A 72089-nucleotide genomic window follows, 5' to 3' on the forward strand; every position below is an offset into this window, starting at 1 on the left:
GTTAATACCAATATATCATTTTGGGCTTATCACTATATATATATATATATATATATGTATGTATGTATTTAATTCATTTACTAAAATGTTTATAAACACATAATTCAAAATTCATGTTTGTATGTATTTTATTATTTTTTATAACTTTTGAAAGGTAAAAATATTTTTTTTCTTTTATTGATTTTTATAGAATTTAAAATATTACTGTGAGGCCAGAGAATTTGTGACCTCGGCCTACTTTCCATTAGGGCCCAAGGTTCGCGCCGAGGAGAGGTGTTGCCGAGGACATGCACCGAAAGTCCAAATGGCCTAGAGATATAGCCGAGGACGATCCTGTCCTCGGCATCCCAAAATCTAGAAGGAAGGAACGGCACGCCATCAAAGGCAGCCCCCAGAGTACTCCCAAAAGAAAGGGCGAGTACAGTGTAGGAGCGGTTCAAGGATAAGCTGTCACCTTCGCATTAAATGCGCCAACAAACATCCTGGCCGCATTAATGGGGAAAAGACCCCTGAATAGTGTGGTGACAAAGAGCAAAGGAAAGACTGCCATTACTGCAATTAAGTACTCTGCGCCTGATAGAGCCATGCTCCTCATCTTTTACAACCACCCCCAACCACTTTGGGTATGGGCTGATAAGACTAGTATTAGCTCTATAAAGTTGAACCTACACGTGGACGTTTGAGATGGGGAAAAAACTAGTATAAAAGGAGGAGGAAGTAGGCCAAAAGAAGAGGAGGCATATCGTCTCTAGGGCCATTGAACCCTATTGTAAAAAGAATAATAAGAACATTAAGCTCCTCAGACGAGGTCCAAGGACCAGAGCCGCCCAGGCTGTGCCGAGGAGAAAGTCTTCTTGGATACGCTAAGTTCACCTCCGTGCGATCATCATGAACCTCATGACTAGCTACTATCCGTTCACCAAAACCTAGCCTTTTAGCTCACTCTCTACAAATTTTATTGTTTGGGCCTTTAACGTTCGAACCCAATACTCTTTGGGGATCAATACAAACTGAGTCCTTACAATTACCATTTGAACATTTTATGAGTTTGTATTAACCAAAATAATAGAATTTACTTAAGTTACACTTGGTATTTTATTTAACTATTAAAATTCATTCTATTTGTAACTGAAAATTCAACTTTGAAAAAAAAGACTATTTATGGGAAAAAATTCTAATACCTAAATACAATATACGAAGTATTTTAGTAACTTAATTGTGTAATATTTCAAGAATCAAAAGATCTCATTAAGTGTGAACAAATAAACTGTGGATAGATGGTATTTGCCTATATTTCAATTGTTAAAGGGGTACATTGCTCAATTATAAAGTTTAGAGAGGGAATTTAAAGGGGAGAAAGTGTAATTTACTCAATAAAAAAATTCACCAAAGGAAAAGAAAAATAATCAGGCTGGCTAGATCATATCTTCTATGAGAGGAACGTTTTGTTTTGTTTTTTTTTAGGTGTTGGGGGGGGGGGGGGGGGTTCTTTTAATTTTGGTAGGGCTAGGGGCAAGTACCCTCTAAGCTCGACCAATCATAAATACACTCCTCTTTGATAGGATAATAGGTCTCATTATAAATGTAATTATTGTAATTTTTATACTGTAAGAGGAGAAATATGTGTGCATTTATTGACATTGTACTCTTAACAATTCTATAATTAGTTAAGGAAAAAATTTAGACGCAATACCTTAGGTGCTGTTCTTTAGATTCCCTACTTAAAATTGAGCCATGTGATTACTTAACTAAAAAATACACTTCCATCCAATGAGGAAAATTCCACATGGCAGAATCTTAAGAATGAAACTTAAGGAACAGTACCTATGTCTTGCCCAGAAAGGACAAAACTTAGGTACAGTACCTTAGGTGCTATTCCTTAGATTTCCCTCTTAGGATTCAGCCATGTGGCTACTTAATTAAAAAATACACTTCCATCTCATGAGAAAAAATCCACATGGTAGAATTTTAAGAGGGAAACCTAAGGAATAGCACCTAAGTACTGTACTTAAGTCTTGCCTTAGAGAAAATAAAGTAAAATTTATAGACCAAGCATAATGGTTGATACAAAACTAATCAAGGTTAGTGTTTGACACTATGTCCTTTACATAGATTTCGCACTTCACACTATTTATTTAGTGATACTTTGAGTCTCTTAAACATCTGTCTCCCAAGATACAATAATCAATAACACGTAGAAGAAGTATTATAATTTTCGTGTAAAATGATCGGGATGGAACTTGGAAGTGCTTGTAATTCTCCATTATGAATGAGATATTAATTTCGTTCTATATTTTATTTTCCAATATTTATTTTGGAAATTTACATGGAGTAATATTATTATAGATTTTACATGGAAAATTTAAGGGAAAAAAATTTGTAGATTTTAAATTTTAGATAATTTAGCTCTACATCACTGTTGACACCCTATTTTGCAACCCGTATTTAACCTCACATGGAGGGTAAAAGGGTAATTTCACATTGAAAATATGCATCTTGATTCTGGTTATTAGATCCTTAATCTCATTTCACCAAAATGATCTTGATATTGTAACGATCAAATCGACTGGTCATGAGCCCTAAACGGACCATTAGATTGAAATGTATCATCAAATCAAGTTTTAGTGGCTGAAATGCACTATCACAAATTGAGTCCGACTATATGTGATTATGAACAATTGATTTTAATTGGTTATAAGTATAATCAATTTGAGATCGATGATGTGTCATAATTTGATTGGTTAGAACTACATTTTATGGTAGGGTTGCATACACTTAATTAACTAGATAGTTAAACATTAATTATTCAATGAGTAATTTGTGCAATTATCTTTTAATTAGAGTAAATTTGGAACCAATTAAGTCTGATATGGGAGTAATTGGAGTCATTTAATGTTAATTAGGAGCTAATTTGGGACCTATTAATGTTAATTGTGCTAAAACCATTTTCTAACAAATGACATCTACTCACCATTTTATCGATATCTCTCAGAATATTTTGAATCTGTGAATGAGGTTAATTTTCCTAGAAACTAGGCATCCGGGGCTTCAATTTGAGCACAAGAATGAGACAATTCTGTCAGAATTGAGGCAGATATGATTTTTCAAAGTTAGCTCTACAGGCTGTTACTGTAGCTATGGGAAAACCGAACTTTGCTTGCTCTTCACTCTCATCAATCTCCACATTTAATGCACCAAATTTCCCCAAAGGCTAAAATGAGGTCTAGGTTCATGATTCTTTGTCAACCCTCATTAAATGACCTTCCATTCATATTTTCTCCATAACTACTATATAAACCCCCCCATCTCCTTCATTCCAAAAACACAAAAAAAAAACCCTCCTCTCTTCTCCTCTCTTGAGTTCTAGTGAAGTTGAGTAGTCTTGTCATATCTTGGTCTTCCTGAGACTCAAGGTATTGAGTGGGACTTACTCTTTTTTTCCTCCACCCTTAGGACCTCTACCAAGAGTCTACTCCTCTACCATATGGATATTGCATGAAGGTATAATCCCTTTCCCTAACTTGTTTTTTGTGTTGCTATGATGAGAATTTAGGATTAAAGTATGATAGTAATTATTTAAATTTTCTTGAATATGTTTGAATGTTCTTATGTGTTCTTTACAAATTCTTGGTTGTTCATCACATGTTCATGCATAAACACTAGTTTTGATCTTAAATCCACATCAAAGATATGAAAAATATGTTTGTTTCATAATTCTTTCAAATCCTTGAATCTAGGATATCACTATACACATACATTCACTAGAATTTATTTTTCAATCCAAATGCAATACTTAATAAATTGAATTAGGGTTTATCACATGCACACACATTAAATTCAACATGCAAATTGATTGATAACATATTGAATGATGTGATATGAATGTTGGCTACCATAGTCTAGAAGACCGGTTTCACCGGGTAAGGTGGGTGCCTAACACCTTCTCACCTTGTAACATAGCTTCTGAGCTTAGATCAAGGGTTAGTAGATCAAATGTTTATCCATGTAATTTTCGATTTTTAGATTGTAACTAGGAAACAAAGCCATGTACTTTATCTTAGATTGTATCTAGGACCAAAACCATGTAATTTTCCTATGATCAATGTAAATTGAATTACAGATTAATAAAATGAGGAATTTTTCAATTTTTGGTTTTCTTATTTATTCCAATAATTAAATAAATGGCGACTCCATTGTAAAACCCTTAATCTAAAGGGGAAAATATAACTAGTCGAATCTCCATTTTGAGAGGTAATAACATGACTCCATCCATTCATGTGGGTTTGGCTCAACATCCTATAAAAACGGGCCGGGGGCGCGGTCTCTCACAATCACTCAAAAAAAAAAAAAAAAAATTAGCTCTACAATATAATGATGATTTGCACCAAATCCAATGTAATTAAGGAGCCCCTATATACACTGAAATATATCAACGAAAATTGGGTACAAAATAAATAAATAAAACTCGTAAAATCACCTTGATCATTAGCTACAAAAGTTCAAGGATATATTCTATTTGCAAGATCGCCTTGATATAGTTTGGGACTTAATATGATAAATTTAAGTGAGTTATCTATATTTAAATATTAATTAAATTTATTTAATATTAACAAAATCAAGGTTAATTTGATGAATTAAAACTAACCAAGTCAAGGTTGATTCTATACAAAGAATTATCATAATTTAGGCATAAAATATAATCATTGTTTTTATTTTTATTTTATTTTTTATTTTTTTAATTTTTTTAATGGAGGTTCACTTTATCTTGGATATAAGGCAATGCATGATTAATTATATTAAATTGTAAACTAATTGCTTTCTCCAAAAAAAAAAAAAAAAAGTTGTAATCTAACTTAAAATTTTATATTTTGGTGTTGAGAGAGATTGTTTACCGTGTGGTTATGTGACAAATTATTGGTAACTAATGTTGACAATCTACAATGTAAGATATTGTTGGTTCCAGTTAACTCAACTGGTAAAGTCTCTGATGGTTGAATAAAAGATCTGAGGTTCAATCTCTGCTCACATCAAAAACTGATTGGTGTCTTAGTTTTATAATAAAGAACTATTAACAGAAGCGGACGCTATACGTTGAAACTCTCTAAAAAAAAAAAAAAAATACAATATAAGATATTGATTTACTAAAATTTATTTAATAGTAGGGCTTTAGGCATTGGGCTTGGACGGCCAACTTTATTTGCTTTTATTAACATGTATTCTTAAAATATTTATTAATTGATCAGTTTAGAAAAATTTTAATATTATTTTTATAGAAAATATAAAAGCGGCTGGTATTTTTTCTTCTTATTTCATAAAAAAAATTATAAAAATATTTCCCAAACTAATATATTTAAGGCACCGTTAACTTTTTTTCATTCTTTATTTACTCCTTTCCTATAGAAGAGTTATTTAAAATTGTATCAGGCAAGTTGATCAAATGACTCTTTCGAAATTAGAGAGGACTTTTCTTTGGACAATACCATAAGCCAACGTGGTCCTGGATTGTTTTAGGCACTGGTGAGCCTGCTAGTTGTTCCTTCGAGTGCAGGCATGAACTGCACAATTATTATTATTATTTGGCTGAATGAGTAGCTACCCAAAATGGTGTGGTTGATGTTTTTTTTTTTGTTTTTTTTTTTTTGTTTTTGTTTTTCTCTGTGAAGGCTGTTGGTGTGGTTGATCCAAACTAATGAAGATAAGGGGGTTTACACACTACTCGGGTAGACTGTTAGGCTAGGCCATTAAAGTCAATGCAAGTCCCCATGAGACAAATTTAATTTAGGCAGTTTTATGGGAAAAATAATTAAAAAATTAAAAGGTACGTAGACCGACACTCTGTTCCCAGAGATTCAATCCAATTGGAATCCTATGCTCTTTCACGAAAAATTGATGAGTGAATTATTGATGATTAATTTGCATTAAGGTGTTACAATTTTGTTACATTTTACTAATTAAGATTAAATTGCAAACTACACCCTTTAGAGTTTGGAAGTGTTTGGATTTTAAACCATGAAATTTCAAAATTTAGATTTTTACCCCTTAAAGTTCTATTTTATTTGCATCAGCAACCCCTCCATCCATATTTTTTGTTAAGTGCCACATAAATTTGTTATTTGTGTTTAATTTGTCCAATAAAATGATGCCACATTATTTTTGTAGCCTAAAAAAAATTAAATAATTAAAAATGACATGTCATAATAAAATGATGTGGCATCATTTTATTGGATTAACTAAACATGCGTGGTAAATTTATGTATCACTTAACGAAAAATATAAATGGAAGGTCTATTGATGCGAGTAAGATAGAATTTTAGGGGGTAAATCCAAATTATAAAATTTCAAAATTTAAAATCCAAGCACTCAAAACTTTAAGAGTGTAGTTTACAAATTGGCTTTAAATTAATTAAGTCAAAAGAACATTAAGTGAATTAGTCATATTGTCAATTAAATGTAAGAATGGATTTTAATTGAAAAAATTATGATGAATTTTAAACGAAAGTTTCTCCTCTTAAAATTGTTGCATTAGGCAACGAACTATATTGAGTTGGACTATACACTATAAAAGAGAATATGTATATATCATATGCATAAGATCATAATTATTATCCAATTAAAAAAAGCATCACCAACCGTTTTACATAGCATGTTTTGAACAGCTCTCTTTTAATTCTTGAGCAAAATGTACACTCATACAATGAGGTAGAGGGTTGTTTTTACTGACGATGTTAAGCAAAGTTGTTAACACGGTACCAAAGGCTATTTTAATTTGATTAAAGGAATAAAATATTTCAGTAGTTGTTAATACCAATATATCATTTTGGGCTTATCACTATATATATATATATATATGTATGTATGTTTGTATGTGTAAGGACTCAATTTGTAACGATCCCAAACTGATGTTGAGTTCGCACGTTAAAGACCCAAACAATAAAATTTGTAGAGTGTGGGCTGAAAGGCTAGGCCTTGGTCACCAGACAGTGAGGGGTCATGGTGTTCATACAGAGGTGAACCATGTTTGCCCAAGAAGTCTTTCTCCTCGGCATGGCTTGGGAGGCTCTGGTTCTTGGCCTTTTTTCCCAGCCCCTTCTCTGGATTGCTTACTTCTCTTTTTATACTAGCTTTTACCCTCCCTCCAACGTCCACGTGTAGGTTTAGTTTTTTAGGGCTGATTCTTGTCCTATCAGCCCATACCCAAAGTGGTTGGGGGTGGTTGTAAAAACTGAAAAGTATTGCTCTGTCAGGCGCAGAGTATTTAATTGCAGTAATGGCAGCCTTTCCTTTGTCTTTTGTCGCCATACTGTTTAGGGGTCCTTTCTCCATCAACGTGGAGGTGTTCTGCTTTTCCTTAAACTGTTCCTATACCATACTTGCCCTTTCTTTCAGGAGTGCTTTGGGATGCCGAGGACAGAATCATCCTCGGTTATATCTCTAAGCCATTTGGACTTTCATTGTATGTTCTCGGCGATGCCTCTCCTCGGCTCGGGCCTTGGGCCCTAATGTAAAGTGGGCCGGGGTCATAAATTTTCTTGCCCTACAATAGCCCCTCAAAATCCTGTTGTTCGACCCCTTGGTCGGAGAGGAGGGTTTTGATGATGTCGGGCCTATATCACGGCCTGCCCAACTTTGTCCTTCATCAATATCGGTGTCTCTTCATTTGTCTAGGAAATGCTCCTGGTTATGAGACATTCCCTTAGCTTTACTCACGCCGCGTTCTTGCCGTTTCGATGCACAAGGCGGATCTTTAATAAGTTCCCTTTTACGAGGCGACGCAAATCCAATGGTTGAAGATGGCGTTGGGAGTTGGGTGGGACTTATCCCGTTTGTAACTTTTCTTGGAAATTTATACAGATTAAATGCCACCAGACTTGCTTTCCATATAAGAAGCAAGATAGGAGGTTATTTCCTTTACGTACAGACCCCTCAATCTTCTCAAATCCCTAAACCTCCAGCTGTGCTTAAAGTACTCACCGCCAGTGTGATTAAACCTTAGGGAGTGATATGGTTGAGGCGAAGATGGGGATGAAGGGACCACACCCTCTCCAGAAGCACTGGGTCTCTTCGAGACTCAAGATGGCCCAGTCAGGGTAAGGGAGACAGAGACTCAAAATATTTCTCCCTTTTGATAAGGAGGGAAAGAAGCCTCTTCTTCCTTCAGCCAAAATTCGAAGCAGGTGTTGGTCGCATTAGATTTTTGGTGCGACGGCACTGGGGTTTCTCATCGTCGGTACCATCCTTTCTCTCTCGAGCGCTGCTAACATGGCACTTGCCTGATGGGAGTCAGAGTTGGTACAGGGACTTGGCATCCCTGCTTCCTCCTCCCTTCCTTCCCTGGTGCCCCTTTTTGCCTCCGCTTCTTCTTCTCTTCCATCATTGGGGGCATCCTGGTGCTTCTGCTTCTTCTTCTGCCTCTTCTCCCCTTCCACCAATGGGGTCATCCTGACATGCTTAGTCGTTACTAGAGCAGAATTTCAAAGGATTTATCATTCCCTTATATCTTTTTCCTTTTTGCTTTTCTTGTTGCTTCTGTAGTTAGCTTCTGGTATAGGCTTGCTTAAGCCCCTCATTGTACGCTGTACTATTTCTTTGTCTCAATAAAAGATGACTTTATTTTATTCTACGCGTTCTTTCTTTTCTGCAGTAGTTATATCGTGAATGGATGTGTTTTTTTTTTTTTTTTTTTGAACGATACTTAGGGCAGAAACCCTTGTTAACAAAAAGCTATTATTTTGAATTCATTGAGACTAACAGGCATAATAATGCCGACCTGAAAAAGGATATACATATAAGACTAACCGAGATAACAGTTGAATGCTCTGTATTGCATATGAGGTGATCATCCGAGGATGAGTAACCCAAAATGAACTATCCGAGAAGGTCGCCGAGCAGTAGGGTGCTTTGCCACGTTCCTGACAACATTCATAACCTTAACCATTTTTGGCATCCGGTCTGAGGACCGAGGTATGACTGTACCGAACCTAAACGCTTGTTTGCATTAGTTTCCTTAGAGCTGGGGATCCGAGGACAGGGCGGGATTTCCATTCTGTCTAGGACTTAATCTATTTTCTAATGACTAATCTCCCCATAGGTTTGAGTCCGAGGATCATGCAATACCTTGGTTCTGTCCAAAACTCATAATTTTCTTTAAGTAGTTGGTTTCCCCATAGGTTTGAGTCCGAGGACCATACAATACCTTGGTTCTGTAAAAAACTTAGAATTTTCTTTAAGTAGTTGGTTTCCTCATAGGTTTGAGTCTAAGGACCATGCAATACCTTGGTTTTGTCAAAAACTTAGAATTTTCTTTGAGTAGTTGGCTTCCCCATAGGTTTGAGTCCGAGGATCATGCAATACCTTGATTCTGTCCAAAACTTGGATTTTCTTTAAGTAGTTGGTTTCCCCATAGGTTTGAGTCCGAGGACCATGCAATACCTTAGTTCTGTCCAAAACTTGGATTTTCTTTAAGTAGTTGGTTTCCCCATAGGTTTGAGTTCGAGAACCATGCAATACCTTGGTTCTGTCCAAAACTTAGAATTTTCTTTAAGTAGTTGATTTCCCCATAGGTTTGAGTCCGAGGACCATGCAATACCTTGGTTATGTCCAAAACTTATAGTTTTTTTTGAGTAGTTGGCTTTCCCATAGGTTTGAGTCCGAAGACCATGCAATACTTTGGTTCTGTCCAAAACTTGGATTTTCTTTAAGTAGTTGGTTTCCCCATAGGTTTGAGTCCGAGGACCATGCAATACCTTGGTTCTGTCCAAAACTTGGATTTTCTTTAAGTAGTTGGTTTCTCCATAGATTTGAGTTCGAGCACTATGCAATACCTTGGTTCTGTCCAAAACTTTGATTTTCTTTAAGTAGTTGATTTCCTCATAGGTTTGAGTCCGAGGACCATGCAATACCTTGGTTTTGTCCAAAACTTAGAATTTTCTTTAAGTAGTTGGTTTCCCCATAGGTTTGAGTCCGAGGACCATGCAATATCTTGATTCTGTCAAAAACTTGGATTTTCTTTAAGTAGTTGGTTTCCCCATAGGTTTGAGTCCGAGGACCATGCAATACCTTGGTTCTGTCCAAAATTTGGATTTTCTTTAAGTAGTTGGTTTCCCCATAGGTTTGAGTCCGAGGACCATGCAATACCTTGGTTCTGTCCAAAACTTAGAATTTTCTTTAAGTAGTTGGTTTCCCCATAGGTTTGAGTCCGAGGACCATGCAATATCTTGGTTCTGTCCAAAACTTAGAATTTTCTTTAAGTTTCGAGGACTAGCCCCTCGGCCAAGGTATGGGGCGTTGACTTGATGTTGGAAGCCCCTAGAACCGCCCATGCCACTGGTGCTTCGATGGGTAGCCCCTAGTGGAATTTTATATTAGGGCAACAATAGCGTGCTGCTAGAAATGACGGAGGAGCTTTCTCAGTCCCTTGTTCGACAGGAGCTCGAACCAACCACCGCTTGTGCCAACGCACAAACCTTTCCCACAGACGGCGCCAATTGTAAAGACTCAATTTGTAATGATCCCAAACTGGTGTTGGATTCGTACGTTAAAAGCCCAAACAATAAAATTTGTAGAGCGCAGGCTGAAAGGCTAGGTCTTGATCACCGGACGGTGGTTGGTCATGGTGTTCATACAGAGGTGAACCATGTTTGCTCAAGAAGTCTTTCTCCTCGGCATGGCCTGGGAGGCTCTGGTTCTTGGCCTTTTTTCCTAGCCCCCTTTTTTGGCTTGCTTACTTCTCTTTTTATACTAGCCTTTACCCTTCCTCCAACGTCCACGTGTAGGTTCAGCTTTCCAGGGCTGATACTTGTCCCATTAGCCCATACCCAAAGTGGTTGGGGGTGGTTGTAAAAGCTGAAAAATATTGTTTTGTCTGGCGCAGAGTATTTAATTACAGTAATGACAGCATTTCCTTTGTCCTTTGTCGCCATATTGTCCAGGGGTCCTTTCTCCATCAATGTGGAGGTGTTCAGCTTTTCCTTAAACTGTTCCTATACCGTACTTGCTATTTCTTTCAGGAGCGCTTTGGGATGCCGAGGACAAAATCATCCTCGGCTATATCTCTAGGCCATTTGGACTTTCACTGTATGTCCTCGGCAATATCCCTCCTCGGCTCGGGCCTTGGGCCCTAACGCAAAGTGGGCCGGGGTCACAAGTTCTTTGGTCTCACAATTACTAAATAAATGCTTTTAGAGTATTTGTTAATTTTTCCTTTATTTATGTGGGAAAAAATGCATTTTTATTTATCCTCTATGTACAGCAGCTAATCACCCTAGAGCTAATTGTAAGGACTCAATTTGTAACGATCCCAAACTGATGTTGGGTTCGCACGTTAAAGGCACAAACAATAAAATTTGTAGAGCGTGGGCTGAAAGGCTAGATTTTGGTCACCAGACAGTGGGGGGTCATGGTGTTTATATAGAGGTGAACCATGTTTGCCCAAGAAGTCTTTCTCCTCGGTACGGCCTGGGAGGTTCTGGTTCTTGGCCTTTTTTCCTAGCCCCTTCTCTGGATTGCTTACTTCTCTTTTTATACTAGTCTTTACCCTCCCTCCAACGTCCACGTGTAGGTTCAGTTTTCTAGGGCTGATACTTGTCCTATCAGCCCATACCCAAAGTGGTTGGGGGTGGTTGTAAAAGCTGAAAAGCATTGCTCTGTCAGGCGCATAGTATTTAATTGCAGTAATGGCAGCCTTTCCTTTGTCTTTTGTCGCTATACTGTTTAGGGGTCCTTTCTCCATCAACGTGGAGGTGTTCTGCTTTTCCTTAAACTGTTCCTATACCGTACTTGCCCTTTCTTTCAGGAGTACTTTGGAATGCCGAGGACAGAGTCATCCTTGGCTATATCTCTAAGCCATTAGGACTTTCATTGTATGTCCTCGGCGATGCCTCTCCTCGGCTCGGGCCTTGGGCCCTAATGTAAAGTGAGCCGGGGTCATAAATTCTCTGGCCCCACAGTATGTATTTAACTCTTTTACTAAAATGTTAATAAACACATAATTCAAAATTCATGTTTGTATGTATTTTATTATTATTTTTTATAACTTTTGAAAGGTAAAAATATTTTTTTTCTTTTATTGATTTTTATAGTATTTAAAATATTACCATTTGAACATTTTATGAGTTTGTATTAACTAAAATAATAGAATTTACTTAAGTTACACTTGGTATTTTATTTAACTATTAAATTCATTCTATTTGTAACTGAAAATTCAACTTTGAAAAAAAATGAAAAAAAGAACATTCATGTGAAAAAAATTCTAATACCTAAATACAATATACGAGGTATTATAGTAACTTAATTGTGTAATATTTCAAGAGTCAAAAGATCTCATTAAGTGTGAACAAATAAACTATGGATAGAAGGTATTCGCCTATATTTCAATTGTTAAAGGGGTACATTGCTCGATTATAAAGTTTAGAGAGGGAATTTGAACCACCCAGTAGATAATGGGGGAAAGTGTAATTTACTCAATAAAAAAAATTCACAAAAGAAAAATAATCAGACTATCTAGATCATATCTTCTATGAGAGGAACGTTTTTTGTTTTGTTTTTTTGTTTTTTTTTTTTTTTTTAAGGTGGGTTTGGGGGGGGGGGGGGAGGGGGGTCTTTTAATTTTGGTAGGGCTAGGGGCAAGTACCCCCTAAGCTCGGCCAATTGTAAATACACTCCTCTTTGATAGGATAATAGGTCTCATCATAAATGTAATTATTGTCATTTTTATACTGTAAGAGGAGAAATACGTAAGCACTTATTGACATTGTACTCCTAATAATTCTATAATTAGTTAATTACTCATATTTTAATGCACATTAATTTTATTATTTTTTTAATAGTGAGCAAATTGTTTTCCACGTTACTTGTTAATAAATTGATTTATTTCAAGCAAATTAATTGTCTTACGGTCAAAACGAAGAACAACTCGAACTTAGTACGTTAGTATAAAGAAATCATACTATATGGTACGAAAGCCAACCACTTTTGTGATCTACCTGTCAAACAAACAAGGTAGAACTCCCAGTTAGGTGCATGTGATGTGATTGCTTACAGGTAGTATCACCCATTCAACCCTCCGAATATACTCTTACAATTTCTTTTTTCTTTCAGCAAGAGGGAATTCAATCCCAAATTCTTAGTAATGTTCAAAACGCAATTTTATTTTATTTATATTGAGCTAAAGCAAATTTAACTCTCTAGTCTTCCTTTTCTTTTCAAAGTATGATTTCCTATTATCCGGAGTGTTATACATTTTCAGATTTCAGAGGCTGTGTTTGTTGGAATTATTGCACAGTTAATCTACTTTTGTGATTTTGTGAACAAGATTAATAAACAATATATGCACAAATCTATGTGTGAATATATAAGAGGAAATAAAGTAAAATTTACAGACCAAGCAGAATGGTTGATACAAAACTAATCAAAATTAGTGTTTGACACTATGTCCTTTAGATAGATTTCGCACTTCACACTATTTATTTAGTGATGCTTTGAGTTTCTTAAACGTTTGTCTCCCAAGATACAATAATCAACAACACACAAAAGAAGTATTACAATTTTCGTGTAAAATGAACATGATTGTGTGTCTCTCTCTAAAGACTCTTATAAATTAATGCAAAAACTAACAAAAGTGAAATGACACACACACTAGCACCAGTTTATAATAGAAGTAGCAGCGAATAGCTATATTGTTACATACTCGCACTAGTTTAGAAAATGTGCAATAATGAATAAACATATTGGTTTGGAATTAAATACAGCATGCACAAACAAACATTAAAATAAGCTTAGACCAACATTTGTAGAATTAATTTCTCATTCACATTTTAATGGTTTTGGGTAAATTGTCCATGACTTAATAAAACATTTTTTCAACAGTTATGGTACTGTTGTATTTTTTACATCATCAGTATGGTACTATTGTACTCTTTACAGTAACATTAATGAGTACTGTATCTCTAAGGTTAAGTTAGGTTTATTATCTTTTTTGTTGCTGAGAAGGTTAACTTAGGTTTAAGATACTATAAATACTGAGGTAACTGAGCATTGTATAATCGTTTGACACTCATAATATAATAATACTAAATTTTTCCATCTCTCTCGCCAAGATTTGTCCTTTCCAATCTCTCTTCCTCTCCCAAAAACAGGGTCATGGCTATTAGGAAACTTTATGGAACCCTTGGTTCTCCAGACACAATCCGAGCCTTAGCTTCCATCTTTGAACATGAGCTTGATTTTGAATTCATACCAATTGACCTCAACGCTGGAGAGCACAAAACTGAATCTTTCCTCTCTTTAAGTGTAATTTCTAGCTCTCCTATCACTCAAGTACTCATATTTCCAAAGAATATTGTATTTATGTCTCTGTCTCGCTATTTCAAATGCTTACTGACATTTTTTTATTTTATTTCATCTTTTTCCCATTTCCTTCCTTGGCTTTAGCCCTTTGGTCTGGTTCCAGTCTATCAGGACGACGGTTTGACTCTATTTGGTAAGGCTAAGAAAAATAATGAAGTCTCATTTCACCATATATCAATTTTTTTTTTTTTTTTTTGAAAATCATTTTACCATATATCATATTTGTTATGACATATATACATTTTGTACAGTACTACAAATTTGAAGGTTAAGTTATGATTCTATGAAGTTGTTTAATTTTTATTTAGTGTCATTACAAGTCACAATTGTTGGTGAAATGTTGTGATTGGTGCTACTAAAAATGATGTAAATCCATGTGAAAATAATTTTGTTCCAATCACAATCTCACATTAGCAGTTGTGAGCAATATTGTAAACATTGTTGTGTTCTTAGCAATACTGTTACAAGTTATAAACAGATGTGTTCTACCCCAGAATCAAGGGCCATAATGAGGTTTATATCGCATTATTACCGAAAACCTGGAACTGAGCTAGTCTACGAGGTGCCAAAGCTACAAGGAATAGCGGCAACTTGGATCGACGTTGAGGATCACCAATTTAGTCCCCCAGCTGAAAAACTTAGGCAAGAGCTCGTGGACAAGGCCAAAAAGGGGTTGCCAATGGACAAAGAGGTGGTGGCAGAAGCAGAGGCTAAGCTGGTTAAGGTGTTGGATGTGTATGAAGAGAGACTTACACATTCTAAGTACTTGGGAGGTGATAGGTTTACCTCTGCTGATCTTACTCACCTTCCTTACTTGTACCACCTAATGGGCACACCTGTGAAGCAGCTCTTTGAAGAGCGACCCAATGTTAGTACATGGTGCAAGGACATTTTGTCTCGCCCATGTTGGAGTAAGGTGGTGGAGATGGTTGAGAAGGATAAGGTGTAAACAGAAAAATCTCATGATTAAGACATGAAATAATTCGATAGGTCACTTCATGAAGAAAATAAAAGAAAGAGTTTTCGGTTGTGACATGCGGATAATATGTAATCGAATTTATCGGTTGTCACAATTTGATAATATGGATCGCTATAATCGATGAATTAATTATCATTTTCATATAAACTTATCATTTTTTTTCCTACCATTCACAATTGCGCACGATAAAATTGTGACAATAATTATGACATAAAGTTGTGCTCACATAGTCACTTTCTCTTGTTTGGGTCCACATACTTTCTCTTTATAAGTGAAGTAGAGTTCACATAACTACACAAGGATGTGCATTCAATAAAGCTATAAGGGCGAGAAAGTTTGTCTTGTTTTTCTTAATTTCTCTAGCACTGCATGTATCAGAGTCAAGATGAAGCTAGCAAGATCAGAAGCAAGAGCAAGGATAGCAGAGCAAATCAACCAATACTAGAGCATAGTAATACGACAGTGTAATATACTGTCTATACAGTATGTAGCCCAGTGATTAACTAAATGTATACTTAAGTGACAGCACGTGAGAGAGTTTGTTAGTACTGTAGCTAGCACGTGTGAATGGTTGTTAGTATTGTTAGATAGTTACTTGGTTTCACACTTGTATATATATAGTTTTGTAATCATTCTTGCTAATTAATGAGAATACACAAATTTTCATCTCTTTTATTTCTTGATATGGTATCAGAGCAAATTCCCAAATTCCTGTAGGGTTTTGCATTTCTTTCAATGCGTTTCTTTCAGTTTTTCCTTTTTCAATTTTCCTGAGAAAATTCCTCTCTGTTCTTGAGAAAACTCAGTTCTTGAGAAATTTCTTCTTCATTTGCCAATAATGGCTTCTATAGCGAATACAAATGGTTCTACAGATGCTTCTACATCTGCAAGTCCATCTTCTACTCCACAAGATTCTCCAATGGATGACCCTCTGTTCTTGCATCACGCAGAGAATCCAAGTCTAGTTCTTGTCACACAGCCCTTGGTAGGTGGAGAAAATTATTCAACTTGGGCTCGTGCTATGAGAAAAGCTTTGCTTACCAAGAACAAGTTAGGGTTCATTGATGGGACTTTGACTCTCTCATCACCATTGGTGTCTACTCCCTCGAATGTGCAAGCTTGGATCAGGTGTGCAACATGGTTGGCACATGGCTAACCAATTCTGTCTCACCAAAGCTTCAAGCAAGCATCATTTATGAAGACATTGCCTTGGAAATCTGGAATGACTTGAAGAATCATTTTGCTCAGACTAATGGTCCCAGAGTGTTCAATCTTCAAAAGGATATTGCAGAGCTTCACCAAGGTGAGATGTCTGTAACTGATTTCTTTGCTCAGTTGAAGGTGTTTTGGGATCAATTGCAAAACCTTAGTCCATTTCCTTCATGTACTTGTGGTAAATGTGTTTGCAATATTAACAAGAGGCTTACTGATGTGCAATTGAGAGAGTCTGTGATGAAATTTTTAATGAGATTGAATGATTCTTTCTCCCAAGTTAGGTCTCAAGTCTTGCTTATGGATCCTATTCCATCTCTTAGTAAGGTTTACTCTTTGTTAATTCAAGAGGAAACACAAAGACCAGTTCCTAATGCTTCTGTTGCTAAGGTTAATTCCACTGTTCTGGCTGCTAAATTGTCCAATAATCATCATGGTACAAATCTTGTAAGTTCTAATTCTGGTAGCAAGGGCAAGGACAGACCAACTTGTACCCATTGTGGCAAGACTGGTCACACAGTGGATAAATGCCATAAATTGCATGGATTTCCACTAGGGTTTAAGTTCAAGAACAAACCCTCTATGGCTCATCAAGTTTCTTCAGAAATCTTGCCTCTTGCATCTCTAATGCATCACTAGAATTCTGCTTTTACTTCTGAACATTGTCAACAGTTCTTGCTTTATTTGGAGCTTCAGCCTTATCTCTTGCAATGCCACCTTAGGTCAAAGCAGCTTCAATGGCCAAAGTAGCATCTTCTTCTACTTCTGCCAGTGTGCCAATGTCAGGTATTGATTTATCACATAGTGTTTTCTTTGCACAAGTGATCAATAGAAGGGCTTATGATAAATGGGCTTAGGTGTTGGACATTAGAGCTACTAACCATTTTGTATGTTCAGTTGATTTGTTATCTTCAATTACTACTACTATGCAGTCCTTGGTTCAATTGCCTAATGGGGAATCAGTACAAGTTACTCACATTGACACTATTGTTCTTTCTTCTTCTCTCACTCTCACTAATGTTCTTTATGTTCCATCTTTTAGCTTTAATTTGCTATTTGTTAGCATTCTTACACTATCTCAACCCTATTGTCTTGTTTTCCTCTCCACTTATTGTTTTATCCAGGACCTTTTATCTTGGAAAACGATTGGGGTGGGCAAGGTAGTTGATGGCTTGTACTTGTTGCAGTGTGATAGTCTCCAACATATTAATCCTTCTTTACTTGTTGATTACTTGATCAATCATAAGTTCAATGCTGCTTTTCCTCCTTTCTCTGCAACAACTTCTACAAGTTCTCCATCTTCCTATCTTTGGCATGCAAGATTAGGTCACCCTTCAGATCTCAAACTTAGAGTTTTAAGTCATGTTATTCCTTCTTTGCAATCTTCTTGTAATAAGGATTGTCAAGTTTGTCTTATGGCCAAACTTAAAAAACTGCCTTTTCCTTTTAATAATAAGATCAGTGCTTGTGCTTTTGATTTGGTTCATATGGATGTTTGGGGTCCTTATTCAATTCCTACTTTGGATGGTTTTAAATATTTCTTAACAATTTTTGATGATGCAACCCGAGCCACTTGGTTATTCTTAATGAAGTCTAAATCTGATGTTAGGCCTTTGTTTCATTCTTTTTATACTATGGTTACTACTCAATTTGGTCAAAACATTAAGTCTATTAGAACTGATAATGCAAAAGAGTTTGACATGTCTGATTTCCTTAATTCCCATGGTACTGTGTTTATACTCCACAACAAAATTCTATTGTGGAGAGTAAACATCAGCATCTTCTTTCCATTGCAAGGGCTTTATAGATTCTGATAGGCGTTTCATTCTTTTTATACTATGGTTACTACTCAATTTGGTCAAAACATTAAGTCTATTAGAATTGATAATGCAAAAGAGTTTGACATGTCTGATTTCCTTAATTCCCAAGGTACTGTGTTTATACTCCATAACAAAATTCTATTGTGGAGAGTAAACATCAGTATCTTCTTTCCATTGCAAGGGCTTTATAGATTCTGATAGGCCAAGAATGTATTGACCTCTTGTGATGAATTAACCAATTAATTAGCCAAGTTAATTAATTAATTCAATTAGCATGCAATAAACATGGTAGCACAAACAAATCACCAATTAAGTTAAAATGCAGCGGAAAATAAATTGACACGGTGATTTGTTTACGAATGGGGAAAACTTACACGGCAAAAACTCCACCGGGTGGATTTAAGGTCACCACTCTTGAGAATTCACTATTATCACAACAAGCGGTTACAAGTAAAGGAATCTTAGTACCTTATACCAACCTACAATTGAACCCTTACCTCAATACTCAATTGGACTTGTTTTGTAGTGAAAATCTCTCATTTCAATGCACGGTTCCCAGTACGTGACTAACCAATTTGATGCGCGGATCCCAGTACGCGGCTTACTCACCAACTTAAGAAGGATGTTGGTTGCAAAGTTCTTTACTTCATCACACGATGAAGACCACAAAACTCCTTGGTTGCAAAACCCTACGGTGTACAAACATAACAGCTTCTTGAATTGAAAGATGAACTAGGACATATGTCTCCGGTTCACAATATGCTTGTGAAAAACTTTTGCATTGAGGTGTATCAGTTGTGACGGCCCTCAAAACAATCCTTATATATGTTTAGGGTTGTGAGAAAAGAAAGCCCAAACATCTATTCACGAATTGGAGTGAAATCAGATTTGAAAAACTGATTTTCATAAACCTCGACAAATACCCTATCTATTGAGTAGCTGTCGAGCATCAGGCTTAAACAGCCTTTTAAATTTCGATAGATACTAGCTGTCAAGCTTTAACATCCAGCACTTCTTCACTTGATTCTTGGACAGACTTGCATGACTTTAATACTTGAACTTGAAACCTTATTCCTTGAAGCATTAAACACATCCTAGATCTACCCAATTACAAGTAAAGTGCGTTTTGTCAAAGGATTAGCCAATTCTATATTGACATATGTTCCTAACATGATTCACATATGTCCTAACAGATTCAATCTCAAATTCCTCTTCAATTCTGGGGTGATTGTGTTGCCTATCTCATTAATAGACTTCCCTCTCCTTTGTTGCATGATAAAACACCTTTTGAGCTTTTGTTTCATAAGGCACCAAATTACACTCATCTCAAAGTTTTTGGCTGTTTGTGTTTTGCTTCTACCATTGCTCACACTAGGAACAAGTTTTCACCAAGAGCAAGAAAATGTATTTTTCTTGGTTACCCTTGTAATGTCAAAGGGTATAAGCTTTTTGATCTTGACACTCATTCTGTCTTTGTCTCAAGGGATGTGGTGTTTCATGAATCTGTATTTCCTTATGCATCCTCTTCAAGTGATCTTTCTTCTTCCAATCCTTTGCCTTTGCCTTGTGCTCCTCTTGTTCCATCCTTGCATGATGATCCTATTCTATCCAAGCCTAATTCTTCTGCTCTTTTTCATGATTCCATAATTCATGTTCATCATACTATTGATGATGATTTTCTTGATGAAGTGCCAAAAGCACCTCCTTATCCTATTTCTGGCCTCTCGATCCTATTGCAGATCCTATTCCCCTTAGAAGGTCTTCTAGGGCTGTTAAAAGACCTTCTTATCTGCAGGAGTTTCATTGTAATCAAGTTTCTTCTGTCAAACTTGTGTCTTCTTCCCTTTCAGGTGCTTTTCATCCCCTTTCCTCACATGTTTCATATCAACACCTTTCTTCTTTCTACAAGACCTTCTGTTGTGCTATTTCTTCTATTGTTGAACCTCAATTCTATTACCAAGCTGTGTCTGATCCCAACTGGCAAGGTGCCATGGCTGCTGAAATAGCAGTTCTTGAAGCTAATAATACCTGGACTTTGACACCTTTGCCTGTTAGTAAGAAGCCAATTGGTTGCAAGTGGGTTTACAAAATTAAATATAAAGTAAATGGTTCCATTGATAGGTACAAAGCCAGGTTAGTGGCTAAAGGGTTTACCCAAAAGGAAGGTGTTGATTACTTTGAAACTTTCTCCCCAATAGCTAAGATGGTTTCTATCAAGGTTCTTCTTGCTATGGCAGCCATTAAAGGTTAGTTTCTTAGTCAATTAGATGTCAATAATGCCTTCCTTCATGGTGATTTGGATGAGGAGGTGTATATGTCTCTTCCACAAGGGTTTCACAGCTAGGGGGAGGTTGTTTGTAAGCTCAACAAGTCTCTTTATGGTCTTAAGCAGGTTTCTAGGCAACAGTTTGCCAAGTTTTCAAGTACATTAATTCAGCTTGGCTTCATTCAGTCCAAAGCTGATTACTCCTTGTTTACCAGAGTGCATGGTGACATTTTCATGATCCTTTTGGTATATGTGGATGATGTTTTGATAGCTTGCAATGACAAAGTTGAAATAGACAGATTTAAGGTCATGTTGGATGATAAGTTCAGGTTAAAAGACTTGGGTGACTTGAAGTAATTCCTTGGCTTGGAGGTTGCTAGATTAGACAAAGGAATTGCTCTTTGCCAAAGGAAATACACACTTGAGTTACTCAATGATGCTGGATTGCTTAGATGTAAATGTGCTAAAACACCTATAGAGCATAATCTAAGGTTAACCAAGTTTGAGGGAGAAGAGCTCAAGGATCCTAGTCATTACAGAAGGCTGGTGGGCAGACTCTTGTACTTAACAATTACAAGACCTGACATTACATTTGTTGTTCATAAACTCAGTCAGTTTATGTCCAAACAAAGAAGGCCACATCTGGATGCAACACATAGAGTGTTGCAGTATCTGAAGAGTGAACCAGGCAAAGGGCTTATGTTTTCTTCTAGCACAGATTTGCACTTAAAAGGGTTTGCAGATGCAAATTGGGCTGCATGCCCTGATACTAGGAGATCTGTGACAAGCTATAGTATCTTTATTGGTGATTTTTTGGTGTCTTAGAAGTCAAAGAAGCAATCCACAGTCTCAAGATCCTCAGCAGAAGCTGAGTACAAATCCATGGCAGTAGCAACATGTGAAATAGTGTGGATCTTATATTTTCTCAAGGACATTGGAGTGCATCATGATAAAGAGGCTTTGTTGTTTTGTGATAGTCAGGCAGCACTGCACATTGGCTCCAATCCAATCTTCCATGAGAGGACAAAGCACATAGAAATAAACTGTTAAGTGATTAGAGATAAAGTCTTGGAAAAGGTGATTAAACTGAATCATGTTAGACTAGATTGTCAATTGGCTAATCTGCTTACAAAGGCTTTGAGTTACAATCAATTCTCCAATCTTACTTGTAAGATGGGAACGATTAATATATATACACCAACTACTCTTGAGGGGGAGTATCAGAGTCAAGATGAAGCTAGCAAGATCAGAAGCAAGAGTAGGGATAGCAGGGCAGATCAACCAATATCAAAGCATAGTAAAACGACAATGTAATATACTGTCTATATGGCATGTAGCTTAGTGATTAACTAAATGTATACTTAAGTGACAACACTTGAGAGAGTTTGTTAGTACTGTAACTAGCACGTGTGAATGGTTGTTAATACTGTTAGGTAGTTACTTGGTTTCACACTTGTATATATACAGTTTTGTAATCATTCTTGCTAATTAATGAGAATACATAATTTTTCATCTCTTTTATTTTGTGATAGCATTGGCTAGTTCAGAAAATGGTGTGCAATTTGCTTTACTGCATGTGTAGGTGTTTTAATGAAAATTAATGAGTGATGACATATTGTTGAGAACAATTTTTTTTCCTGACAAACGCCAAGAATCTTTTTGTCAAGAGTGGGGATTGAATTCAGAATTGCACGTGATGCTATCATTCTCAAAGATTGAGATTGAGAGGTGAAAGAAAAAAACAACTTTTAATTTCAACCATTGAATAAATAAAGTGAAAAAAATTGGAAGGTGAAAGTAGTGAAAAAATTTTGTGAGTGAGGAGGGGGTAATTGTATTGGGTGCAATACGATCATAATTTTAGAAGTAGTTTTAGGATCACAAACTACTTCATACTATAATTCTTACGTGACAGACCATGAGTAATTTTTTTTTTTTTTAAGAGATAATTACAATATGTTACTAACCCCGTAGCTCAAACCCTTTCCTCCTTAGACCCCAAAACACTTTGTGCATGAGAAGGTGCTAATTCAGCTACAAGGCCTTTGGCTCATGAGTAATTGTCTTTTATTTACATATAAACCCATCTGTTTTTTTTTTCTTCATTACTCACACTCTGTCATATCACATCACAGTTGTGTAATAGTTTGTGGTAATAGAATTTTTTTCTTTGTCAAGAAATATTATCTAACAACAATTATATTTCAAAAGTCTTGTAATTCAGAAATATTGCTTACTCTCTTTCAACTAAATAAACTATTTCTAAATGGACCCCTAAATGTGGGCAGACTAATTAATGGGTTATCAAAGCCCATAAGATATGAAATGGGCTGGTTGCATAGTCTGATAACATAATATGTACTACGAGGGATCAGGATTTAGGAGCAGTGGTTTGGATTTTGGAAGCCAAGTGTAAAAAGTTAAAAGTGTCCATATGATATATATAACCTTGGAACACTTTTTACGATTAGATTGGTGTCTTGATCTAATGATAAAAAGCTATTATTAGAAGTGGATGCCATAAATTGAAACTCTCTCAAAAATAGAAAAGAAAAAAAGATTGGTTCTCTAGCCGTCTAGCGAAGTAAATGTAGAAATGATTCGATACTAGTGAAGCTTGACCTTATTTGAAAAACAAAATTTTTTTAAACACTTTTGGAATATTCTCTTTTTTTCCCCTTTTTAATTAGTGTGATCAAAATAGTCCAATCAAACTAAGTAAAGTACAAATTACATTAAGAACTCAACAAACACCTCCTCATATTTCTCAGTTCTAACAAAGACGTCTCTCAATTATTGAGTTTTTAAAATTTTATTTTATTATATATATATATATTTATTTATATATATCTTATAAAAGTCTATTTGTTGCATTCAATAAGAAGAAAGACCATGTCATTTTAGATATACCTCCCCTTTTAGAATATAAATAGTTATATAAATAATCAATGTTTGGCACTCAAAAATATACTCCCCGTAAGAATTAGTTTGTCCAAATTCCACTATTAAAAAAAAAAAGAAAAGGAAATGGTTGACTGGCCTATGAGATGTGGCCCCCTCCCCAAATTTAGACTGCCTTCAAACAAAATGACTCTTTTATTTATAATTATAATTTAAGGTAGTTCCTTCTTTTGGATATTTATATTTGCACTTCATTTTTTTGTATTGATATATTTCATATTAGTTTTTTTTTTTTCTTTTTCTTTTAACAAAATTTCAATGGAAATGATAATAATTAAATTTAAAGAAAAAATATAATTTTTAGTCACTTTTGGAATATTCTCTTTTTCTCAATGAAAATTGTAGTTGCACGATTTTCCTGGCCCAAACCCTACTGATCAGGCCTTGGCTCAAGGCGCAACCCACAATAGATATTTGTAGAGGATGGGTCAAAGAACTTGGCCTCAGTGAGCTTACTCGGTCTAATGCATGGAAAATATTGTTGCAGGAACAAGAACACAAAGATGGATATCTAACAAAAGATTTTATTTCTTCAGTTCCGAATACATTTCTCCGTCCCTCCTCTTTGAGGGACTTCACTACATTATATAGCTCTCTTATTCTTATCTGAACCTTACACTTGTTGATCATCTAAGCCTCCACATGAGCACCTGTCCCATCAGACACCCTTATCACTTCCTTGTGAGTTGCAGTGGCCAAGGTAGTACTGTTCAGGGGTCTTTTCCTCATTAATGCGGCCAAGAGGGTGGTTATGACACATTTAATGTGGTGGTGGCAGCTTTCCATGAGATATTTTGGGTTTTATTCTTTTTATATGCTGGGAGGATGAACTGCGATGGTAGGGGCGAGATCTTTGACCGGACTTCGTAATGTCCGAGGAGGAGTTACTCCTCGGACAAGTTTCTTTTATCGCAATTGGGCTTGAATAATGCTTTATCTGCGACTTCTCCTCGGACAGGATGCTTCTCGGACGAGCCTGAAGTTAGACTGGCCCATTATTTTGGGCCGGGCCCCACAATAGCCCCTCAAAACTCCGGTTTTTATCTCCTTCCGAGGAGAAAAGCGGGGTTTTGATGTTAGTGAGAGGATGGAAGTAAGGAGAGCTTGGGGCGCGCGTGCGGACAGTTACTTTGGACGCGCTACAATTTATGAGGCGCGACCATTTACTTCTGGAGGCTTTATGTCCCCCTCATCCAACGGTGTGGCGTGGATCGAACGGCCATCGTTTTTTCTCGTATTTTTAGGCAGGAGCGATCTTTTCTCTCTCCTCCCGGCTATATAAGACATCAGAGGGGTTCAGTTTTTCTTTTTATCTGCATTTCATAAACCTCAGAGGATTCCAGAGAACTCCATCGAACTCCAGAGATCTACGAATACTTGCGTCCGCTAAGCCACCGTAGCCGTTTTTCTTGAAGCGTCTCCTCTAAGAGAGATTTCCAGGCATCTCATTGAGCGTTTTATGAAGGTACCAGTAAATTTCGTTCATTTCGCCGTTTCGATTCCCTCCTCGGACTTTACTTTTCTTCTCGGTCTTTATTTTCATTCCCCCAGTTCAGTTCAGATGGGTAGATTCTAAAAATTAGTAAAAACTCCGGCCGCTATGGAGGCCTTTAGGGCAAAATACCGCATTCCCCCAGGGGTGGGGCTGCAGTATTGTCCTCTTGAAGGAGTATTGACAGATAGAGGCGAGGGAGAAGTTGTTATCCCCATGATTGCTTTTATAGAGGGAGGGATGACACTTCCCATGCGTAGGATTACTAGGGAATATCTGTTCAACCATAGGTTGACGCCGCATCAGTGTGCCCCGAACATGTTCAAGATACTAGGCTGCGTAGATGTCCTAGACGAGCGGATGAATCTAGGCCTTACCTGGCATGATGTGACTTATCTGTACGAGTGTCACCACATCGAGAACGGAGGGTATTATCTTAAATCCCGATCCGAGGTCGTTAGGTTGATCTCTTGTCTCCCAATATCCAATAAGACCGTGAAGAACGATTTCCTTATTGCTTCGGGGGAGTGGTTCGTTGGTATCCATTGTCCAACTCGGGAAGGAACCCCAGGTGCGGCGTCTTTAGGGCCAATCCTTTTCGGGAAAGGGTTTAGTATTGGGGGGTTGTTTTTCTCGCTTTCTTTACAATTGGAAAATTTCATGAATTAATCCCACTTTTCTTGGGCGTTTTGCAGATAAAGTTCATGTCGCTCCTCGGATAAACCTTGTGAATGTGCCGGCGTTGAACTACCTTCTAAGGTCGGAGATTTACGTTGCTGAGGACGGATAGTTGCGTGCGGCCCATCTGGTTCTGGGCTATCAACCTCTGAGTCGCTCTTTCCAAGCTATCGGTCATGCCATAAGGGCTGGCAGTCCGAGGTTGGCTAGGATTGACGTGTCTAAGACCGGGTTCCTAGCTCAACGTGATCTACCACCAGTCGTGCTACCCGGTGTTCGAGATCCCTACTTAGCAGAGCAACTACCTCCACCAAACGAGCCTGGCGTTGCTATTCCGGTTGAAGAGGAATCTGAATCATCTCGTCTTTCCCTTGAGGAAGAGATAGACGAGTTTTATTTTGAGGAGGAGGTTCAGCAAACCCCCTTGGCTGAGCTTTCTGATCCTGAAGGAGAGCAGGACCAACACTCCGCAGTTGGTGTTCCTTCAATCATCATCTGCTCGGACGATCCCTCGGATGAAGAGACAGAGCCCATGGCCGGGAAGGGAAAAACTTTAAGGGAGTTGATGGCCTCCCGAGGGAAAGGTCAGTCATTAAAAGGTCAGTCATCAAAGGGACCAACTCAGTCACAGGCCCAGACCCTTCCGCCTGTGGTCCCTCAGGACCCCTCGGCTCTCGGCCTTAAGGTTAATCCGGACCTGAAGAAGAAAAGGCCGGTTGACATTCCTGAGGAGGATGAGGTGGTTGCCCAGTCGACCAAGCAACAAAAAACCACCCGGGCGCCAAGGAGCAGAAGGGGTAACTCCGCGGAAAGCCGGGATGAGGAGAACTTTGTTGAGGTGCGCACTACCCCGCGTACATGGAGCCCCAAGTTGGAGCTAGATGGAGTTGCCATCCCCTACAATTCGTCGGTCCGAGAGTATAACCGAGGCCGAGCAGGGTACGTGGCTGATGCCTTGGAGCAACCCCTACTCCTCCCTCGGGATATGGAGGCCTATAGGTGGTTCTCTCAGCCCGAGATCTTCCTCTCCCTAAAAAGGGATCTCGCGATGGTGAGTAATCCTTTTACTGTTTTATTAATTTATTTAACCCTGTTAAATTTTTAAACCAATCTCGTTTCGTTCGCAGATTACTCAGCAGGTATTTGTGGCTGAGGAATTTTGCCGTGATAACCGCAGTCGGGCTGAGGCTGAGACCCAGTCTCGGACGGAGATGGAGAAAACCTTGGGGTCCCTCAAGCATGATCACCTTGACCTCACGGAGAAGTTCAAGGAGTCGGAGAAACGGCGCAAAAGTGCAGAGGCTGGTTTGAAAAGTGCTGAGACCCAGGCGGAGGACCAGCGCAAAGAGCTGTACTCGACCAAGATCAACCTTGCCACCGAGAAGCAGGCGGTGCTGGATCTCAAGACTGCTCTGCAAAAAGTCGAGGATGAGCTGCGGTGGGTCAAAGAGGAGGCTCAGCTGATCCGAGAGGCCACAGAGTCTGAAAAGAATGCTTCTCGCCAGCTCGGGGTCCAAGAAACGGAGGCCAGGCTATCCGAGGAGATTCCCGAGGTGTGCAGGGACTACTGCAGCATCTCGTGGGCTCATGCCCTTGATGCTGCAGGAGTTCCTGTGGATTTGGCGCAAAGACTGCCCGAGAACATCTTCTATCCTCAGGAGATCCGAGAGAATCTTGATGGTGCCCAAGAGGCTTCGGAGCAGAATCTGGCGGTGCCTGATGCCGTCCCTGTGCTTGATAAGGCGAAGGATCCTGTCACGGACCCTGCCATCGAGGTTCCTCCTCCTCAGCTAGGGCCAAAGGAAGATCCTCCTGCTAAGGCTTAGCTTTTAGGCTTTTAATATTTGCATCCCCTTCCTTTTTTTTTTTTGAATGAGAGTCGTCCTGTTTTTGCGCTCTTTTGTAAGGACCTCTCTCTGTATTGTCCTCGGAATATTAATATAGAATGTTTGCTTTGCTTTCTATGGATGTATGCTAGTACCGCTTCCTCTTTTTTTTTTAAACATTTGCAACGACATAAATAAATGTAAATGGTCAAGATAAAAAGGATGCTGGGCAGTGAATTTGGATGAGGGTTGCAATGGTGCTAGATCGCGCGCACGCCTTAAAATGATTTTCCTTAAGTAATAATTTACCAATCTGTCATAAGTAATAATTTCCCCTAAGTCTGTGGTCCGAGGAGCCATACAGGACTTAGGTTCTGCTTAAAACTATGAATAATTGCCATAAGTAATAATTTCCCCTAAGTCTGTGGTCCGAGGAGCCATGCAGGACTTAGATTCTGTTTAAAACTATGAATAGTTGCCACAAGTAATAATTTCCCCTAAGTCTGTGGTCCAAGGAGCCATGCAGGACTTAGGTTTTGTTTAAAACTATGAATAGTTGCCATAAGTAATAATTTCCCCTAAGTCTGTGGTCCGAGGAGCCATGCAGGACTTAGGTTCTGTTTAAAACTATGAATAGTTGCCATAAGTAATAATTTCCCCTAAGTCTGTGGTCCGAGGATCCATGCAGGACTTAGGTTCTGTTTAAAACTTGTATAAATTGCAGGACTTAGGTTCTGTTTAAAACTTGAGCCATAAATAATAATTTCCCCTAAGTCTGTGGTCCGAGGAGCCATGCAGGACTTAGGTTCTGTTTAAAACTATGAATAGTTGCCATAAGTAATAATTTCCCCTAAGTCTGTGGTTCGAAGATCCATGCAGGACTTAGGTTCTGTTTAAAACTATGAATAGTTGTCATAAGTAATAATTTCCCCTAAGTTTGTGGTCCAAGGATCCATGCAGGACTTAGGTTTTGTTTAAAACTTGTATAAATTGTCATGAGTAATAATTTCCCCTAAGTTTATGGTCCGAGGAGCCATGCAGGACTTAGGTTCTGTTTAAAACTATGAATAGTTGCCATAAGTAATAATTTCCCCTAAGTCTGTGGTCCGAGGAGCCATGCAGGACTTAGGTTCTGTTTAAAACTATGAATAGTTGCCATAAGTAATAATTTCCCCTAAGTCTGTGGTTCGAGGATCCATGCAGGACTTAGGTTCTGTTTAAAAATATGAATAGTTGTCATAAGTAATAATTTCCCCTAAGTCTGTGGTCCAAGGATCCATGCAGGACTTAGGTTCTGTTTAAAACTTGTATAAATTGTCATGAGTAATAATTTCCCCTAAGTCTGTGGTCCGAGGAGCCATGCAGGACTTAGGTTCTGTTTAAAACTATGAATAGTTGCCATAAGTAATAATTTCCCCTAAGTCTATGGTCCGAGGGTCCATCCAGCTGGGACTTTTTCTGATTTGATGGACTTGGGCCGGGTTTCTGCTGATGGGACTTGCTTGGACTAGATCTTCAACAAGGATCATTCGCGGCAGATTATGCGCCGAGGACGTGGCGAGAGTGGCCAGCGAGTCTGCATGGGTGTTTACACTCCTGGAAATGTGCGTCAGATTGAAGGATTCAAAACTCGTCTGTAGCCGTTTGACTTGTCCTAGATACTCTTGCATCCTAGCATCTCTGGCTTCCAGCTCACCTATCACTTGTCCGACAACCAATCTGGAGTTCGAGAATGCTGCTATTATTCTTCCGCCCAATCTTTGAACCATCGTCATTGCTTGAAGTAAGGCTTTGTATTCGGCTTCATTGTTCGTAGCCAAGAATCCGAGCCTCCGTGATTTTTCAATGGCAGCACCTTCCGGCGATATTAAAACTATCCCAACTCCAGATCCTCTCTGGTTGGCCGCGCCATCCATGTAGACCTTCCAATGCAAGGTTCCCCCTGCTGAAATTGTACAAACCGATTTTCCATCCATGTCTTTTTTCTCGGTTATTGTTTCTATTGAGGGTTCAGCAAACTTCGCTACCAAGTCTGCGAGGACCTGACCTTTGATGGAGGATTTGGGCATATATTTAATATCAAAGGCCCCCAAAAGTACGCTCCACATGGCGATCCTTCCTGTGTAGTCAGCGCTTTGAAGCACTGCTCGAAGGGGAAGCTGAGTTAGAACGATGACCGTATGCGCCTGAAAGTAATGAGGAAGCTTCCGGGTGGCATGCATTATCGCCAGAATTGCCTTTTCTAAAGGTAGGTATCGCACCTCGGCCTCATGTAGTGATTTGCTCACATAGTAAACTGGTCGTTGCACCCCATTATCATCCCGTATCAGTACCAGGCTTACAGCATGGGGAGCTACAGCGACGTACGCAAACAGCACCTCGTCTGCCTCAGGGCTGGACATAATGGGTGGTCGGGACAGGTAGTCCTTAAGCTGCTGGAAAGCCCGAGCACAATCCTCCGACCATTCAAACCCTTTCCACTTGTTTATTAGGAGGTAAAAAGGTCGGCATCGATCCGCCGATCGCGATATGAACCGGTTTAATGCTGCAATCATACCAGTGAGCTTTTGCACTTCCTTCAGGTTCCGAGGAGCCTGTAGGCTGTCAATTGCTTTGATTTGGTCGGGGCTTACTTCTATTCCCCTGTGGGTCACCATGTACCCTAAAAATTTTCCAGACCCGACCCCGAATGAACATTTGGAAGCATTCAGTCGCAACCGGTGCTCCCTCAAGATGGCGAAGATTATTTCGAGGTCTTTCACGTGCTCGAACACCCTTTTACTCTTCACAACCATATCATCTATGTAAACCTCAATGATCTTGCCCAGTTGTGGCTTGAACATCCGGGTCATCATCCTTTGGTAAGTTGAGCCTGCGTTCTTCAGCCCAAACGACATCACCTTATAGTGATAATTTCCAATGGGAGTCATGAAAGCCGTCTTCTCTTGGTCTTCTAGCGCAAGGGGTATCTGATGATAGCCCTGGAAGGCGTCCAGGAAACTCATTCGAGGGTGTCCCACGGTCGCATCCACCAATCGGTCGATTCGGGGTAGGGGGAATGGGTCCTTTGGGTACGCCTTGTTCAGGTCCGTGAAGTCCACGCAGACCCTCCACTTCCCTGTCTTCTTCCTTACCACCACCGTGTTTGCCAACCATTCGGGGTAAAAAACCTCTTTAATAGCCCCTGCTCTTTTCAGTTTTGCCACTTCGTCTCTTACGGCACTAGCATGTTCCTTTGAAGGGCGTCGGGGTGGCTGCTTCTTCGGAGTGGAAGAGGGGTTGACGTTCAGGTGGTGACAAATAAGGCTAGGATCAACTCCCGGGGCGTCGTAGGCGTCCCATGCAAACACATCGACATTTCCTCTGAGAAATCTGACCAGTTCTTCTTTTTCTTGAGAAGGCAACTTAGAGCCGACCTGAAAGAACTTCTCCGGGTCGTTATTGACAGCGATCTTATCTAAACTTTCACACCTTATCTCCTCGGCCAGCCCATCGCCTTGCCTTGCCGAGGTGGCTGGTTGCTATAAGCTCTCTGGGGCCGAGGACTCGGCATGGGGCTGATGTAAAATGGCGGCCACCATACACTTCTTGGCCATGGCCTGATCTCCTCGGATCTCTTCTACCTGTCCTCTGGATGGGTATTTTACTTTTTGGTGAAGTGTGGAGGATACGACTTCTAGGGCGTGGATCCATGGCCTGGCAACTATCGCGGTGTAGGGTGAGTAAGCGTCAACCACGATAAAATTTACCTCCACCACCTCCGACCTAGTCTGTATGGGCAGTCGGATCTGCCCCTTTGGCGTGACAATCTTCCCATCAAAGCTGAGAAGGGGGGAGTCATAGGCTGTCAAATCTTCCGGCTTCAGGTTCAGCCCCTTGTAAAGATCAGGGTACATTATCTCTACCGCACTTCCCGAGTCTACTAACACCCTTTTAACATCGAAGCCTCCAATTATTAACGTAACCACCAAGGCATCGTCGTGAGGTTGAATAGTTCCTCTCTTATCCTCGTCCGAGAATCCCAGTATCAAGGAGCTTCCATTTTTTGACCTTTTGGGTTCCCTTTGCCTGTCCCTGGAGGGGAGCCGATCAACGGCTAGTACCTTGGGGGGGGTGGCCCAGTTCTTCCTGGTGCGGCGAGGATGACATGTATCGTTCCGGTGGGGGGTCTTAAGGACACATCCTTTCGAGACTCTTGTACTGCTTGACCGGGATGGCCGCTCGAGGGGTGCAGAAGGTGATGCAACTTCCCTTCTCGGACCAACTGATCTAAGTGATTCCATAGATTTCTGCAATCCTCAGTGGTATGCCCATGGTCCTGATGATAGTGGCAGTACAGGTTCTGGTTACGTTTGGAAGGGTTTTCAGCAATCTTTCCCGGCCACCTGAAATTGGGCTCGTTCCTTACTTTTTCTAGCACCTGTTGTACTGGCTCCTTGAATACGGCATTCACTGTCTACGGGTTGCTCTGTCCAGCCTGTCGCGAAAAATCTCTCCTCGGCTGGCTGGGGTTATACCGTTCCGACCTAAAATCACTTACTTTGGGGGGGATGACCTTCTCCTTTCCCCTTCCTTGCAGCTGATCTTCTTCCACCCTCTTGTACTTGTCGATCCTATCCCTCAACTGATGAACGTTGGCAACTGGTTTACCAGTGAGGGATTTCCTTAAGCCATGCTCAGTGGGGAGACCGCTTTTGAACGTGCTGATAGCAACAGCATCATGGTTGTCATCTAGGTCGTTATACACCTCCCAATATCTATCCGAGTATGCTTTCAGGGTCTCTTCTTCGTGCATGGATAAGGACAATAGCGAACTGAGGGGTCGAGGGACTCTGGTGTTTGTGATAAAGCGGGAGCAGAAAGCCTGAGTGAGCTGCTTGTAGGAGTCTATGTAATTTGTCTTCAGGCTATTGAACCACCTCATCGCCATTGATCCCAAGTTGGATGGGAAGATTTTGCACATTAGGGCTTCATTTTGTGAGTAGATTGCCATTTTTTGGTTAAACTGACTCACATGCTCTACCGGGTCTGCTCGGCCGTTATAGATGGCGAACACTGGTTGGTTGAAGCGTCTAGGCAACTTAGCCCCTTCGATTCTATACGTGAAGGGTGACCTTGAAACCTGGTCCAGCGCCTTCTTCATAGCATCGTTCCCCGAACCCTTGCTGGATGGGCTCTCATACTTCCGTACAGGGCGTGGTTCCCTTTCGTAGGAAAAGGTTTCACTTGGGGGGGTTCTTGACCTCCGTCGGTAACTCGCATCCTCCGCATTAGAAGACTCGCCTGAGTCGGAGGGAGATCGTTTTCGCTGTACACGTCGTAACTTCCTTTTCAGGTCATCTATCTCTCGTTGCATGGCCTGGTGACTATTTCGCCTCTGGGACACGTGACTACCTATCTGAGTGTGACTCTGGCTCGTCCGGATAGTATGCGCACTTCCCTCACGATTTCCCCTGCCGCTTGGGTTGGCGGGGTTATTTTGCCTCTAGGACTCGGCGGGTTGTGTCTATTGGGAGTTAGCCTGGTGAGGATTCTCCTGGTGTGGACCTAATTCTGCCATGCTCGACCGTTGTGCTAGCTGATGCCCTAGTTCTTCCTACAGACGGCGCCAATTGTAGTTGCACGATTTTCCTGGCCCAAACCCTACTGATCAGGCCTTGGCCCAAGGCGCAACCCACAATAGATATTTGTAGAGGATGGGTCAAAGAACTTAGCCTCAGTGAGCTTACTCGGTCTGATGCATGGACAATATTGTTGCAGGAACAAGAACACAAAGATGGATATCTAACAAAAGATTTTATTTCTTCAGTTCCGAATACATTTCTCTGTCCCTCCTCTTTGAGGGACTTCACTACATTATATAGCTCTCTTATTCTTATCTGAACCTTACACTTGTTGATCATCTAAGCCTCCACTTGAGCACCTGTCCCATCAGACACCCTTATCACTCCTTTGTGAGTTGCAGTGGCCAAGGTAGTACTGTTCAGGGGTCTTTTCCTCATTAATGCGGCCAAGAGGGTGGTTGTGGCACATTTAATGTGGTGGTGGCAGCTTTCTATGAAATATTTTGGGTTTTATTCTTTTTATATGCTGGGAGGATGAACTGCGATGGTAGGGGCGAGATCTTTGACCGGACTTCGTAATGTCCGAGGAGGAGTTACTCCTCGGACAGGTTTCTTTTATCGCAATTGGGCTTGAATAATGCTTTATCTGCGACTTCTCCTTGGACAGGATGCTTCTCGGACGGGCCTGAAGTTAGACTGGCCCATTATTTTGGGCCGGGCCCCACATAAATATATAAATAAATAAATAAATATATATATTTTAACACTTTAGAATATTCTCTTTTCTTCCCTTTTTAATTAGTATGACCAAAACTCAATAAACACCTCCTCATATTTCTAACAAAGATGTCTAGCTAGAATTCAAATTCTGTGTCTCTCAATTATTTAGTTTTTAAAATTTTATTTTATTTTATATATATATATATATATATATATATTTATATCTCTTATAAAAGTCTATTTGTTGCAAAAGTTTATTTGTTGCACTCAATAATAAGAAAGACCATGTCATTTTAGAGATATATACCTCACCTTTTAGAATATAAATAGTTGACTAACTTTCAACCTTTGTCATTTTAGTTTTCTAACTTTTAGTTTTGTCATTTCAATCTTATAAGTTTCAATTTTTGTTAATATAATATTCCGTTAAATATCAGTTAAGTGGTACCGTTAAGTGTGTCAAAACGATATAGTTTAGACTTTTTTTTTTTTTAATTTAATTTCGTAATTAAAAGAAAAAAAAAACTTTTCTCAAAAAAAAAAAAAAAAAAAAAAAAAAAAAAAAAAACTGTTATTAAAACAGCTAACTGGGAATCGAACCTCGGCATCACGTTGATCCGGTCTCATCTTCTGCACCAGCCCTAATTGTTCTACTTCCCATACATCACTATCTTCATTAACTCTTCGTCCACCCCTTTCAGACAAAGAAGAAAACCCCAAAACCACCGGGAGTTGAAACCAACACAAAGAACACAGTTAACCAACAACTACAGAAATACTTTTAAGATCACTTGCATAGGTCAGTGGTCACCAACTATCACCAAACCAACAGCCCAACATAGAAGATACCCATTTGGGGCCTCAAGAACACCAAGTTTAAAACAAACCCAACAATACCCAGAAACCAAACTTAACAAAATTTAAACAGAAAAATCCCTAATTTGAAGTCACAAAAACACAAACTTCGGCACTTACCCAACAATACCCAGAAGCCCAAACTCATCAAAATCCACAATCTTTTCTCTTACTAACAGTTTTATTTTTTGTGTGTGTGTGTATGTTATATGCAATTAAAATCATTTAGTCAAGAACCTCATTATTATAAAATTAAGGGAAAATTGAGAACTAAGAATTTAGACGGAATTCAAACAAAATGACTCTTTTATTTATAATTATAATTTAAGGGATATAGTTCCCTTCTTTTGGATATTTATATTTGTACTTCATTTTTTGTATTGATATATTTCTTATTAGGTTATTATTATTTTTTAAATAAATTTCAATGGAAATGATAATAATTAAATTCGAAGCAAAAATATGTTTTTTAGTCACCATAATTTTTTCCTAAATTGTGTCAATAATTAGTAAGGACTAGAAGATCAAAAGTCTAACAACTTATCACAAAGTAATCATACTTCTTTTAGCTTCTACTTCAACTGCAGAATGAACATTTTCGATCATGAGATATTCTCAAAATTAAACTTTACCAAAACATAAAATAAATAAAAAAGATTTTCTAAGGGATTCTTAGAGTTTGTACAAAAAAGGGAAATGCTATGAAATTTAGTACATAATCAAACACATATAATTTTCAATGTTTAAAAGAATGTCAACTATCATTAGTAGATGATTGTTTTGGAAGGTAATGAAAAACATAATTTGAATCTTTTTGTTAGGTTCTAAATATATAGGATTAAATGTTTAGTTTCCAAATTTATGTATGTTGGCAAACTGAGAACAAAAACATGTCTAGATTAAGCGTTAGGCATTGCTCAAGATTGTTCAAGTTATGTTTTAAGAATTGTCAAGTTGCCGAGAGAAGAAACAAGCTACTATTGATGATTCCTTGGAAATTAGTAGGTCAAAAGTCTCAGGCATTGATGATCTTAGAGCTTGAGCCTGAAAATACAAATACTAAGTCAGAGGAGACTGGTGGAGGCCGGCCAAAAGTCCTCCGATGATAAAGTTAGTGGATTTGTGATTCCAAGTAAGAAGGAAGTATTTTGTAAAAAGTGTTTGAATGAATACCTTTCTGAAGAAGAACCCTTATATAGTGTTTCTTAGAGGCAGTTATCTCTCCAATCGTTGTAGAGTTCGGGGAATCCGCAGGTAACTTCCATAACTACCAAGGAAGTTATATCTTTTGGGATTTGTCTTCTGAAACCAGTGGGCTCGTTCGACCAACTTTATGGATGGACGAGCTTACCTTTCGATGAGTAAGCCGTATGCCATCCATCACTTCCTTAGGACGAGCTATATGGACAAGTATTGGAGTTGGAGCATTTTTATAACACCATCAGTTGCCCCCTTGTCCATGGGTTGTCGAGGGAAATGTATGGCTTTAACCTTTCTCCGGACATGTATATTGTTAGTGAATTGGTATGACACGTGTTATGATCTCATTGGTTAAAAATCATGTCGATTTAGTTAACCGAGGAGCATGCCACGCGTCTCCCGTGGATTTGTTGTGTCGTTTTAGGTGCCAGGGTTCATTGTCCTTCCTCGTCTTCCCTCATCCTAGATCTTCGTCTAGAAGTTTCCTGCATCTATAGCCTTCCTTCGTTCTAGATCCAAGTATTTTCTTTATCCTCGTCTTTAGTTTTTAAGCTTTCTTAAAAATGTCTAAGATTGTGTTGTCTTCGTCTAGCGATAGTATGGATAAGGCTATAGACGAGTACAATGACCCTAGCAGTTTTAGTGGTTCAAGCAATAGCAATGGTAGCGATAGTGACGGTCGTGGCGAGGGGAACACTACGGACGAGTATGAGTCCAGCGTCCCTGGGCTTCCTTTGGAAGTTGTTCAGGAGGGGCTCAGGACGAGATTCGAGTCTGGCTCTAAGGCTGGTACAAGTGCTCCCTCGTCCACTAGTCAAGACAAGGTTGAGGTGGTTTATAGTTGTGCCATAGGAGTAGCCTCAAAAACGGACGATAGGAGGTTAGGTTTACTTAGGAAATGGTATCAAATCCCCGACGAGCTTAACCCTAGGTTAGCCGCCCATGGAGAATGGTGTTGTCAACCTCGTTTTGGGATAGGTATTTATGAGGCCTACCTTCTAGGGGGGATTAGGTTACCTCTAAACTCTTTTGCTAGAGAATTATTGACTAGGCTAGGTTTAGGAATTTGTCAGTTTAATCCCAACGCATGGAGATTAGTCGTCTTTATGCAAGTTTTGTGGAGGGAGGTGTTCGAGGGGAACTGTCCTCTTACCGTGGACAAGTTCCTTTATTGTTATAAACCCTCCGAAATTAACCAATCCCTTGACTTTTATCAGTTTACAGCTAGAGGGAAAGATTATAGATTAATCAAATCTTTAGTCACCTCAGATAGGAACTGGAAGACGGAGTTCTTCTTCGTCTCAGGTTTCTGGGCTAGACGCCCTATTGAGGTTGACAGAGACCCATTTCCTCCTTACACAGGGGAGTTAGGAAACCTTTGTCCTGAAGGTATGCTCATCCTGACTTTGCCATTTATTGTCTTTATTCTCATTTGTAGTTGTTTAAAAATTCTAACTCTTTCTCCTTCGTCTCTTTTTTTGATATAGGTGTTAGACGTCCCCATTTGAGTAGATTTCATATTGAACGTGTTCAAAAAGCTCATCTATACACCGATAGGACGTTTCATTCTTTAGTAAGCCTCCGGAGTCTTGCCACCTGGGGTTTACGCCTTGAGCCTTCTGTTGAAGCTCTTGCACACGAGATCACCATCCGTAGACGTAAGTTTTCTCTTTCTCCCCTCCCTTTTTATTTATCTATTTGTTTATTATTATAACTGACGTCCTTCCTTTTAGGAATGGCGACGATGAAGGAAAGCAAAGACAAGGAGGTGATGGACAAGGTAGTTAAGCAGGGGGTGCAATCCCAGTCTCGTCCACTAGCAGGCGAGAAATGAAAAAATATATCATCAAGGGTTGACTTGGGTGATCTCCCAAGTAGGCGTGGTAGGGAGAAAAAAACACAGGTCGTCCAAGCCTCAAGACATCCAATCCATTCCTCTCGTCCCTGACCAAGAGCCCCCAGTGCAGATACTTGACTCGGAGCCTAAGGACCCTTCGTTCAAGAAGATCCCATCCACAGTCCATGCCCCCACCTCATCTCAACCCTCTAAAGAAGTTCCTCAACACCTTCTTGGGAACGAGGACCTGGCTTGGGAGAGGTTCACAACGGCGGTGACGGACACGGATGTGATAGCTTGTTACAACATGTTCTTGAAGGATTTTGAGCACTCTGGTGTTCATGATCTCTTCAAGGTAAGTTAAAAATTTTTATATATGTCTCGTCTTCGTCAACGATGCAGAAATATGTATTCGTTTGGTTTTAACCAAATCTTGATCCTTGTAGGCAATGTCCAAGTTCATTGCTGCGTCCAGGCAGGCAATTGATTTAGATAGACAAGGATCCTGTTGGAGAAGAGGATCAAGGAGGTGAAGGACGAGAGCAAGAAATGGGCTGAAGTGGTTGCTAAGGCTAAGGACGAGGTAAAGGAGCTACGGAACCTCAATGAAGAGCTAAGGACTGACGCCCTCGAGAAGGACACTCGTCTTGACCATCTCCAGAAGAGGAACAACGAGATGAGTGCCCTTCTTGAAAAGGCCAAGGAAGACACAGTTGCAGAGTTTCAGGCGTCCAAGTAATTCACTGATCTGCTGGACAAGAACTATGCAATTGGGTTTGAAGACTTTAGGCTAGACGCCATTGAGAACTTCCCTAACCTTGACTTCAGCTCTATAAAGCTCAACCTTGGTGCTGCTACAAGTTCCCTCATCCAGACGAGCTCAGAGGACGTCAATATTGAAGACAATGCTAGCACCTTTCCTCTTCAGGACGAACCTAATGACAATGCCCCTCCTGCCTAAAGATGAAATTTAAGCGTTGAAGTTTCTTGTACTTTATAACTTTTTTTTTTTTAAAAATGTAATTCAAGTACATTAAGCTCGTCCATGGTTTTAGGACGAGCTACTGAACAATTATTTTTGTCAGGGTGTTTGGACGTTGGTTGTCCGCCCTTAAACAATTGCTTTATTTTCTATTTTACTATTGCATGGACAAGAGCTCTTTTGATTTTAGCTTTAAATTTTTACTCATCCATAGAAGTAATTCCTTGTTGTACATACATTTTCTTGTCATACTTTGAATTTCACAAGTATAACTCGTCTTTGTGAAATGGTGATTATCAGCATTACTCGTCCTTAAACTTAGCTAATTTTCACCTTTAATGAAGATAAGACGCAACTTTTCACTCGTTCATAGATTGGATTGTTCTAGTAGGCGTCTTAATCACACATGCTTATGCATTTCCTAATCCATGGGTTGGACGTATTATGCTTTGCCTCGTCTGTTATATAGACGAAAATCCTCTGAACTTGCTGTTTTGCTTAGGGAGGCTAAGGCTTTTACCTCGTCCTTTTACTTGGACAAACTTGCTTTTGCTTTACCCTTAGGAAAGCTATTAAGATTACATCTCCGCGTCTAGAGAATTTTCTCGTCTTGGGCTTTTCAGCCTTCTTATGGGTTAAATCGAACAAAAGCAGTATGGAAATCAGGAATTCACACAACATTATGTACATAGCATAAATATTGTTCATAGACGAGGCATGCGCTACAGAAGCTAATGCCTTATAGGGAAATAAATACAAGCCAAACCATAACTTCATCCATAACTTCAACATAATAATAACAAAGCAATACTAAAAATATGTATATAAACAAGCTCCTTATGTAGATAGACAAGTAGATAAATGGTCTCCAAGCTTTTTCAGAATTATGCTCGTCTAGGCTGATATTTTACTGGTAGTACCTCCTCAGGTGCTCAACATTCCAAGGATGCCCCAATTTCCTCCCTTCTAGGGCCTCCAAGTAGTAAGATCCTTGTCTTTTACAGTTGATTACTCTATAGGGCCTTCCCAATTTGGTCCTAGTTTCCTATGAGCCGGGTTCTTGGTTGCTAAGGAAACCCTCTTTAAGACAAGATCTCCTATGTTGAACCGCCTTGGTTTTACCATTGTGTCATATTGCCTAGCCATGAGGTTTTTGTACTTTGCTGTTCTCTACTCTGCGCCTGTCCTTACCTCGTCTATTAGATCAAAGTTCAAACGGAGTTGCTCCTCATTATCCTTATCTTGATACATCATCATCCTGTGATTGGCCATACGCACTTCTGCAGGTATGACTGCTTCGCTTCCATAGGCTAACTTGAAAAGAGTTTCCCCCGTAGGGGTTCTCACTGTCGTCCTGTACGCCCATAGAACACCTGGTAACTTATCTGGCCATACTCCCTTTGCCCCCTTAAGCCGAGTCTTGAGGATTTTCAATAAGGATCGGTTTGTAACTTCAGCCTGACCATTGGCTTGGGGATGGGCGGGTGAGGAATAATGATTTTGAATTCCGAAGTTTGCACAAAAGTCCCTGAAAAGTGCATTGTCAAATTTTCGTCCGTTGTCAGACACCAATACTCTGGGCACTCCAAACCTGCACACAATGTTCTTCCACATGAAATTTTTAACATTCTGTTGTGTGATATTTGCTAAAAGTTTGACTTCCACCCACTTGGTGAAATAATCAATACCCACCACTAGAAACTTCATCTGCCTTGTGCCCAATGGGAAGAGACCCAAAATGTCTAGTCCCTATTGTGCAAAGGGCAACGGATGATCCGTTATGACATTAATAACATGAGCTTGGAAATAATGTCTTAGCTTTCTAGAAGCTGTTATCAATGCGAAAGCTAATTTTTCCATTTGTGGATATCGTCCTTCCGCTCCCCTCAATGCCTTACTTGTATAGTATATGGGTCTTTGCATTTTGTCTTCTTCTCTTATCAATGCTGAATTTACGGCATGTGGGGTGACTGCCAAGTACAAATACAACTCTTCTCCCAACACGGACGGGCTTAGCAAAGAAGCCCTGGTGAGATATGCCTTCAAATCTTCGAAAGCTTTTTGACACTCATCGGTCCATTCAAATGCTTTCTTAAGAACCTTAAAAAATGGCAAACATTTGTCAGTGGCTTTAGAGACAAACCTGTTAAGTGCAGCAACTCGTCCGGTGAGAGATTGGATTTCTTTAGTATTTTGTGAAGGCTTCATGTCTAGTATTGCTTGAATTTTGTCAGGATTCGCTTCAATTCCCCTATGGGAGACCATAAATCCAAGGAATTTTCCTGATGATACTCCAAAAACACATTTGCTAGGGTTCAACTTCATGTGGTACTGCCTAAGTGTGTCAAAGGTCTCCTGCAGGTTGTCCAGATGCCCTTTCTCGTCCTGACTCTTCACCAGCATGTCATCTACATAGACTTCCACATTCTGCTTAATCTACGGACGAAACATGTGGTTAACCAATCTCTGATATGTCACCCTCGCATTCTTTAAACCAAAGGGCATCACCTTATAATAGAACAAGCCTTGACTGGTGACAAAGGATGTATTCTCTTGGTCTACCTCATCCATCCTTATCTAATTGTATCTTGAGAAAGCATCCATGAAGCTAAGCAACTTGTGCCCCGCAGTGGAATCTACCAACTGGTCAATGCGTGGCAGTGGGTAGCTATCCTTGGGGCAAGCCTTGTTTAGATCGATGAAATCTACACACATTCTCCACTTGCCGTTTACTTTCTTGACCATTACTACATTGGCTAACCAATCCGGATAGTACATTTCTCGGATAAACTTCGCGACAATTAACTTTTGAACTTCGTCTTTGATAGCATTATCTCTCTCAAGGGCAAACACCCTCTTCTTTTGTCGTACCGGCTTGGAGGAAGGGCATACATTCAGACGGTGGGTAATGACACTAGGATTTATACTCGGCATGTCCTCATAACTCCAAGCAAACACATCAATATTTTTCTTCTGAAATTGGACGAGATCCTTCTTAATCTTCTCGTTAAGATTTACTCCGACCCTGGTACACCTCTCAGGATTATTTTCATCCAAGGAAATATCTTCCAATGCTTTGGTAGGCTCTGCTACAACTCTCTTTTCTTCAATATTCATGGTCTAAACTTGTTCTTCCATGGCCAACATGGCGAGGTAACATTCTTTTGCTGCTAGTTGGTCTCCTTATACTTGTCCTACTCCGTGTTCTATTGGAAACTTGACTGATAAGTGCTAGGTAGATGTAACAACCTTCCAACTATTTAAAGTTGGTCTTCCAATTATGGCGTTGTATGAAGATGAACAATCTACTACAAGGAAGTTCACATCCTTGGTAATTTGTTGCGGGTATGCCCCCACTACCACTGATAATGAAATAGTACCCAGAGGTTGTACCTTCATTCCACTAAAACCTACTAGGGGGGAGTTTACTAGACGGAGTTGGTCTCGCCCTAACCTCATCTGCTGAAAAGCTGGATAATATAAAATGTATGCCAAGCTTCCGTTGTCCACTAGCACTCTTTTGGTTGTGTAGTCAACAATAAGCAAGGTGATGACGATAGCATCATCGTGAAGGTGATGAATTCTCTCAGCATCTTCGTCCGTGAAGGTGATCGCTTGCTCGTCTGTGGACCTTGCCCTTGGTGATCGTCCAGAAAGTTGGACGCTCTGCATCACCTTCAAGTATGCTTTCTTGGACTTGGACAACTGGCCTGTCGAACTTCCCCCTATGATGACTCTTATCTCTCCGAGCGGTGGTCGCAATGATTCTTCTATCTTCCCTGTCAATTTCTTGTCCTTGTGGTCTCGTCCAAGGAAATTGCTCAACTTCCCTTACCTTATGAGATTCTCAATCTGCTGCTTTAAATCAAAACACTCGTCTGTATCATGCCCATGATCCCTATGGAAGCGACAATGCTTATTCCTATTGCGCTTATTGGGATCTCCCTTCATTTTTTTTGGCCACTTCAAGGAAGGATCATTCTTGATCTGCATAAGAACCTGCTCTAGTGGCATGTTCAAAGGGGTATATTGTTGATTTCGTGCTAAAGAGCCAGGCTTCTTATTATCTCGGTCTTTCCTTTCTTCCGTCCGTCCCTTCTTTGGACGAGAGCCTTGCTCAGGATGTTGATTGGGGTTTGCTTCTATTCTCTCAGATCTCTTCCTCTTCTTAGCTATGATCACGTCTTCTGCATTCATAAAATTTTGGGCCTAGTGGATGACTTCAGCCATGGACTGAGGCTATTTTTCATAGAGTTTATGTATGAAAAAATCAGAATTAACCCCGTTATGGAAGGCCGCCAACAAAAGCTTGTCATCTACCTCGTCCACGCTCAGGGCTTTTCTGTTGAAATAGTTGATGAATGATCGTTGGCTCTCATTCTCTCCTTGTTCTATGGTTAACAAGCTGGATGAGGAACGCTTGTGTCTCTGTCCCCCAATGAAGTTGTTAACAAACAACTTGCTCAACTCCTCGAAAGAACTTACCGAATTCGGGGGTATTTTACTGAACCAGACTCGTGCCGAACCTTTAAGGGTGGTAGGGAAGGCTCTACACATGATTTCATCAGGGACCCCTTGAAGGTGCATTGTAGTCTTGAAAGTAGCAATGTGATCAAACGGGTCACGCGTTCCATCATACGAGTCTAGAGAAGACAACTTGAACTTTGATGGTAGAGGGTGACCATTGATGGAAGTCGTAAAGGGGGAGTCAGTTTTGTGGACCAAATCTTCTATAGGATTCGCCCTTCTCATGTTCTCTTTCATTTCCTCCATGACTTTCTTCATTTGGTCCATCTCCTCTTTCAAGTGTGGTACCGTTCGTGAAGTGGTGCCTCTTAACTGGCTTCCAATTTCAGTATTTTCTCTATCATCATGACTCTGTGTTTGTCCTCCTTCTTCGCGCTCTTCACGTGTCTGCCTTCTCAGATTAATCTCCATTTTTAATTCTTGATTTTGGCGAGTCAACTCCGCCATTGCAACCGCCATAGATTGCACATGTTGGACAGATGAAGTCTGCATGACCGGTGTAGATTGGCGATCGCGATGGGGGTTGCTTGAAGCGTCTCTGATTCCCTGATGACTTGGGCTAGTTGCTTTTGATCTGGTTCGAACCATTCAACCTTTTGTCACGGAAAAGAAAATTGCAAAACAATCGCTTTTCCCACAGACGGCGCCAACTGATGATTCCTTGGAAATCAGTAGGTCGAAAGTCTTGAGCGCTGATGATCTTAGAGCTTAAGCCTGAAAATACAAATACTAAGTCAGAGGAGACCGGTGGAGGCCGGCCAAAAGTCCTCCGATGATAAAGTTAGTGGATTTGTGATTCCAAGTAAGAAGGAAGTATTTTGTAAAAAGTGTCCAAATGAATACCTTTCCGAAGAAGAACCCTTATATAGTGTTTATCAAAGGTAGTTATCTCTCCAATCGTTGTAGAGTTCGGGGAATCCGCAGGTAACTTCCATAACTACCAAGGAAGTTATATCTTTTGGGATTCGTCTTCTGAAACCAGTGAGCTCGTCTGACCAACTTTATGGATGGACGAGCTTACCTTTCGACGACTAAGCCGTATGCCATCCATCACTTCCTTAGAACGAGCTATATGGATGAGTATTTGAGTTGGAGCATTTTTATAACACCATCAACTATGAAGCTTGACTGATCAAAAGATAGGTTCGACCGATCAAAAATTGTGTTTTGCAGAATTTAAATCAAGCCCAAGCCTACGAAAACATTTAGAATTTCAGTCCAACATTATTAGGTATAAAAGGAAAACCCTAATCACGTTTTAGAAGCTCTTGGAAGACTTGTGAGTTACTCCTGTGAGATTTGTGAGGTTTCTATACCTTCTAACTCTACAAGCGTCTACTGGAACGATATCTACAATCAAGAACTGGTGGAAACAAGTTATAAAGATCTATTACTGATGATGATCTGAAACTTTTGAGTCGGATCTCAAAGTCACAAACGTGAGAGTTTTTGTTCAACAAATTTAAGATAGAAGAGTCCGTGGAGTTAGAGCTATACGTGGTCGTGTTAGTAAGTTCTATAAGAGGTAGCTTTAGATTTATGGTTTAAATCTATTGTAAACTTCCATTCTATCATAGTGAATTTGTTTACTTTGAGGATAGTTAGGTTAAATCATTTCCAGGTTTTTTACCTTAAAACGGTTGGTTTCATTAGTTTTCCTGAGTCATCATATTACTGTCTTCTTTACTTTTTCACACTTAGTAATATGTTTGCATGTGTTTAACCTAAATCTCATAATTAACCTAAGTAACTACTTGACTAATTCATTAGCTTAAACTAATATGTTTTAAAAATGGGTCTAAACAGACCAAACACTTTTCATTTATTTATATTTTGTTAATACTAAATTGATGCTAGTTTTTATTATTATTAATTTAGTCTTGAATTATAGTATTTTTTTAAATTCCTAAATTACAAAAATCTTTTGTTCATGATTTGACCCCTTAAAAGATGAAATTTTGGTTCCATCCGTATATTGATTGATAGGATTTTATATACTGGGGTTTATAATCCCATCATATACAATTTCCTATAAGAATATCAATTATTTTAATTAAACACAAGGTAAAACAAAATTATTTATTTATTTTTTGAGAAATAAACACATACACACACAAAGGGGGAAGATTCTAATACAAAAGTGCATCACAAGAGAGAGTGTGAAAAGTTATACTATGCACAACACATTCTCTTTAACTCTTTGGCAATGTTGGACAAGGTGCTTGCACTTCCCCAAATGAACTTTGTCTTTTGAACTTATGAGATCTTTCTTTTCACAAGAAAAAAAAAAAAAAAAAAAACCTTATGAGATCTACATGTGTATAGAAAATATGCAAAAGTTTTTTCCCTATAAAATATATATAATGAAAGTCTTACGACTTCCAAAAAAAAAGTTACTAGGAATATGCTCATCCTAAGTCCCCTCCATATATATATATATATATATATATATGTGTGTGTGTGTGTGTGTGTGTGTTTTAACTCAAAGAAAGAATGTAAATGCATTCGAGCACTAGAGTACACTGGAACAACTAATCCACACCTAGTCCTTGCTCTTTACACTGCTATCAACCTAACATTGTTTTCTTTAGGGGCTGGGCTGGGATAGGTGATATCATACCAAACCATATGTAACAAACTGGAACCTAGTAGTGGTTGAATTCTTGAAACCACTAGCAGCCTAGCACAGAGAGCTTAGGCTTATATTTATCAATGGGCAAAGTTTAGGTATAAAATTGGTTGTAGCTTAAGATTATAACCTTGCTCAATATCATTAATATTACTACATATTTTAAAAATCTAACCGTTGAATTGTATGTTCTTTACACTCTTAATACATATGTCAAATTTTGTGATATTGGATATTATTTACTATATGATCTATAAGATTATATTTTATGCATAATTTTAAACAACAAAAACTTGCAATTTAAACAATTGATTAATGACATAGCTATTGATCTTTAATTTTCTGGAAATTTTGCAAGCGTGGAGGATATAAGAAGAATGTAATCCAATGGTGAATTTGTCAAAATTCACATTCAATAAAAAGATATTAAAGTTGTAGTCTTAAGATACAACCAATTTTATAGTCAAACTTTGTCCTCAATGGATTTTTATGTAAGAGAGAGCAGGAGGTGATTCAAAACATTACACATTAAATTATCTATATTACTACATTTCATTAAAATATTAAATTTTTATGATTTTTTAAATTATTTCTTTTTCTTTAAACATAACAATAGCTATCTACTCTGTTTATTCTTCCTCAAGATACAATTAAAAAAAAAAAAAAAAAAACTAAATGTAAAACCAATAGTGACAATGTAAATAACAACCATGAATTTTTGTAAAACTTTGCATGTTTTAATATGGATGAATTTTTGGCTAAAAAAACTAAATAGATAAATTGTGGGCTTGATTGGCTAAAATGCAATACTATTTCTATTCCATCGAGTGCTAATGCTAGTGCTCTAATATTAATTACTACTTTCATCATCACGCTCACCAGTAAAATAGTATTTCTTGCTTTGGTCAGAATATGATGGTAATTGAAAATCTCACCAAACCAATAATAGAGGAGGAAAAATCATCCAATATGTAATCAGCTGCCACGGACTTTGTACTTTCTGTTTCCATGGACTTTTGCCAGGATTAAGAATTCTCATTCAGCCGGAAAAAAAATGGTTTAGGAATGGAGTTCCTGGTTTGATTAGCTTACAATGTAAGCGTTCTAGAAAGAAAATTGGGACATACCTTCCTTCCAAATGCCGATATGAACTATTCTTTCAAATGCCAATATATATGTATATATAAATGAATCAGAGGAGGCCTGTGGAGTATTGCTTGCTCTATCTCCTCCTTGTTCTTGATCATATCACCATCCTCCCCCATCATGGCAGCGATCAAAGTCCATGAAAACGCTGTCTCAACAACTACAATGCGAGTTCTCTCTACCCTCTATGAGAAAGAGCTAGACCATGAGTTTGTTATTGTATACTTGAGAGCTGGTGAACATATATATAGAAAAGAACAAATCCTGTCCCGCAATGTAAGAAAACTAAAAACGTTCATGTATCTCAACTCTTTTAGGATCAAGTAAGAAAAAAAAAATGCCTTTTCCAATCCTTCCATTTCTTGTAAGCCAATTGTTCATTATTATAATCTAGAAGAAACGACAATGAATAGGTTCAATTATTTTTATTATTATTATAATAATTTTGAATCTGTAAGGTTGAATTTATTCAACCATCTAATTGGCTTTATTCCGTGCCAAATTTGCTTGTAATTCAGCATTTAGTAACCCTGTATTTAGGTGGGTTTGATGTAAGGGTAGTGAGTGAGATAGAGTGAAGTTTGCTCAAGAGTGTGCAAGAAAACAGAGTGTCGCGGCTGGGTCTCGCGGGTGACTCGCGGCTTCAAGCCGCCAGAAGCAACCTCACGTGCCAAGCATGCTGGAAGGTGAACAGTCTGCTAGCTGGAGCACTACAGGACAAAACAGGACAACTGGCCATACGGTTATCTCGCGACTGGATCTCGCGACTTAGTAAAGCCGCGAGGTCAAGCCGCGAGCCACCCCTGTTTTGTAGAATTCTGACGTTTCACATTCCTCTCCACTCCAGTATAAATACCCCTATTACCCACGATTGAAAGAGAGCTTCCAGAGAGAATTTTGAGAGAGAAACCCTAAAGAAAAACCAGATTGTTTCACCCACAATCTCTACCTTAGAATCTCTTCAAATTCCTCAACTCTCTTCCTCTCCATTGTCAAATCCTTGAGAGGCATTATACCAAACTAGGTTCTCACCATCATCATCATTGTGAGTCTGTTGTTTGGATTTCTGGGAAGCAGTTAGGAAGGAACCAATCTTCATTGGTTGATGCTACGGTCAAGTAGCGGAATCCGGAAAGCTAGAAAAGAAAAAGGTTCGGCGCAACCTCGTTGGAGCAAGAAGCTTGGAGGGCTTAGGTGCACTGGGTAGATTAGGCTTGGAGGGTCTATTGCTGTCCTTGTATCCCAACTATATTTTCTAGTGGATTGATTACCGCTTGGAGGGCGGCGGAGAGGTTTTTCGCCGAGGACTTCGGTTTCCTCTTCGATAACACATCGCGTGTTGTCTTTGTGTTTGCATCTTCCTTCCTTTATCTTTGCCTTTAAATTATCTGCTGTGGATTTTATTTTGTTATGGCTTAGATAGTATTTAATCAATTTCGTATGATAGCATATGTTAAGTTTCCGCACACTAGTTGTTTGACATATTACTTGAATTGATTAAGTTGTTATTTGGGGGTCTAAACGTTCAAAGGTGTTTTTACACGTTTTTGAACTTTCATTTGGTATCAGAGCGGGTACACTAATCTTGGTTTCATTACCATTGTGTGATCCTTGACTCCCTTTTGAGATGGATAGGTCTCAATCCCTAAATGCACCTCCATATTTTGATGGTAGTAATTATGCTTTTTGGAAGGTTCGAATGAGAGCTTTTCTGTGTTCTATTGATGAATCCGTTTGGGATGCTGTTGAGATTGGTTGGACCAAACTAGAGGCAGCAAAATCCACATGGGATAAGGCAGCACTTGCTGCATCTAATGTTAACAGTAAAGCACTCAATGCTATTTTCTGTGGTGTGTCTCCAGATGAATTTCACAGGATTTCTCATATTACCGTGGCCAAAGAAGCATGAGAGATTTTGGAAACTACCTATGAAGGCACGAAGAAAGTGAAAGACACCAAGTTACAAATGCTGACCACTCGGTTTGAGGAGCTCAAAATGAGTGAGGATGAGTCTTTTGACTCTTTCTATGGGAAGTTAAATGAAATGGTTGTCAGCAAGTTCAACTTGGGGGAGAAAACGGAGGACTCGAAGATTGTAAGAAAGATCCTTCGATCATTGCCGGAAAGTTTTCGAGCTAAAGTGACAGCAATAGAAGAGAGCAAGGACCTTGATGACATCAAAGTGCAAGAGCTGGTTGGTTCTCTGCAGACTTATGAGATGTCGCTGCCCAATCAACGGAAGAGTAAATCTCTTGCTCTAAAGACCATTAATGAGAAGGTAGAAGATCAAGACTTATCGGGAGAAGATGTGGTTGACAAAGATGTTGCATACCTTGTCAAGAATTTCAAAAAGTTTTTGAAATTCAAAAATAATGGCAAATTTGATGATAGAAGAAAATTCCAAAGTTCTGGAAGGGAGAAAAGGGAATTCAAAAGGAAAGATGGAAAAGAATCCCAACCTACACAAGGTGTCACTTGTTTCGAATGTAACGGGCATGGACACTTCAAAAAGGAATGTCCGAATTATTTGAAATCGAAAGGTAAAGTGTATGCCACGACCTTGAGTGACTCGGATTCGTCTGACTCAGAGTCTGAAGAGAGCTGTGATGGAGAGGGGAACTATTCAGCTTTTATGACTATTGCTCATGTTGAGTCGTCAGATGAACTGAATCTGCTTGTGCAAGACCTTGGAGAACATAGTGATGATGGATCACTAGGAATTGTTGAAGAATCGGATGCCGAAGAAGATGGAAGCAACGCGAATCTTCAGGAGAATTATAACTTACTTTTGGAAAAGTCCGGGGAATACACAAGGGTGGCCAAGGCTGCTGTGAGAAAAATGAAGAAGGTTGAGGAGGACTACAAAAGTCTCCTAATCCGATATAGGGAGGCCAAGTGTGAGATAGAAACTCTGAATGGAGAGTTGTCCGAAGCTTACACAAAAGTAAGGTTTCTTGAGAGTGAGGTTGTGCAAGCTAATGCTAAAGTAGAGAGGGTTACCACCAAGAAGCTAGATGATGTTATATCATCTCAAAAGAGCTTTTCAGACAAATCCGGATTGGGATATACCGGAGGAGGTAGTTCGTCTGGAAATATCACAAAAGAAGTAAAGTTTGTAAAGGCCAAAGATCAAGTTGTAGCTGACTCTACTGGTGAAAAGCTCGAGGTGAAGGAGAAGAAGAATTTGGTGAACCAACGGATGTTAAATCATCACAATCAGTTAGCAGGCAGGTCTGAATCTCGTGCCAAGTCACGTCCTCGACCCCAAAGAGGTCCTAGAGGAACTTATGTGTGCCACTACTGCGGACTTCAAGGGCATACTCGACCAAATTGCCAAAAGCTGAGAGCAAAGAATAGTGCAACCCCTCAAAGGTCAGGAGGACCTAGAAATGAGAGAAGAAGTTGGGCTGGAGATCAATCTAGAGATCAGAATGGTGATCCCGGAATGATGAACGTGATGAAGATGATTGGTGCATTCACCAACTGCTTGGAAAGCTTCTCACGAAGGTTTGAAAGCCCTAACTCCCGTACCCAATCCTATAAGGAAATCACCCCAAACGCAAGTGACGTGAGGGTGAATAAGGGTACTCATGCATAAGCATTACAACATGTCCATGCATCAATACTTCCTATGCTTTGTGACTATGTTTGATTGTTTTGCTTGCTATTTTTGCTGATTGGTTGTTTGTTTGTCTTTTTGTACATTTCTTTAATTTTGTCTTATCGATCTTTTTGTTTCTTGTGTCAAAAATCCAAAAATCACTTAAAAAATAGAAAATCAAAAAGCTTGATTGACTTTGTTGAGTTTTTGTCTCAAAACTTGTTTTGCCGTGTACCTTTGTGCTAATGGCTTTGTGCATTTTCGAGCATTGCTTGTATTTATGCACTTATATTACTGTGGGAAAAATCTTGAAATCTTTGTGATTGTTGTAAATAGATCTTCAAACTTGTCATGAATGATTAGTGAATGGTTTTGTTGATCTTGAGACTTGCATAGACTTGTGTCTATATATCTTCCCACTCTTTATTTTTGTTTTGCTAAAAAGAGCTCTCCAATTGTAAATCTCCAAATGAAAAGAGATATTGAGCTGCAAAAGTCTGTCGCACACTCTAGTATTTGACTAGGAAAAATGGTAAGCGACCTTATATTGAAGTGAATGTTTATTCAAAAAGCCAAAGGCTTATTCATTGAAGTGAAATATCAAATATCACTCTCACAATGAGAGGTGATTGACTCAAAAGATCAAAAAGATCAAATGTTATGATTGAAAGTGGAGTCAAATGTAAAACTCCAAATCATGTTATCAAGTTTATGTGGGAGGTCATATATACATATTTCTGTAATTGAGATGGGTCACATGATCTAGTGCTAATTGTGTATGCCTTGGTTGAATTGATCATTGAAGCTTCACATTAGACGAAGGACTATCTCATTGTTGATATCCACACACAACACACAAGTTTATGTTCAATAAATGCCATATTCATTTGTGTGATTGTACTTGATGAAATGTGTTTTCACATGCTCAATCTTTGTTGATTCAAGCACAAAAAGATTTTTGAGTGTTTTAGGTGTTTTTGGAAAGTATTTTGTTTGAAAAATCTGAAAATTTCAAAAACCTGTTTTGCCCTGTTTTGGTGGCTCAGTCGCGGGTATGTCAAGTCGCGAGCCTCAGTCGCGTCTGCGCGGGTAATTTTTGGCGACTTGTTCGCGAGTGGAAGGTCCAGTCGCGAGGTTACTCAGAGATTTTCGCGGCTCAGCTCGCGACTCACTCGCGGGTAGACCTTCCAGTCGCGAAAAACACTTAGAAAAATTTTCAAATTTTTGGTCTTGTGTGTTTTGGCGGCTTAAGCTGGCGACTATGTGGCGACTTCTTCCAGTCGCGAAAATCGCGTGTCTTACAGAAATAAGAGCAGTTTTTAAATCATTTTCAGTTTTTCCCTCGAATTTTTGTGACTGTTCATCTTCTCCCTCCCAAACACTCCGTGCTCTCATTTCCAATCTCCATTGTTGCACACTTGTAGCTCAAAATCTTCACATCACAGGTATGGGTTTTCAGTTTTCCACTCTTTTCTACTTGATTTTGTGTTTTTCCCTTTGATCTTTCGCATATATTTGTGTTTTAGAAATGGGTTTGTGTTTCGGAATTTGCTCCTTGTTCACGCTTAGATTGCGAATGCTGCTGCTAGAATATGATTTGTTCTTAGTTGTTTCACTATTACTCTTCATTCTATGCTTAGCTATGTGATTCTTTGATTTTCACTGTTCTTTGAGCTGTTGAGTTGTTTCAATTTTTTTTGGGGTTGTGAGTTTAATGTGCTAAATATGCCTGCTCTTTTGTGTTAATCTTTTGGGAGCATATGTGTGCTTCACAATACTGTTTATGTGTCATATCATTTTCAGTTTTTGTCTCATTGACATATAACTGCCTTTAAGTTAGTTTCTATATCTGATGCTGTTATGTGTATTTCCTATCTTAGGCTTGCTTTTCCATGTGATTGATCTAAATAGCCTGTGTTTAAATGCTTCAAGTTCAGTTGTATGGATGATATCTCTTTGATAATTACATGAGACTAACTTGTTTTACTCGTATATTGCTCTGTATTGTTGTGGCCTCTTCTGATTGATCACAGATGGCTCCCTCACCTCCTAAGAAGAAAACTACTGCGAAGAAAGCTGACAAAAGGTTGAAAATGGATTCTAAGCTTTTTAGGTCAGTTCATCACTTTGAGAGATACAGGGATAACTTCTTGAGTGCAGGAATTATTCAAGAGAGATTTGTTGATTTGGAGGATTTAAGACAAACCTTTATCCCCAGTTGTTTTGAAGGTAGAGGATGGGAAAAACTTCTGAGTGATTTCCCTGTAGTTTGTGAAGCCCTGATTAGGGAATTTTACTCAAATGCTGTGATAAAGGAGAATGAGTTAAGCTGCTGGGTTAGAGGGAAAAAATTCATTGTAGATGCTCATGTCATAGATGAGGCATTAGGACTTGAAGGATTAGATGATGAGGAGTTTATCAACTACAAGGATAGGAGTGTATCCATTGAAACAGTTCAACAAAGGATAGGTGGGCAGAGAGAAGGAAAATGTTTGAATACCACTGCCTTTCCAGTGGACATGAGGTGCCTAACAATCATCATGATGTTTAACCTCTATCCCATTAAGAAGTTGACTACCATCAATTGTGCTAGAGCAATCTTTCTAATGGATCTCAAAGAAAAGAACTTCATAGACATAAGTTCCCACATATATGACATCATTGTGGATGAGACAAGAACAACCTCTAGGTCAAAACTGATCTTTCCCAGTTTGCTTATGAGGATTTTTAGAAGGAAGGGTGTTCCTATCCCACAAGACATCAGTCCCATGTCCACACCTTCTGCAATTAACAGGCTTACCTGCAAAAGGATAAGTGTTAGACTTCCAGGAGAAGAAGATGAAGGTGATGAAGGAGAAGGTGTCCCAATGGAGACTGAAGCAGAGGCAGCCGGGCATCCATCAACCTCAACACCCAGGAGGAGTGGCAAAAGACCCAGAGCATCAACTTCTTCAGATACTCCTCCAGATGCTTTCCAAATCATTCTGGAAAGACTTGATGGGATCAGAGAAATCCAGACTGAGCACTCTGAGAGGATGAAAGCTATGCAGGATCAGATTGATGTTTTGTCTGCAAAACTTGACAGCTTCACCACTCAGCCTGAACACTGACCATTTGGCCATTCCTGACAAAAAGGGGGAGATGTTTCTGTTGAGGATGGACTGAGAAGCAGAAGAGCAGCCCTTAAGGGGGAGTAATGTGTTGAGGGGGAGTCATGTTTTAAGTACTTTTAGTGGTTTATGGGTTTGATACACTATGTTTTTGGTGTATTGTTTCTAACTCTTAACTTATACTCTTGGTTTAAAGTTTAATATATTTTGATGATGTTTTTCAGGATGTTTGTGTTTTGTACCCATGTGCTTATGTAAACTTTTAGGGTTATGTTTTTATGCATAGTTTGTAGGCTTTATGGTTTGTACCTTGCTTAGTGCAGCCTTTATGCTATGTTGAAATCAGTACTTTAATCTAAATGGCATGCTTTTTAGTTTATGTACTGTCACTCTTGTGCCCTTGTAGGATTGTTCCTAGATGCATATGCCTTGTGTGATATGCATTGGTTGAGTGTTGTGCATACAAGTGTCTTGCCTTGTGCTTGTTAACTTGTATGTTCTTGTGTTCATTCCAAGTGTGAATGAGCACTGTGATCACTACCTTGTGGTGTTCACTTGGTTGATCAAGTCATGGTTTGTTTCATAACTCCATCTTTGCTTGATCAAATATTGCCTGTTTCATATGCATTTTATAATTTTCTGCTTACAATGATCATGGTGTATTGTTGTGTTTCAGGAGTATTATGTTCATATGATTCAAGTGCTTCACAGCTTCTAGAGTTAGGTGTGAGTGAGTTTTGTTCAACTGTTCCCAACTCACATGTTAAGTCTAGAGTCTGTTTTAGGGTTTTGTCACGGAATAGCCAAAGGGGGAGATTGTAAGGTTGAATTTATTCAACCATCTAATTGGCTTTATTCCGTGCCAAATTTGCTTGGCAATTCAGCATTTAGTAACCCTGTATTTAGGTGGGTTTGATGTAAGGGTAGTGAGTGAGATAGAGTGAAGTTTGCTCAAGAGTGTGCAAGAAAACAGAGTGTCGCGGCTGGGTCTCGCGGGTGACTCGCGGCTTCAAGCCGCCAGAAGCAACCTCACGTGCCAAGCATGCTGGAAGGTGAACAGTCTGCTAGCTGGAGCACTACAAGACAAAACAGGACAACTGGCCATACGGTTATCTCGCGACTGGATCTCGCGACTTAGTCAAGCCGCGAGGTCAAGCTGCGAGCCACCCCTGTTTTGTAGAATTCTGACGTTTCACATTCCTCTCCACTCCAGTATAAATACCCCTATTACCCACGATTGAAAGAGAGCTTCCAGAGAGAATTTTGAGAGAGAAACCCTAAAGAAAAACCAGATTGTTTCACCCACAATCTCTACCTTAGAATCTCTTCAAATTCCTCAACTCTCTTCCTCTCCATTGTCAAATCCTTGAAAGGCATTATACCAAACCAGGTTCTCACCATCATCATCATTGTGAGTCTGTTGTTTGGATTTCTGGGAAGCAGTTTGGAAGGAACCAATCTTCATTGGTTGATGCTACGGTCTAGTAGCGGAATCCGGGAAGCTAGAAAAGAAAAAGGTTCGGCGCAACCTCGTTGGAGTAAGAAGCTTGGAGGGCTTAGGTGCACTGGGTAGATTAGGCTTGGAGGGTCTATTGCTGTCCTTGTATCCCAACTATATTTTCTAGTGGATTGATTACCGCTTGGAGGGCGGCGGAGAGGTTTTTCGCCGAGGACTTCGGTTTCCTCTTCAATAACACATCGCGTGTTGTCTTTGTGTTTGCATCTTCCTTCCTCTATCTTTGCCTTTAAATTATCTGCTGTGGATTTTATTTTGTTATGGCTTAGATAGTATTTAATCAATTTCGTATGATAGCATATGTTAAGTTTCCGCACACTAGTTGTTTGACATATTGCTTGAATTGATTAAGTTGTTATTTGGAGGTCTAAACGTTCAAAGGTGTTTTTACACGTTTTTGAACTTTCAGAATCAAACATTTCCTTGTCTATATATGCAGCCATTTGGTCAAGAACCAGCTTTTGAAGATGGAGATCTCAAGCTCTTCGGTAAGTGTATATGCAGCTTGCAGACATTAGTTATACTGTTATAATTTACCTCATTTTCGGACAGGCGAAAGAGACGAGGCAAAAGTGACTGGAATATATCCTAAACATTAATATATTTCAATCAACTTCCATTTTCTATCATTAAGTTGATTCAGTAGTTTATCACTCTATTTTCTGCCAATTTAAACCGTTAATAGAGGTAGTTTGGTGGTAGGAAGCTCTTGTGACTCGTTACACTGTGAGTTTCAAAATTGTGAATTTAAGTGACAAGACTTATATTGTGCAAATGGTCCCACACTATTCATAATAAAGTTTAAATTTAAGTAAACTAGGGGTAATGACCAAATTTGCAAGTCCTTTTGTGGGTTTGGTATTATGGATTTAAGCGGCAAGTCTTATTATTGCATAAGTGGCTCACACCATACATGACAGGATTTAAGTTTAAGTAAGCCAGGGTAGTGACCACATCTGCAATTTTTTTTTTTTTTCATTAAAAAAAAATTAATGGATGGGTAATTAGTATGATCCTCATGCTTTCTCACCTTTTGTAATTCAGAATCAAGGGCAATTACTAAATACATTGCCTATGAGTATACTGACAAGGGAACCCAGCTGATATACCAAGACTCTTAAGGAGATGGCAATTGCATCAGTTTGGATGGAGGTTGAGGCTCTACAGTACTACCTAATAGCTACAACTCTAGGCATGGAGCTGGCGTACAAGCCAGTAGTTTATGGCATTAGTACAAACGCAGCAGTTGTGGAGGAAAATGAACCTAAGCTAGCTAAGGTCCTTGATATCTATGAGAGTCGATTGGCATAGTCAAAATACTTGGGAGGTGATTGCTTCACCCCGGCGGATTTGCACCATTTACCCACTATACATTACCTGTTGGGGACACAAGCTAAAAAGCTCTTTGATTCTCGCCCCTATGTGAGTGCTAGGGTAGCAAACATCACAGCAAGGCCAGCTTGGTTAAAGGTACTTGCCTTGCAAAGCAAACAGTAAGGAATGGACTGTTACCAACTACTCTCTGGTCATTTGTCTCTGATAGTTTTTAGACCCCTTAAACAATTGATTAAACCTAGGTAATTAGCCAAGTTGTTACTTAGTCCAGTTAAACAAGTCTAGGTTAACACAAAATAAAAGATCAAATCATGCAAAGCAGCGGAAAATAAATAACACAAGATATGATCACCCAGGAAACCAAACCGGTAAAAACCTGGGGAGGATTTGACCTAGCTATCCTCAAGGTAAACTTGAATCCACTATCTTGAAAGAATCGAAGTTCATACAATAAGACTTACAAGCCCCCACGCTCGACTTCTTATTGCTACCAACCAGTAGAACTTACTGACACGACCACGTGCAAACTCCGAATCCACAGACTCCTTCTTTCTTGGATTCCCTACCAGCTACAAGCACACCCGCTTGTATATTCTTTTAGCTTTAATGGCAGCAACTGAATTGATCATCAAGGTGTAAATAAATCTTCTCCTTGAAAACCCTAAGCTTGTGTAAAGGCAAGCTCCTCTAGATCTCACCAGAGATTTACACAAACCGCAAATATGAGCAACACTAAAACGTGGCTAGAGTTTGCCTTTTATACTTAGGACAAATAAGAAACCCTAAAAACGTTTTAAAACAAATAGGGCTGAGTTGGACGAATCTGCAGAAAAGCATTCTGCCCGAGCTTCGATCGGTCGAGCCTAAGCTTCGATCGATCGAGCCAGGCCGAAAAGCACAATGCCTCCTGCTTTAACTTGATTCCAATTTTACATTGATACACAACTTTGAGCTAGCTTAAAACACTTCTAAACACATTGTTTTGATCATGGTTTGCCAACAATACACATTAGAGTTTTAAATACATAAAATCCTAAACTTTAGAACCTAACAGTCTCCAATAAGTATATGTGCTTTAACTTCATGTATTTTGATTTTAATGTTTACAGTCTGCCATTTTCAATGTGAAGAGTGGAGACTTGTATGTTTCTATAGGTTGTTTTCACAAGTTGTCATTATTGTTGTGCCTTCAATCTTCAAGTTGAAGGCATCAAGTTTATGCATTATTTAAAACGAGTGAATTCTCCCATGCCAAGGCAATGGGATTGTTGCACTAATAATCCATATACATGCTCCTCAGGTTCATGTCCCACATTACTCAAACTGAGTTTAATCCTCTCTCTCTCTCTCTCTCTCTCTCTCTCTCTCTCTTACAGATTAGACAGGACTATGCACTCTTGCTATGCAAGCATAATGTTCTATAGTGCGTGAAAATTCATAATCCTCATAAGTATGGACTTCAAGATTTATACCCATTCCATGTGATCCACATCCCGGCCAATAAAAATAATACGAAGTACAAGTTTTGTTAACAGATAAAAGGTGAAAGTTGACATGAATAACTGAAAATGACACTTTTATTAAATGCAAATGAGAATCTCAATGTATTGAAGTGTCAAACCCTCCAAGTTTACCTTAATCTCCATTGAAACTGCAGGTTAATTGGAGGCAAGTCACAAAGTTTCTTTCGGGTCCTTATCCACAAGAATAATAAAATTGTCTAGTTGGATTGCCATGGGCTAATTTAATTGATAGATTCACTTTATATATAATATTTAAATTCAATCTAATCAAGTTCGGGTTAAATCGAGTTTGTGCTGGTAACAGGTCATCCTAAACGGTTTGCAATCTCTTTGACCTTTACATGATCTTTTGAGGGTCAGGTCAACTTGGTATGACACGAATTTTATTCCCTATCGAAAATATATAATAAAAGTTATATTAGTAGTTCAAAAAAAAAATTTATACTAGGAGTATGGTCATCCCATGTCCCAACTATAGGCTCAATTTTTATTAATAAACTCAAGGAAAGGATGTAAATACATACGAGCACCAGGGTACACTGGAACAACAAATCCAGACCAAGTCTTTGCTCTTTATTATATGGTTTCTTGTTTTCCCATCCTTCTATTTTCAATAATAAATGGATATACTAAGCAACGAGTAGGCTGCTTTGATGATTACACTGCTATCAGCCCAACATTATTTTCTTCGGGCTGGGCTGGGGTCGGTGATACCGTGATAGAATATCAGAACATACGTAACAAACTGGAACCCAGCCGTGGTTGAATTCTTGAAGCCACTGGTAGCCTGAGACACAGGGAGCTTTGGCTTAAATTTATCAATTTGTACAAAAAAATATTACAACTTCTTCATCACGCTCACTAGTAAAATAGTATGACTTGTTTTGGTCAGAATAGAATAGTAATTGAAATCATCCAAACCAATAATAGAGGGGAAAAAATCATCCAACTTGGCAATATGTAATCAGCTGCCACGTACTTTTTCCAGGATTACGAATTCTCATTCAGCCGAAAAAAAAAATGTTTAGGAACTGAGTTCCTGGTTTGATTGGCTTACAAAGTAAGCATTCTAGAAAGAAACTTGAAACTTTAATTTCCTTCCTTCCAAAAACCAATATATATGTATATATAAATGGATCAGCGGAGGCCTGTGGTATATTGCTTGCTCTATCTGCTCTTTGTTATTGATTATATCACCATCCACCATCATGGCAGCGATCAAAGTCCATGGAAACCCTCTCTCAACAGCTACAATGCGAGTTCTCACTACCCTCTATGAGAAAGAGCTAGACCGTGAGTTTGTTATTGTAGACTTGAGAGCTGGTGAGCATAAAAAAGAACACTTCCTGTCCCGCAATGTAAGGAAACTGAAAACATTCATGTATCTCTACTTTTTTAGGATCAAGTAAAAAAAAAATTCCTTTTCCAATCCCTTCCATTTCCTATAAGCCCATTGTTCATTATAATCATCTAGAAGAAACAACAATGAATAGGTTCAATTATTTTTATTATTATTATAATATTTTTAAATCTAACATTTCCTTGTCTATGTAGCCATTTGGTCAAGTTCCAGCTTTTGAAGATGGAGATCTCAAGCTCTTTGGCAAGTGTATATGCAGTTGGCAGACATTGATATTAGTTATGGTTTACCTCATGTTTGGATGGGGAGAGAGAGAGATGAGAGGCAAAGGGGCGAAAGTGACTAGAATATTGTAAGGTTGAATTTATTTAACCATCTTATTGGCTTTATTCCGTGCCAAATTTGCTTGTAATTCAGCATTTAGTAACCCTGTATTTAGGTGGGATTGATGTAAGGGTAGTGAGTGAGATAGAGTGAAGTTTGCTCAAGAGTGTGCAAGAAAACAGAGTGTCACGGCTGGGTCTCGCGGGTGACTCGCGACTTCAAGCCGCCAGAAGCTGCACACGTGCCAAGCATGCTGGAAGATGAACAGTCATGCTAGCTGGAGCACTACAGGACAAAACAGGACAACTGGCCATACGGTTATCTCGCGACTGGATCTCGCGACTTAGTCAAGCCGCGAGGTCAAGCCACGAGCCACCCCTGTTTTGTAAAAACCTGACGTTTCACATTCCTCTCCACTCCAGTATAAATACCCCTATTACCCACGATTGAAAGAGAGCTTCCAGAGAGAATTTTGAGAGAGAAACCCTAAAGAAAAACTAGATTGATTCACACACAATCTATACCTTAGAGACTCTTCAAATTCCTCAACTCTCTTCCTCTCCATTGTCAAATCCTTGAGAGGCATTATACCAAACCAGGTTCTCACCATCATCATCATTGTGAGACTGCTGTTTGGATTTCTGGGAAGCAGTTAGGAAGGAGCCAATCTTCATTGGTTGATGCTATGGTCTAGTAGCGGAATCCGGAAAGCTAGAAAAGAAAAAGGTTCGGCGCAACCTCGTTGGAGCAAGAAGCTTGGAGGGCTTAGGTGCACTGGGTAGATTAGGCTTGGAGGGTCTATTGCTGTCCTTGTATCCCAACTATATTTTCTAGTGGATTGATTACCGCTTGGAGGGCGGCGGAGAGGTTTTTCGCCGAGGGCTTCGGTTTCCTCTTCGATAACACATCGCGTGTTGTCTTTGTGTTTGCATCTTCCTTCCTCTCTATCTTTGCCTTTTTATTTATCTGCTGTGGATTTTAATCTGTTATGGCTTAGATAGTATTTAATCAATTTCGTATGATAGCATATGTTAAGTTTCCGCACACTAGTTGTTTGACATATTGCTTGAATTGATTAAGTTGTAATTTGGGGGTCTAAACGTTCAAAGGTGTTTTTGTACACGTTTTTGAACTTTCAAATATATCTTAAACATTTATATATTTCAATCAATTTCCATTCTCTCATTAAATTGATACTTTCACCAACAATTTAAGTTTTTGGGACCAAGTTAATTTATCACTCTCCTCTATATCTGTTAAAAAAAATTATGGATGGATATAATTAGTATGATCCTTATGCTTTAACCTTTCGTAATTCAGAATCAAGGGCAATTACTAAATACATTGCCTATGAGTATGCTGACAAGGGAACCCAACTGATATACCAAGACCCTAAGAAGATGGCAATTACATCGGTTTGGATGGAGGTTGAGGCCCTACAGCACGACAAAATAGCTACAACTCTAGGCATGGAGCTAGGATATAAGCCAGTAGTTCTTGGCATTAGTCCAAATGCAACAGTTGTGGAGGAAAATGAACCTAAGCTAGCTAAGGTCCTTGATATCTATGAGAGTCGACTAGCTGAGTCAAAATACTTGGGAGGTGACTGCTTCACCCTAGCGGATTTGCACCACATGCCCATTATGCATTTCTTATTAGGGACACAAATTAAAAAGCTCTTTGATTCGCGCCCCCATATGAGTGCTTGGGTAGCAGACATCACAGCAAGGCCAGCTTGGTTAAAGGTCCTTGCCTTGCAAAGCAAATAATAAGGAATTGATTGTTACCGACTACTCTGTAGATCTCTCTGGATGTCATTTGTCTCTAATAAGTATATGTCCTTTTACTTCATGTATTTTGATTTTAAGGTTAACAGTCTACCATTTTCAAGGTGGAGACTTGTATGTTTCTAGGTTGCTTTCATAAGTCCCATTGCACTGGAATGGGAGACTTTGTATGTTTCATAAACTGTCACTGTTGTTTTGTCTTCAATCTTCAAGTTGGAGGCATCAAGAAAATGGGAGTTGTTGCACTAATAATCCTTATACATACTCCTCTCTCTCTCTCTCATACCCTTAGCTTTCTCAACAACACTCTACTTTCACATCTAATATAGATCAAAAAGAAGTGGCTAGGAACTATGTACTAGTTCTATGCAAGCACAATGTTCGACAGTGGGTGCAAATTCATTATTCACGTGGTTTGTTAATAAAATAAATATTTATTTTTTTTAAAGTTTTGTTTTAAAGAGTTTCAACTTATGGCGTCCACTTTCGATAATAGCTCTTTTTCATCAGACTAAGACACCGATTGGTTTTTTGTGTAACTAGATATTAAATCTCAAATATCTTATTTAACTATCGGAGATTTTATCAGTTGAGTTTTATTGATTGCAATTCCACTAAATTTAATTAATTATAAAATGCATCATTTAGACTTTATAGCCCAATTAGGATTAATTACCAATTTTAGAAAATTAACCAATTAAGCCCTGTAAGGTTGAATTTAATCAACCATGTGTTGGCTTTATTCCGTGACATATTTGCTTGTAATACAGCACTTAGAAACTCTGTATTTAGGTTGGAATCATGTAAGGGTAGTGTGTGAAGAAATGCTCAAAACTGTGCAGTGAAGCAGGGACTCATGGCTTGATCTCGCGGGAAGCTCGCGGCTTGCAAGCAGCCAAAAGTTGCACACGCACAGAGCATGCAGGGGAGCTGAACAGTCACGCCAGCTAGAGCACTACAGGACAAAAATCCAGACTAGTCATTTAACTAGCTCGTGGCTTGAACTTGCGACTCAGTTAAGTCGCGAGGTTAAGTCGCCAGCCAGCCCTGTTTTGGAAAAATTGACTCTTTGCATTCCATTCTCACACCAGTATAAATACCCCTCATTCCCACAAAATATGTGTGGCTATTCAGAAAGAAAAACCCCTAAGAGAGGTTTCTTCAAAACACCCACCTAATTAGAGAGAGCTACTCATTCTTAGAGAGAAATCTTTGTAGTCTCTTCTCATTCCCTCTCTCATTGTTAGACCTATTGAGAGGAGATTTCTATCCAAACACTGCCCACACCCATTTAGAGTGTTGAGTGTTTTTGGAATTTTGGGAAGCATTGGAAGATGCCAAGGATGTCGGATGCTATGGTCAAGTAGCGGAATTCGGTAAGCTAGAAAAGAAAAAGGTTCGGCGCAACCTCGTTGGAGCAAGAAGCTTGGAGGGCTTAGGTACATCGGGTAGATTAGGCTTGGAGGGTCTATTGCTGTTCATGTATCCTAACTACATTTTCTAGTGGATTATTGACCGCTTGGAGGGCGACGGAGAGGTTTTACGCCGAGAGCTTCGGTTTTCTCTTCGATAACACATCGTGTGTTGTCCTTGTGTTTACATCTCTCTTCCCTTTATCTTTGATTTTTATTTTCTGCTGTGGATGTGATTTATAATTGGCTTAGATTGATTTTCAATTCTGTTTATAGCTTATGTTCATTTTCCGCACACTAGTTGTTTGTCATAAAGCTTGAATTGGTTATTTTGTATTTGGGGGTCTAAACGTTCAAGGGTGTTTTATACACATGTTTGAACTTTCAATTGGTATCAGAGCGGGTACACTTGTTATGGTTTAAATACCTAAGTGTGATCCTTGACCCCTTGTGTTTATTTGCCATGGATTGTGCTTTGTATGACTCTTTGCATGATTTGGTTGGTGATGAATGTAACATGCCACGTGTTTGTGAAAATGTCTTTATGAGTGTTAATCCTCATAAGTGTGATAACATGTTATTTGAATCTATGGGTGTTGTTTACAAACTCTTGAAGAAAAATGCTAAGAAGTTTCAAAAGAATTTGAGCAAGTTATTTTGTGAAAATGATGATTTGATTGCTAAGCTCAATGAATCCAACAAATTGGTTGAGAAATATAAAAAACTTGCTGAAATTTCTCTTGAAAAGCTGAAAGAGTTTGAATGTTTGAATATGGACTTGGATGCTAAACTTGTTTTGTCTAACAAACTTGTTAATGATCTTAAATGTGAAAATGAATCTCTTAAGATGCATGTCAAGTGTTTGATTGCTGAACCTATTGTTAAAAAGGATGAAAATATTTGCTGCAATCATGTTGTGGTACCCGATTTTGTGCCTATTGTATGTTCTACCTTAAAGGACAAATCGGTGTACATTCCTTCACATAAAAGAAATCAAAAGGTGGAGAGAAAGGCTGTTAAGTCAAAGCCTTCGTTTAGGTCTCAACCTAAGGTTTTGAATGGATCTAAGTTTGTTCCAACTTGCCACCATTGCGGTGTGATTGGTCATATAAGACCTCAGTGTCATAAGTTGAAGAGGGAACAAAACCATGTTGCTAGATCCCTTCTCAAAAAGCCTAGCGGACCTAAACACATTGTTTGTCACCATTGGGGTGCCTTTGGTCATCTAAGACCTCAATGTTCTAAGTTTCATGCTTTTAAAAGAATCAAAAGAAAAGAAAAACTTGAGCTTTTTGGAAATTGTGCTAAAAAGAGTAAACCAGTTTTGAGTGAAAATAGCATGTTGTTAAAGAAAATGTTTAATGCTCTTAACTCCTTGACTATGTGCATCTCCGGTTCTCATTCTTCCAACCCTCGTCTCGCTTCTCTTGAGACACTCATTCCAAACAATCGTTCCGTTTGGATGAGGAAGGGTTCATATGGTTGAGTTTTTGCTCTTTTTGGTCCTTTATCCAATTCTTTCGATCTTTATAGGACCCTTCATGCATTAAATGTCATATTTTCATGCATTTTGTGCATCTTGCATTTTTTTGTATGCATTGTTTTGTTTTTGATCTTACTTTTATATTTCAGTTTTGTGTGAGTAAAAAATCCAAAACCACATAAAAATTAAAAAATTTAAAAAGTTTGATCGTATATGTTTGAGCACATATCACATGTGAGTTTGGCCTTGTACCTTTGTACAAATGACTTTGTGCATTTACGAGCTTAACTTGTTATTTTTGCACTTATATCTTTGTGGGAAAAATCTTGACATATTTGTGTGATTGTTGTCAATCGATCTCCAAGCTTGTCATGAATGATTAGTTAATAGTCATGTTGGTTTTGATACATGCGTAGACTTGTGCTTATATATCTTCTCACTCTTTTATTTTTATTGCTTAAAGAGCTCAATAAATGTAAATCTCAAAATGAAAAGAGATAATGAGCTGCAAAAGCCGTCGCACATACTAGTATTCGACTAGGAAAAAGGGAAAGCGACTTATATGAAAATGTATGATGCCAAAAAAGCCAAAGGCTTGTTCATTAAATTGAAATATCACAAATTTCAGGCATCAATCTCAAAATGAGATGTTTTGATTCAAAATGATCAAATGTTATGAATTGTAAAGAAGCTAAATGAAAAGCTTCAATCTTATGTAATCATTTTCTTATGGGAGGTCATATATGTTCATTTCTATAATTAAGATAGACCACTTGACTTAGTACTAGTTGTGTATGACTTGATTGAATTGATCATTGAAATTTCACTCTAAACTAAGGACTATTCCACATTTGATACACACACACAACACACATGCCTAATGTTCAATAAATGTCTTATTCATTTGTTAGATTGTACTTGTCTAAATGTGATGTGTGTGTGCTCAATCATATATGGTTCAATCCAAAAAGATTTTTGATCATTTTATATGTTTTTGGAAGTGATTTTTATCACTCTTTGTGTTCATGTTTAGTGTTTACTTTGTTTTTTACTGATTAACCATGTTTTGTATTGAAAAACTGGTGTCAGAGTTTTTCGCGGCTCAGCTGGCGATTCGCCAGTCACGAAAACCCAGTCGTGAGTTCATCCAGAAGCTTTTGGCGACTCACTCGCGGCTTGCTCACGACTCACTCGCGACTCACGAAAATTTTCGCGACTGAACCTCTCGACTCGCGGCTTTCTCGCGACTCTCTCGCGACTGAATCTCGCGACTCGCCCAGTCGCGAAACGCCCAAAAATAGCTTTTTAAAGGGCTTTTTGTGGGAAACTTGTTTTAAACCTCTCCCATCCTCTCTTAAACCCCTCTTTCACTATTTTTTAATCAAAACCCAATCAATTTGAATGGTTTTTCATTCCATTGACATCTCTAAGGTAATTATAAATTCTTTTCATTGATTTTGATCCTTAGATTATGTTTTGGAGAGTTTTTATGTTCTTGGTTGGGATTTTCATCATAGGGGTTGGGAAAACTTAAATTTTGTCAAATTTTTTTTCATGGGATTGGTTTATTTTGTTGATTTGCATTGGATGTTGGCCCCTTGTGGCAGATAGAACATGTATTAAGGGTGGATTTCATGATGTTCATGCATTATTTCACATTATTGTTCATAGTGTGCATGCTAGGTGTTTGATAAAATACCTCTTAGACATTTTCTCGCTTGTTTGGACTCCGATGAGTATCAAACTTTGGGGTTTCTCATGTTTCCTCATTAGGAATATGTTTGGTTCGTTGGTTGTGTATTTTGCACACTTTGCCCCACATGTGCATTTTTCATGTATTGGTCATGCATTGCACTTAGCCACCTCTTGCACACACCTTTGATACCTTTGTCATGCATTGGTCTTTACCTTATTTCTTCATCCTAGCATGTCATGTTTACCTTATGCTTTGTAGCATGTTACTTTGTCTTAGGTTTGAGTTTCATTTTCTCATTCATCTTGCACCCCTCATGCATCATTATCATTGTTCGTTCATTCATCTCTTGCCCTCTTTTCTCCTTGACCCTTTGTCTATTCCTGACAAAAAGGGGGAGAGTATACTCTAGAGAGTATACTAGAGTGTTTTATCATTTCTATATGACTCTTGTGCACATCGTTAGGGGGAGAAATTCTATTTCTCGTGCACATTTTTAGGGGGAGAGATTTTCCATAGTGGAGATGCATATACCAAGGGGGAGAAAATATTGTGTTAACTAGAAAACTTTGTTCTGTTTGTTTTCTTGTTGGCTTTATGGTGCTTTGAGTTATACTTTGTTGTTCTCATTACATCATGTTTGTGCTTTGGACATGCATATATCCCTATGCTATTGTGCTTCTTTGAATGCATGTTCGGATGATCATTTGCTTTGCTATGTGATCATTGTAGTCATTTCTATATGACTGTTTTGGTGTATGATCAAGTTGCTCACATGTTTCACATCATGTTTACTTGATCGCAATTTACTTGTTACATTATACTTGTCCTTTTATTACTTGCTTGACCTTGAGGGTCTAATGTGTTTTGTGCAAGTGTTTCAGGTTACAAGTATATATGTTCCTAGTGCATCACAGCTTCTCATCATTTTGAAGGGGAGAAACTTTAAGCACTTTTAGTTTATATTGTTTAAGTTTTTATTCAATATAATGTGCTTTGTACCCATGTTGCTTATGTAAGCTTTTAGGGTTATGTTTTTATGCATACTTGTAGGCTTTATGGTTTGTACCATGCTTTATGGTTTGTACCATGCTTTATGCAGCCTCTATGATTTTGTTAAATCAGTACTTCTATCCAAATGTCATGCATTTTCTGGTTAAGTACTGTCACTCTTGTGCCCTTGTAGGATTATTCCTAGATGCATATACTTAGTGTATTATGCATTGGTTGAGTGTTGGGCATACAAGTAACTTGCATTGTTCTTGTTTACTTGTATGTTCAAGTGTTCATTCCAAGTGTGAATGAGCATTGTGGTCACTACCTTGTAGTGATTGCTTGTTTGATCAAGTCATGGTTTGTTTCTTAACTCTATCTTTGCTTGATCACATCATGCCTGCTTCATATGCATTTCATGCTTTTCTGCATACAATGATCATAGTGTATTGTTGTGTTTCAGGAGATTCATGTTCATATGATTCAAGAGCTGCACAGCTTCTAGATTTAGGTGTGAGTGAGTTTTGCCATTGTTCCCAAACTCACGTTTAAGTCTAGAGTATGTTTTAGGGTGTTTTGTCACGGAATAGCCAAAGGGGAAGATTGTAAGGTTGAATTTAATCAACCATATGTTGGGTTTATTCTGTGACATATTTGTTTGTAATACAGCACTTAGAAACTCTATATTTAGGTTGGAATCATGTAAGGGTAGTGTGTGAGAGAGTGTGAAGAAATGCTCAAAACTGTGCAGTGAAGCAGGGACTCGCGGCTTGATCTCGCGGGAAGCTCGCAGCTTGCAAGCCGCCAAAAGTTGCACACGCACAGAGCATGCAGGGGAGCTGAACAGTCACGCCAGCTGGAGCACTACAGGACAAAAATCCAGACTGGCCATTTAACTAGCTCGCGGCTTGAACTCGCGACTCAGTTAAGTCGCGAGGTCAAGTCGCCAGCCAGCCCTGTTTTGGAAAAATTTACTCTTTGCATTCCATTCTCACACCAGTATAAATACCCCTCATTCCCACAAAATATGTGTGGCTATTCAGAAAGAAAAACCCTAAGAGAGGTTTCTTCAAAACACCCACCTAATTAGAGAGAGCTACTCATTCTGTGAGAGTGCTTTTTTCTTTAGCACACAGGCTCAAGGATCCTGGGCCAAATAGTTGTGTTTTGGTGGACTGGGCTTGGTTCACCGCAGCTAAATGAGGGCTGATTACGAATCAAGTTGTGCGCAAGTCACATAAATCTCCTCAAGGCAAAAATGCGATTCCTCCTAAGCAATAAAATACCATTATAAGTGTTTTAGTATCATAAAATGACCCTTTACTCTTACAAAATAAGTAAAATAGATGTTCATAATATTCACAATGAGAAAGAGATTGAAATAGAATATTTAAGGCTTATCTTTTATCGTATAAACATTTTAAAGAATTCCTTCACTTGGTACCCCAGGCGTATTGTCGTGGGATCCCGGGACGTACTGTCGTGGGATCCCGGGGCGTATTAGGCCTGTAAGAACCCAGAATCTCTGGTTCTCTGCACTATACAATCTTTCTCCATGCTTGTTATGCAATGGGGTTTTGTCCTTTCCTTTTACCTCTATAGGTCCTACACAAGAACAATTATACAATGCACATATCTTCAAATAATTGTTAATTTCTTAGATTAGAATATATATATATATATATATTAATACATATACATATATGTAAATGAATTTCATGAGAATGATTCAGTCACGAGGATCCTGGTCCTAATTCTCACAGACTTATACTTTTGCACAAGACTTGTGGGATTTGGAACTCAAGTCTGAGTGGCTTTGCTTGGGCAGGGACTCAGCTTTACAAGCAAGAATATATATGTATTGAGCAGCAAGAAGCAGTAAAGAAATATGCAAAGTAATTGTTAGAAATTCTCAAATCAATATGAGATATTTCATTATTTTTCTTGATTGTGGATTACAAATGTGCTCACTAAGACGTGATACAAGGTTCAAATAAACTCAAAAATTACAGACTTTGATGGCTATTCAAGCCTCTAAGACTTGCAAAGTTTGAATCCTTTTGAATCCAAGTATGTGCTATAGTGGCTGTTTCTGGGATACCGGGAGACATTCCTCTGTTTTTCTTAAATTTTACAGAATTCTAATGACTCTGTTATGATATTCTTCCTACTGAAGATCCTCCCCCCCCCTTTCAACATGGGTTTTCTCTTCCTTTTATAGTGTGTTTTCTAGGGCTCCATGGTACTAGTGATTTCTCTCTTTTGCCCCTCAGAGCTCGTGCTGTGACAGTTGCTCAAGAGCTGGTCTCTTCCCTTTTTTCTCATAGTTTTCATCTTTTATTGCAGTTTCTCTAAAAGTCATTTGCTGACTTTCCATTCCGGGGCGTCCTCAGCAATTAGCCTTTAATATCTCTTCTTTCAAGGTTTCTCATTTTTCAGACTTAGCTGTCGATGTTATTTCCTTGTCGTCATTATTCCCAAATAGTTGGAATCTTTTACTGCTGGGTTGAAAGTTCTCTTCTAGTTGCTTCTACGTATGATTTTCTCATTCTTGGTTCCTTGTGGTACAGCTCATTTGTTCATGAATGTTTACTTTATACTTTTTGATTCTTTGTTGCACCAGTGGGTACTTGAGAAGGACATCTCTGTTCTTCATTTCTTGTATTTCGTGGTACCTTTCTTGAGTTGTCTCAATCCTACAGTAGCTGTCCTGCATTACCTGAGGATCTCGGGCGTCTGGCAGCCTCTGGGTATCTCGGCCCTCTGGCAGCCTCTGGGTATTCTGGCCTAGTTCTTTCACTGAATTTTGCTGGACTTTTTAATGACCTTTTTGCTGGAAATCTGAACATAAATACGGCCTTAATGTTGATTCTTCTTGCTGCTTGAATTGGGCCTTCTTTACTTTTCATGGAATGGGCATTCTTGTGAAATTTTGGCCTTCAACACATTCTTAGAGAGAAATCTTTGTAGTCTCTTCTCATTCCCTCTCTCATTGTTAGACCTATTGAGATGAGATTTATATCCAAACACTGCCCACACCCATTTAGAGTGTTGAGTGTTTTTGGAGCTTTGGGAAGCATTGGAAGATGCCAAGGATGGCGGATGCTATGGTCAAGTAGCGGAATCTGGTAAGCTAGAAAAGAAAAAGGTTCGCGCAACCTCGTTGGAGCAAGAAGCTTGGAGGGCTTAGGTACATCGGATAGATTAGGCTTGGAGGGTCTATTGCTGTTCATGTATCCTAATTACATTTTCTAGTGGATTATTGACCGCTTGGAGGGCGGCGGAGAGGTTTTACGCCGAGGACTTCGGTTTCCTCTTCGATAACACATCGTGTGTTGTCCTTGTGTTTGCATCTCTCTTCCCTTTATCTTTGCCTTTTATTTTCTGCTGTGAATGTGATTTATAATTGGCTTAGATTGATTTCCAATTCTGTTTATAGCTTATGTTCATTTTCCGCATACTAGTTATTTGTCATAAAGCTTGAATTGGTTATTTTGTATTTGGGGGTCTAAACGTTCAAAGGTGTTTTATACACATATTTGAACTTTCAAGCCCGAATAACTAATTTGCCAATAACATAATTTAATGCATATTTACAAAATTCAGGAAATTCCAATACGCACACACCCAAACAGAAGATGTGTTTACAAAGTGACCCTTCGGAACTTTAAAATTAAATATATGAATTATTTGTGAGAAGCAAAATATATGAAGTATTTGATTATTTGATTAAACTCATCAAATCATAGGTTATAATCCCGAAATCTACCTCACGTATGGTATAAATTTTAAGTTAATGCTTTCCTGAAGGGTGCTGAACTAGAAAAGCTTGATAAAACAAAGGAGATACCTTGCACGTTTTGAACGTGTATAACTACCCTTAGCCCTTAGGATCTGATTACTGAGAGTACAGCACACGTTGGCGAAGTTCGTTTTTCCTATCGGTTTTTTTTTTTTTTTTTTTTTTTTTTTTGGGTTAGTGTTCCTATATGGATTCTTGAGGCTACTTTGAAATTGGCCTATATTTGGCTAACATCAGTTGGTATATCAAGAAAATTACATTTTTTCACCTTAAATTATACCTCAATTTACACTTTGTCCTCTGAACTATCAAAACACATGATTGACCATCCAAATCAAAAACCTTGTAACATTTAATTTCCTAACATATATTTTGTTTTTACAAAATTTAGCATTAAAAAACCAATTTATCTCTCTACCAACTATTTCAGAGAGGGTAAATTGGTCTTTCAAGTTTCAATACCTAATCCTCTTATACTTAACACAAAAATAAACAACACAGGATATTGAAACATAATTATAACTTTGGAGAGTCAATTGTACATTTCAATAGTTCAAAGAAAAAAGTATAAAAAGTGATATAAATTATAATGGAAAAATGTAATCTATATTATAATTTAGTATATCTATATTAACTATGCCACTTAAAAATTAAGATGGAGCCTTAATAGTTGATGGAAACAACTATCTTTTGGAATTTGGATCCATTCACACCCGGTGAGAATTTATTCATTAATATAGTGTATTCGTTTGGATTGGGCGTCTGCATTTACAAGTTTGCGTTTTTTGGCTCTTTTTTTTTTTTTTTTTTTTTTTTTTTTTTTTCACGCGTTTCAGGGAGTAATGCGGCTACTGTTCATGAATAGTAGCCACCAAGGTTGACTTTTCCATGGTGAACAGTGCACCCGTGTACTGTTCACGGACCCACAAATTCCACTTTTAGCAATTTTTTTTATTAAAAATGGATCCCATGGCACTATTTACACATTTAAAAATTATTTTGCTACAGTATTTTTAGTTTTAGTTTTTAGTTTCAGCAAAAATAAGCTCAATCCAAATAGATCCAGTGTTACCAGGAGAGGCCTAAAGGGGCCCGGCCTCCGGGCCTTATGAA

At 38.8% G+C, this 72089-nt stretch overlaps 3 protein-coding genes and 1 pseudogene across 3 annotated transcripts; 3 read left to right on the forward strand and 1 right to left on the reverse strand.

Annotated features, from left to right (window-relative positions):
* The first annotated feature begins 14053 nt into the window (after window positions 1-14053).
* Window positions 14054-15469, forward strand: LOC115971949 (glutathione S-transferase-like). Its single transcript, XM_031092069.1, has 3 exons — window positions 14054-14286; window positions 14428-14476; window positions 14838-15469. The coding sequence occupies exons 1-3, from the start codon at window positions 14137-14139 to the stop codon at window positions 15290-15292; spliced, it is 654 nt and encodes a 217-aa protein (XP_030947929.1). The 5' UTR covers window positions 14054-14136; the 3' UTR covers window positions 15293-15469.
* A 24436-nt stretch (window positions 15470-39905) lies between these two features.
* On the reverse strand, window positions 39906-41138 carry LOC115970462. The gene is made up of 2 exons (XM_031090094.1): window positions 40879-41138; window positions 39906-40326 (listed from the first exon to the last, which is right to left on the reverse strand). The coding sequence occupies exons 1-2, from the start codon at window positions 41136-41138 to the stop codon at window positions 39906-39908; spliced, it is 681 nt and encodes a 226-aa protein (XP_030945954.1).
* A 24-nt stretch (window positions 41139-41162) lies between these two features.
* On the forward strand, window positions 41163-56761 carry LOC115969931 (annotated as a pseudogene).
* A 2548-nt stretch (window positions 56762-59309) lies between these two features.
* On the forward strand, window positions 59310-61575 carry LOC115971760 (glutathione S-transferase-like). The gene is made up of 3 exons (XM_031091789.1): window positions 59310-59480; window positions 59677-59725; window positions 61127-61575. Exons 1-3 carry the CDS (start codon window positions 59331-59333, stop codon window positions 61573-61575), a joined length of 648 nt encoding a protein of 215 aa, XP_030947649.1. The 5' UTR covers window positions 59310-59330.
* Window positions 61576-72089: the final 10514 nt, after the last annotated feature.

This window comes from Quercus lobata, chromosome 12 (assembly GCF_001633185.2).
Source record: "Quercus lobata isolate SW786 chromosome 12, ValleyOak3.0 Primary Assembly, whole genome shotgun sequence".
Classification (NCBI taxonomy): Eukaryota; Viridiplantae; Streptophyta; class Magnoliopsida; order Fagales; family Fagaceae; genus Quercus; species Quercus lobata.

Bases quoted from the DNA above. Each gene is read 5' to 3' on its own strand.
- LOC115970462 (XM_031090094.1), bottom strand. From the start codon at position 41,138: ATGCTGGTGAAGAGTCAGGACGAGAAAGGGCATCTGGACAACCTGCAG. The intron at 40,327-40,878 runs GTTTGTCTCTAA...CATTGTGTGCAG, and splicing joins CGAGTTGCTGCACTTAACAG to GTTTGGAGTGCCCAGAGTAT.
- LOC115971760 (XM_031091789.1), top strand. From the start codon at position 59,331: ATGGCAGCGATCAAAGTCCATGGAAACCCTCTCTCAACAGCTACAATG. The intron at 59,481-59,676 runs GTAAGGAAACTG...TTGTCTATGTAG, and splicing joins AACACTTCCTGTCCCGCAAT to CCATTTGGTCAAGTTCCAGC. The intron at 59,726-61,126 runs GCAAGTGTATAT...TTCGTAATTCAG, and splicing joins TGGAGATCTCAAGCTCTTTG to AATCAAGGGCAATTACTAAA.
- LOC115971949 (XM_031092069.1), top strand. From the start codon at position 14,137: ATGGCTATTAGGAAACTTTATGGAACCCTTGGTTCTCCAGACACAATC. The intron at 14,287-14,427 runs GTAATTTCTAGC...CCTTGGCTTTAG, and splicing joins AATCTTTCCTCTCTTTAAGT to CCCTTTGGTCTGGTTCCAGT. The intron at 14,477-14,837 runs GTAAGGCTAAGA...GTTCTACCCCAG, and splicing joins CGACGGTTTGACTCTATTTG to AATCAAGGGCCATAATGAGG.